Here is a 72089-nt window from a genome sequence, read left to right on the forward strand (position 1 = left end):
AGCTTACCAATGGACCAGGTAAAAATTGGAATATAAGTGCTAATTGAATAAGACTAAAAAAGGGTTTCCTTTCTTGCTGTAGGATTTTGCATCAGCAAAAAGGCAATCAGTAAGAGTACGTATGCATGGCGCTGTACCTCCCGACGCCTTTTGGGTACTCATGTAAAGCTATCATGAAAAAACAAACCTTTGGACTGCTTGCTGAGTTACGATAACGCTGACTTCACCCTTGTTCCCCACGATCAAGAGAACACCCACCAGACATTGAAAACCAGAAGAGGGTAAGTGTTTAAAAAAAAATATATTTCAGTTTTTTTGCGTAACTTGAAATATTTATACTTTATAGATTGACATCTTGAGAGAATCGAAAAAAGCCTGAGTCGATCAAAAGTTTAGGGACCATAGGGAGATTTTATTTTCCGAATTGAAGAAACGGAAGTCCATAGAAGAAAGACACGTACCGGTTGTTGATTTGGCGACTCGTTGTTTACGGTAAATTAAATAAATAAATTATATCAGGATGTTTAAAGTTTATATTCCAGCTACGATTCCAGCGAAGGTTATGTCCGCCAATCCCAGAAAAGATGACCCTTTCTTTCCTGTAGGGGAGAATTTTGTATCACCGGACTGGTATCAGGGGTCCATCTTCGCTGGAACGGCCCAAGACCGTGCCCAGCACCTTCTATTCTTCACCCCTACCAATAAGCGCCAACTGGAAGACTGCAAGACACGGTTTATGGACGCAACCTTCTATTTTGTTGATGAACCCATCAAACAGGTGTGTTTAATTATATTGGGAATGCAATCAAAGTTAACTATAACCTATTTATTTCCGTATAGCTCTTCACAATCAATGGGTTCATCAAGAACGACAAGAATGAAATAAAACAAGTATCCTTACTATTTTGTTGCATGATCAGGAGAAGAGCAGCCAACTATAGCGCTGTCTCCGAGAAGATTAAAGTATAGCCACTATCTCACCTACAAATAGTTAATAATGTTAAAATACTAAATTTTATATTGTTATAGGAATATTCCCCTTCCTAGAGTCCAGCGGATCGTGAGCAGTTTCGAACGCGCTATATTTACTGCTGCCTGCAAGCATGTCTTTTACGCTACCGAAAAAAAAAGTTTCATTAGTAAAGGCCATCTGTTAGGCGGCGCTGGACAAAAACAAAGTTTACCTCATGGAAATCGCCACACAATCGTTCACCACGGTGTCAAGGGATATCGCTATTTGCATTTTTCTTTACAACACAACGGCCTTCACGTATATAAACAGATGCGCGGGTACGTAGTCGGTAGCGCTCTCGATTGCCTCCAAGTTTTTGACAAATTGTGTGAAGACCGTGGTGTAGCCGTTGAAGCAGCACACTTAGTTGGTAGGTTCAACGTTGATGCGGACGAAGAGTCACGTTTTAATAGAGCTGGCGTGCGACGTTCCGTGCATTCTTCATCCGAGTGTCATGCTACTAACCTCCGCATTGGAAGAAACGCATCCGATTCTTACGACCGGCGCAGTTCAACTGGCCGCTTGGAAATTCTCCGGCGTGGTTTTGAAGGCCGCCCGACCTCCGTAGCTGGTTGGGCTACTCGTCGCGGGATGCCACCCTAATGTGAACGCTGCCTATAAGCCGGTATGGCAAGATTGGGTGAGCTGGGCGTGGGACGGCAAGTAAATACCTTGTCAAATTGCCTGATGAACGTCCTCGAATTTCTAGCTGGCTTGCATGCCTTGGGCAATTCTTATAGCACTATTAACGTTCATGGATCCATACTATCGAAGAAACTAGATGCCATAGATGGATTATCGTTGGGGGAGAACCCACTGGTAGTCGAGCTACTAAGGGGTTGCTGCAACCAGAATCCGTTTAAACCTTGGAATAACGCGATGGGGATATGGACCGTCGACAAAAGTTTTCTCTTTCATTGCATCATTGGAAAAGAACAGTACTTTTCCTCGGTCAATGTTGACTTACAAGACGGTCACCTTATTGCCTTTGGCGTCTCTTATAAGAGTGTCAAAAATCTCCGCGATTGACCTGAGTTCGGCTGTTTTGCCAAAGGTGGAAGCGAGGTTCTTTTAGTATCGTTAAGGAAGGCTCAGCCCAGCGGACCGCTACAATCGTTAACAGTGAAAACCTGCCCATACAAAAGTTTGTGCCCAGTGCTGGCCCTAGAAAGTTTATTTGAAAGCACACAGGTTTTCAGGAACGAGATCAATAGCGGCAGAGTTCTGGTTGGTTTAATTGTTCAACCCGAGCATGTAGCTGCCAACATGGTCGGCATTTCTTGAATTAGCGGGGGGCAACAGAACCCTTTCCGGGGCGTATGCTACGAGGGCTTCTGCGGCATCTAAAGCTGGGTGCAATGGCATCGCCGTGGATGCTATTTTGCGAGCAGAGCATTGGACTAGAGATTCCACTTTCACTCGTTTCTACAAGAGGAGTGTACGACCATCGGTCAACACGGTAAATCTTGGAACACAAATGTAAATTAAGTTGGCCATTTAAGTCACCCTTAGGGTCTAGCAAAATGTTTTTCGTTATACAATTACAAATTATCCAATATATATAATATAAGTTTATATACATATATTATATATAATACTATATATATATATATATATATTATTTAATACATTATTATAATAAAAATATGTATATATATACTGTATATAATATACAGTACCCACCAAATTATTAGGAACACCTCCTCTATTTACGTGTATTCTTATGGCGCTATGGTGTTTTTTAAACTCCCATTGCTATTTAATGGATACAGCTAGATTTTTTTTTAAATTTTTGCTGATCAGATTAGGTCGTGATCTACAATTCACTAATACTTAGTTTTTTTGTAGAACTTACCGCTAAGGCTGTAGGTCCTCGCTCACGAAATAGGCACACCCGGTTTTTCCCCATAAGCGTTATGCTAAGACTAGGTTTTTAAAATTTTATATAAAATACTTAGAGTTAAGATAAAAAACTCTTTTTTCCCAAAAAATATAGCATTCCTTATAATATAGCAATATGTTCTTATAACATATTCATATATAAATCTGGATAGGTTCGCAAGGAGTGGGATATCATTAAACAATTGAAGACTTCACAGTTGATTCCAGTGACATGACCTGTTAATATACGACACGTGAAAAGCTACCAAGTTTGCACCGAATCTTACGTAGATCTTTCCACTGAATGGATTGTCATCTTTCGAATCGAGAACAAAAACATCATCGACGTGACCACCAATCGATTGAAAATCAAGAGTCATCTCACACGACCCTAGCCCATCACCTAGACAGAAGTTGAACGAGAAAAATTGTTTTTAGTTTGATTATGAAAAACAAATTTTTAATGTTAGCTTACTCTTTGATTTCCTTATTCAGGTAAATATGAAGAGCTGAGAAAAGATGCGTGAAGCAGAACTTGACGCAGTTATCACCTTGATGAAAAGAAGTGAAATCTTGAAATACTGCTTTAGCCAACCTACGATTGGGACGCAGTTGTTGGGAAAACCCGTGTCATTAAAAATGAAGAGATTTGGCCCTTTGAACTTTGGAAACCCTGCATGTTAAAGAAATAGCACAGATCAAATTCACTTTCAGGAGATGCCAAAGAAGGTTCTCTTATTATTTATTTGGTGAGTATAATTCTGCGTCGTATAGCAAAACTCATTATGTTTTCCAATTGAACTGTTCCCTCCAAATCCTTCAGCGCAAACGACATTTTAAAAAAATATTGAAGATTTTGAAAATTAAGAATGGCTTTTATGGTGTCAAATACTGCCAGCCACTTACAGTTTCGTGGCCGTTCTCCAACACCCATTGCTTGGCGAGATTTCGGTTAGTAATCGTTGCTCTCCTCGTTAGTAAGCCATTATAAATTTCTACAAGTTCAATAGCAGGCTACTTCCTTTTTGTTAAAAGTATTTTCAACATTTAAGAATGTGTGCTTAAGTTACAATAGTATTCTCGGCAGATGATCTTGGGAAAATTAAGTGTTGCAATTTCTGGTCCCTTAAGAAAAGTGATACATCTACCAGGGTATTCTTTCCATTCATTGCAGCAGGGAAGCAGATCTCAGAGGATTTGAGTTTTCCTTTCCAACGATCTGATAGTTGTTCTCTGACTGAAAGTGAGCTAATTAACATAATGAGTGAATGGTAATGAACGACATGTGTGAAATTATGAAAGATGAACGTCCGGTTTTTTGTTTCGACTGGTTTGCATGAACATTGCAATCAGATCTTAACACAAAATAATAGCACCGCATTTTAAAAATGGAAAAAAGAAAAATTGAACCATTTTTTTCAGTTTCGAAGACGTTCAATACGTCCCTTTTGAAAAAGAAATTTGTCGTTGGTTTATGAATTTGGGGACAGTAGATGACCAACTGACTGTAATTGACTTACATTATCACACCAGACAAATAGTAGCCAAATAAAAACCAAGAACTTTTTCGATAATTTCTTACAAAATCAGGCAAAAGAGATATTTTTTGAAAAACGTAGGAAAATGCATAAAATTCTGTAATAGTTGCTGGGAGTCCGCGGGAAAAAATTTAGGTAAAGTATGTATCGGACGAAATGGATTTCAAATATATTTATACAGCATTCGAGCAATCTGGACAAAAAAAGGGATTGAATGGGACAAGCTTAACTCGGATCTATTAAAAACCAAAAGGAAAAAATTATGTGTGGAAACGACGATTTATAAAAATCTTCCTTCATTCATCACAATTATTGGAATACGATTTGCAGTTACCTACACACCGATCCAATAAATTTGTTTATCGTGATCGGCGATCCGAGCAAACTATGAATGATCGGATCGCCCATCAAATATTTGACGATCTTTTTTTCCCATTATTTTTAGACGACAACCAGTGTACACCAATTCACATTTTTAATGTATTCATTATATTACGAAAAAGATTGCGTACTAAACGGTATCTATCAATTCTCATTCGACAGCAAAAATAGTAAATACTTACATGCGAAAACCCAATCAACCACTAGATGGCAAAAAGGCTGATCGCTAAACATGATCGGATCGCAATCAATTTTTTTTTTAACGCCGACCCGATCACCGATCAATCTCAAAAGATCGGATCGGCGATTAATTTTTTTTATCTTGATCGGGATCGTGATCAACTATTGATTGTGATTGTTGATGATCGAGATATTGATCAAATATTGATCGTGATCTCGGCGAGTCTGCCTACACGGGCAGAAGTTACAGTTTTTCTAATTTCGTTTTCCATGATTAAAACATTTGCCAGATCGACTCTTTTCAACCCGAAGCCCGAAACTGATGGAGGAAAAAGAACTTACAGCCAAGCGTTGCGAAGTAGTTCTGCAGTCAAATTAGCCATTAAAACGCTACAATAAATAGTCAAGGATCCCAAAAATATTACGAATACTGGAAAACAAGGGCACAGTAATGCTAGAGAAGAAACTGGTTTTGATTCAACAGATTCTAGGGAAGAAGGTTAATGGGAACAACAAAAGATAAGAGGGCGTATGGGATAGAAGTGAGAAGCAACGGGAAAGCATTTTTGAATAGTTCAGAGTTGGAAGGAATCAGGGGGGAACAAAATAAATAGGCAAACGCAAAATAAACTCCAGGAAGCCGAAGAAAAAATGAAATTTTGAAACAAAATTTGACTACATGACGTCAAATATTTATCCCCCAAAAAAGAGATTCCATGCGAATATAAGGAAGACAGAGAAATGAAGAAAATGCAACCAATGGTTTTCCTTGGAATGATAACAGAACCCAACTCATGAGCCCAGAAAAAAATAGTGACGAGAATAATAGCATTGAAAACCCAAAAACCGATAACTGGTTTTATTCTATGGTACAAAACCATGTAAGAAAGTTGAGGAAGGGTTGGAGAGTGGAAGAAAAGAATACAATGTTCTATATTTCCTATTGACATCATGAAATTCTAGATGTATTACTACGCAATGGCGCGAAATACAACCGCAAGACGGACTAGGAAAATTCGCCCAGGATTACATCACGCATGACCAAATCAAAAAATAGTTCAGAGCTGAAATGCAATATCACGGTGGAAAAGACAGGAAACTTTAATTTTCTATCAGGGAATAGATATCAATCGAAGAAAAGAAAAGGTTCCCGAAAAGCATCTTCGATCGAGGGAACACATATATGGCAAGAATCGTTACCACAACTTATCCCGCAAATGCTGCCAGAGTATGGTTATTTCGTTAAGCAACAAGTCATTGGCACAGGTACCCCAGCAACAGGTACCCAAGCAACGTGTTCATTGAATGTAAGCAATAATTCGGTATCCAGTGTATTAGGGCTTTTGACTAAATTTTTACAATGAAAGATGATATAGATCAGCATTATAAAAACACACATATATGTTATCTATGTTTGTGTAGCAGTTGACGGACCAACTTCTTCTTATGTATCGGGAAAGGGATGTAAAGAGCAAAAACTGCTTTCTTAATGCCTTGTGGCAGTTCCTCCAGCTATGAAGTGGATATGACGCGTAGTGTATTTATACTACGTCATTACACATTTAACTGGAATCGCCCTAAGTACAGTTAGCGGTATGTTTCCATGACTTGTACTTAGGAATGGCGCGTAGTGTATAACCTGTGCGCCACACCCACCTCGGGTTCTGCCACCTAAACGCGTTTGTTGTTTCTATCATAGTGTGCGCCACTGTACCTACTCCAGTTACCAAAACCGGTGGTTTTCACTATTGAGCTTAGAGTTGCCTGTGCTACATTCTCGTGTGGTTATTGTACCGGGACAATGAATAAACGGCAATTAACCCTTACCATATGATAACTGCAGTTTGGGATTTTCGAAATTTTTAAATATCAAATATTTCGGTAAACATTTTTATAATTTCTTTTTTAAGCAAGGCCACGCTTTTTTGTAGTTCAATAGGAAATCCATGTATTCTGCTGATTAATTTTGTGACACTGTATCACAGGCTTTCCGGGCATAATCTTTTAAGGTCCCCTTACTGAATTTAAATTCATCTCCTGGGTTATTTGATTCTTTAAATTGTTTAAAAATCCCGGCCCTTTTTACGGAATGGTGATTGTTAAGGGATTATAACGTTCCTAAGATGTTAAAAAATTAGACACATCGGTTTTTTTATTATCAAATCGGTCTCATTCTCTTACAATTCGTTAATTCTTCTGCTTTCTCTTTTATCTTTTTAAAATGAGGTTTGTCCCACTAAGTGTTTCATTAACAATAAGTTAATTCCATTTAAAATAAGTTAATTCCATCTTAAATTTTCTTTCCCTCTTTATCTATTCTATGCATACTTTTTAAAAATATAGTTAAGTAGTAATGATTCTTCAATTATTTTTTTACCATTTCGGCTATGATTTGATAAAGACATTTCATAAAGAATTTTTGTTCTTTTCTTTCAATTTTTTTTTCCATCTGTATGTGCGCACTATTTTGATTTTTATAATATTTCTTTTTTTACCACTGCATTGTTCTTTTATTCTTTCTCCTATTCTTTCGTTGTCTTATTCGTCGTTCCTTCAAAATAAAATTTTATTATGTATTTTGGAATTTTGGGTCATAAATTGTACTAGTATTCAGTTTCCACTTGAATTTTTTCTCTGTTCTTCATGGCGCCCTCTAGATCTAGCCTAAGTAAAACTTAAATGTTTACCACTTCCAAATATTTCCATTATTTTTCACTATTTTTATTACGACTAAAAAAATTAGGTAGTGTCCATTGGGTATTTTCTTCAATAAGCATCTCCCAGCTTCAGTCTTTCTACAAGATTTTTGAGTTGACTGTTTATTTTCTTGTATCACTTTCTTCCAAAAAAAATTTCTGTCTGTAGTGCCTGTAGGAAAAATTTGTGTCGGTTCGTTTTGTATTGGCAATAAATGTTTACTAAAATTAAACGATAGGCTTTTTTTTTCTTGTTTGTATAATTCTTACATTATAAATTGGTTTTAAAATGTTTCTTGGTTCTTCTTTCTTCTTTGATTTAAGTTCGTTCATCTTAATGGATTTATTCTAACAACTATTGTTATAAAATAATTGTTTTTAAGCTAAAAAAGGGGTTATGTTCGACTCTAAAAATCCCGAATCTTCTTTTTCGATCGCTGTTTCTATGTTTCTTTTGAACTCGTTGGTTGTTTTTGCAAATTTGAAGGTCTTATTTACCCTCCTTCAAATTCAGTGTCCTATCAGAATCAGGCTGCCATCTTACTGATCGCCTCACATGTGTTTGTTTTTTTACCGGGCCCCTATAGATAACTCCAACTCGGGTTTCCTAAATGATTGTTTACCTTCATTCTCGAAATTAGTTTTTCCGTTTTAGTTTTATACCACATCAAAATTCGGTTTGTCCCAATCTCCTTCCTTTAACTTTTGATCGAATTCCTCTAATGGCTCAGATGCCGCGTAAATATATTTAAAATGCATCTCGTCGGGAACATACTGTACCTGATGTTTTTCAATGGACTCCCGGCAATGAATTTTATGAATTTTTCCCCATTTTTTCATATACTGTTCACGTTTTTCTTTAGAAAATTATCAATTAGTAAGGAATCATTATGAGTATTTGTTTGGTGTGGTAATGCCTGTCAACAGCCAGTTGGTCTTGTTGAACTGCTTTTTTTCAACTTTTTTGTTGAACTGCTGTCATGGAAAGCAGATGGTACTGAATCGGAAGCACAAGGGGTGTTCCAAACAACCGGAAAGCTTTCACGAAGTTGCTGCCGCTGTCCGTTACAGTCGCAGTTAGTTTCTTCGTGATTCCAAATTCGTTGTGGATGTCCTCTAGCAACTTGGCTAATACATCTTACGAATGTTTGCCTTTGATACGACGAATTGCCAGGCACCCATTCTGCCGCTCTAAATCAGCTGTAAGCCAGTGGGCTGTTACAGCTAAAAACGACTTACCTCTGGTGCTCCAGCAGTCGGCAGTCTTACTGACAAATGAGGCGTCGGCTAACTTTTTCTTCATTTTAAGTTTGCGATCGATGAACCGCAAATGTAATTTTTTACCGAAGAACTTCCTCGTACGGATTTTGATTTTGGGCGAGAAAAATTGCAGCAATTTCCGGAAACCTTTTTTCTCGACCGTGTATAATGGAAGTACATCTTCAACCAAGTATTCCTAAAGCAGTGCCGTATTAGTTAGAGTTGTCATAAGTTTTTTCGTCAAGTGACATACCAATATAGCTTCATCCGTAGATTCTTGAGTAACCATTTTACGGCCTGCTTCACCAAAAACGATTTTGGTTTGCTTCAAACAGGGCTGTAAAGCTTTTGGGTCCGTTGCTATGACTGAAGTTTTGCTGTCATTAAGCAAGGAAACTTCGAGATCAAACTCTGCCAATCGTAGTGGGTGTTTGCTCTTTTAATAAAAACAAAATAAGAAAACAGTTTACGGAAAGAAAACATGTTCAATACAAATCTCTTTTTCCCACCTTAACGTGCCGGCGAATGTTGTAGCGCGAGCGAGAACCTGCACTTATTATAGTTGGAGTTGCCTTTCCACCACAATTATCTATAAGGCACTTATAGTCTAATATCAGTACTGCACCTTTTCTTCCTCGACCAGTATACTGGAACATTTGCTCTGGGAATTTGAGATCGGTGGTGTAAGAATCTTCTACAGCCATAATGTTCCCTGGAGATCTAAATAATGTTAGGAAGAATGAGTCTTTCAATAAAAATTCATTTCAATACAATACTTACCTTCTGGGAGAAGAATTTGAAATAATTTGAAGATCACTGTCATCAGCTGCTGTGGAGGTGCTGGAACGCACAGAATCGTTTTCAGACGAATCTTGCTCTTTTTTAGGGCATTTCGATTTACTAAAAATTTCACGTTGATTACTGATAAATACTTCTATAGGAACAATAATTATAAAATTTACTTACGTATTTCTTCGCGGAGGCATTGTTTTATTCTTAGGAACACATCAACTGTATTAACACTTGTCAGGAGATGAGTCTGTTCTGCTATTGCCATAACAACCGAAAATTCGTTAAAACCAATAATAGTTCATCTGGTGACTGACAGATGGCGCAAACGAGCGCAAAAAAGAGTGCAGGTTTTTGTGCCTGCGCTCGCGCTCGAAATCGCGAAAAAAAATTGGAGCGCGGTATTCGAGCGCACTCTTATTTCGAGCGCGCTCGACCCAACCCTGGTCAGGGCAATGCAAATTGGTAATAACCTTCGGAGTGGAAACCACAAAAAACGAAATTGAGAACTTGAGACTTTGGTCTAACAGGATTTTGTAGGTGGGGCACAAGACAAGGGAACGGTAGAAGAGGTGTTTGGTGACCATTCCTAGACCTCCTAGGTAAACAGGACTTTATACTAAAGTTTAGTTCAGCCTTTGTAATTATTCCATCTTTTTTCATTTCCCTTTTGAATGTCACCTTCAACAATGTCAGCGCCCATACCCTGAATCTGATAGATGGAAGAGTCATTGCAACCTCATTTCGTCGTAATTACGGCACGTCTAATTTCTAGATGAAAAATTAGTGCTGTCAGGTATGTGGTTGATTACGGTTTGGCGAAAGAAATTGTTTCTCTCAGTCTTAATGTGACTACCTGACGGGGCATAGATGTTAATGAACGTGAAACATTTCACGTCAATAAAAATTAGCCTTCCGTCTGGTTCTAGTTGTAAACGAGAATAGTCCAGACCATGTGTAATAAGAATGGCTGTTCTTTTTTTGTTTTCGACCGACATTTGCCAACAAATGGTAGCGGCTTTCAATAATGGGCATGTACGAAATGCTACCTCTTCAAGTCCCACATTATCTAAGTTCTGGTTGGTTAAGATAGGTTTAAATCTTTTATTACGGTGTACAGTTGGGACTTTAAGGTGATCTCTAGTTTTTTCGGTTCCCATGGTCTCAATGTCCTCCATATCAGGTTCCATCGAGTCTATGGAAACTATCATAGATTCAGAGGTGTCAGGTTGGGTCTCGAGTATTATGGTTTGGAGTGGAATAGTCTTTGGTATGGGATTCTCTTTGGGTTGAACTAATGGGGGTGGAGAGGGTGGGTTTTAAGGTTGGGAAACCCCACTGAGAGTGGGTCTTGCAACCCACGCCCAAGAAGGGCTTTGAAAACTATGGGGTCTTCAGCTAAAGGTATAGTGACCGGGATTTCTACAATTGTCTCCGTCTTTTTCTTTGGTTTACTAACTGGTTTTGGGGCAATGGTAGGTTATTTAATTCGTCTTAAAGTTGGGCAGCTGTAACTAAAATGGCTTTCGTCATCACACAGTCGGCAAGTAGGCTTCTGTCCATCATACTTAACCATGACACGATAACTGCCAATAGTTATGTACGATGTACTGTTTTTTAGCCAAAGTCATCCGTACGATCATTCAATAGGACAGGGTACAAAACTTCGTCCTCTACCACTCGATAGCGTTCCCACTGAGCTTCAATTACAGTCCCAAATTCTTTCAGACGGGTTTGAACTACTCCCAAGTCCAAATTCTGCAGAAATCCTGCAATTCGAATAAATTTCTCTTGAATATTGCCATCCCTGATGACTACTGAAACTTCTTTCCTCTCCTATTCTGTCCTGCCGATCCCACGGTGTCGGGACAAAAAATTTGAGGTATATGCCTCTGATGTAAACGTAAGCCTAGCAACCTGATTTCTCGTATCTAGAACAGCAACTAGGCCTAAGAGATCCTGCGGCTCATCTTTCAAACTACGCACGAACCCATGTACCGCACGCATACTCAATCTCGGGGTTTGAAACCCGAAACCAACAACTACACTATTGAGCCACTTGGCAGCCATTGTCCCTTAGACAATGAAAACAAAGTGACCAAAGGGAAGGGGAAGATCCGCACACACGAAAAAAATACAGCATAAGCAAAAAAGGGGAATACTCGCGAAAAACAACAAAAACACTTTTAAACAAAGAAACAAAAATAAATGAAGGAGTGGTTACCTTTTCTTTTACTAGAAAAAATTCTACAGTTTACTCTTCAGTGGAGTTGTTAATTTGGGGGCCTAACCGTGACGAACGTGTGGGGAATATGAAGAAGGATATGGGAGCTCACGGCCGGATTGGATACCGGAAGACCGACGTCAAATTGACGCCGCGTAGTTAACGCCAAGCAACACCTTCTCGCCAGCTGCCGACGAAAGCGATTACCCAGTTGTCAAGAATTGAGAGAAGAGGTAATGTTAGTAAGAAAGTGGACCAAGATTGCCCGATAAGATTTCAGGCAATCAGTAGCACCACTTGGTCGAAAATCAATCAGTCTATTATAACCGGGGTTCAGATAATAAGCTGATAAGAACAGATTTTATGCATTGTATTTTCTAATGGACTGGGAATAAAGTTATATACAATGTTATTTTTACATTTATATGTAAAGGGAAAAAGTTCACGAGACGACGTGTCAATGCTAAGTGAAAAACCCTTAAAGAGAAAGTTGCAGAAGACTGTTGTCTTCTGCTTCTTCATCTTCTTCAGGCAGCGGATCGCTTTCTTCTGTTTGGTATGCCAAGTGTTTCGCTATTATCCCGGTCGTTCCTTGTATGGCCAAGAGCTTCATCTTCCTCTTCAGGTTGTTCCACCGTCTTCCAGGAATGCTTAGGGCTAGGGATATTGCGTCGTTTCTCGGTAGCCAAGACCCGAGTGAGCCAACGACTAGAGGAAGTACAGAGCCGAGGTGTTTGTACTTCTCTACCTTCTTATCCCTGGCCTTCTCTAACCCTTCTGCTCCTCTTAGAGGCACGGTTACATCAATAATGATGCCAGGGTTCGTCAAGGTGACTACGATGCCCGGTCGAATTCCAATGGAGTCAACTGCCCGATTTACAGAGACGGAGTGGCCATGTGCCTCCGCCTCTGTCACCATAAGATCTAGGATAGAATTGTGTCGATTAATTGACAGCGCTGAGTTGTTTCCAATTTGCCAGAACCAAGACGACACGTCTTGACTGTGGACTTAGATCCTGGACCCCCTCTGACTGCTAGTCTTGCCTGTCTGTCTGTCTGCCATGTCTAGTGCTAGTCCCGTTGGAACTTTCCCTTGTTGCTCCGACAGTATCCTGGATGTCCATCTTCTTCTAAGAACGGTTCTGAGTCCTCTGACTGCTTTTAGGGAGATGCAAGTGATGTCATCGGCGATGATTTTGGAGTATTGTTCCCCGGATACATCAATCCTGATCCTCCTTAAGTGGCCAGTTGCCCTCCACGAAAGCGTCCAGAGGTTCATGGATGATCCTCCATTTCTTATGGCACCAAGACCTTTGTCCATTGACCCTGCCAAGTATTAGTTAATTGGTATGGGGTATTGTACTTCATTTCTTCCGTATCCCAGTCGGGTGGTCTCCTCAAGTTGTGCCATGGCTACTTCGCTTACGGATTCGTCCTCGTTATCCAGGAGTTGCATCTCCCTGGCAATGGTCCAGATATCAGCTTCCTCAGTCAGAAGAAGCATTCCAAGTCCCCCAACCCTTCTGTCTGCGTAGAAAAAAACCGTGTTAAATGACATTGGGACGTTGGCAACTGCGCAAAAAATCTCTGCATGCGACGTCAAGGTCGAAGAGAGCACCCTTTTCCACCCTACCAGACGCCAGATGGTGAGATAGCGACGGGAGAAGTCAACTCCTGCAGCCTTCTAACAAGCCTTCCTGCAAGCCTGGATATCATAAGTCCTTACAGAGCGGCAGATGGCTGCTAGGAAATGGCCGCTTGCGTCCAGAGCACGGAGCTGACTGTTTTCTAGGCCATCTCATCCAGGTGCTGTATTGCAAGCTTTACCGAGTTTAAGCTTGATTTCCTCTGGACTAGGAGGTAAAGACAGATTTTAAAGTTCCTCTTAGGTCGGGATTAGCCATTTGCATCCATCAAAGTGAGTTTTGGCGCAGTTTATCTGTTCAGTTGGTGGTGGTTTAAATATCTTCCTGACGGGTTTGCGAGGATAAAGCGAGTATAAGCGATGCAGTTTGCCCTTTTTCTCTGCTTCCTTTTTTCCTGCGTCTGCTTTTTTTGCTGTTGTCTGCTTCGGTTGCGATTACTTCTTGTTCTCGTTGTTGAAGCTGTTGGTCTTCTTAGTGTGGGAATCGTGTCTCTCGATACGTTGCCAGTCTTAGCCATTCAGTTGTGCATTCGTTGAGGAGGGAATCAAGACCCTCCAGGGTGGTGCACAATTCTATCCTTGAGGCCCACAACCCCATAAACTCGTCTTAAATTCCCGCTACGTCGACGGTGGCTTGTGAGTTCACATATTGGCTCAGAGATGATAAAAGGGAGGAGAAGGAGATGCTGCTTGGGCTCGAGGTAGAAGTTGAAGCAGGGGAACTAGAGGAGGTTGCGCTTGGTAGGAGTTTGAGAACGCAATTTTGGTGGAGACTCATGATTGGTTTCTTGGTTATTATTGAGAGGTAATGGGATCGAGAGGGAAGCCCTAGAGCTTTCTGTAGGTGAAAGGTCGGAGCTACTGGAGTTTAGAGAGTTTCTGGTGGTTGGACGCGAAAAAATGGGTGACTGAAAGTTTGGTTAATGGGTAATTGGTAATGGGTTGCGAGAGGCTATTAGTGAAGTGAGCGTGGTTGGTTGTTGGGAACTAAGGATTTTAAAGTGTTCTCTCATGGCATGACCTTGTAGTGTGATGTTGCACGCTTTGCATTTCCACTTCGTTTTAGTGGACAAACCGTGTTTGCGCGCTATGTGGTGTTCAATAGACTGCGCTGCCACTGTTCCCCGGGCCATTGTAGACCAACGGCAAAGTGGACATCTACAGTTTCCACAAGGATAGCGAAGGATGAGATCCTCTCCTGCAACTTCTGATTGCTCTATGGAAATGCTTTCATCGCTACTGCTATCTACACTACATGCTTCGTTGCACACCGCGTGGTGTCTTTTGGCTCTAACTCCTTCTTCACAAATATGATTGCACGACTGTCAATAATAATTAGTGATGACGGTCAGACCATGTTTTGATTTTCAATCGGCGGCATTTTTTACATGGGTCTTTGAGCCATATCTACCAACTTGGGCAGAGAGAGCACTTTACAATTGAAGGTACCGGAAAGGGAAGCTTGAGAAAACCATCTACGCCGTTGTAGAAAAACAACTTTGTTGTCGACTCTGTCATTCTGGACGTAACATTGTTATTTTTTGGCAGTTTTTGCAAGCGATTGAGAGAAAGAAGTCAAAAAGTAAGCCCAGACAGTCAAGTGTCTGGTTTTCTGAAGGTTAAGGAAATGCTAGTCAACTGTCTTGGTTTTTAAGGGTTAGGGAAGGCTAGGCAGTCCAATGTCTGGTTTTTTTGTGTGGGGGTTATTGAAGGTCAGTGGTAAAGTTGGAAAGGATTTGGTTGAATTTACTGTAAAGACAATTTGGAGTTTCAAAAGAGATGCAAAGTTATTCTGTAAAGGTATTCAAAAACGTTCAGTGATGAATCTACATTTACTTTTACTTTTACTTGAAAAAATAATTTTACAGTTTACTCTTAAGCCAATTTGTGAACTAATTAGTTTGGGGGCCTAACCGTGACGCACGTGTGGTACAAACGTGATGTTAGTGTGTACATCTATACTACACTTTGATCTTAGACAAAAGACCGAGAAGCCCATCCAAGTACTAACGGGACCCGATGTAGCTTGACTTCCGGGAGCTGACGAGACCGGGTACGTTCTACATGGTATGGCCGTTGACACTGTTCAATGTAAAAGTAACAACGTATCTTTCGAAACTGGGTGGTTGGAATATGTTAAATCATACACACGATCATGTTATGGTTCATCAGCATATTGTTTTGGTGAAAACAAAAAATTTACTGAATGAAAAAAGCAATGCCCACAGCATTCCGTATTCCCAAGCGGTCACCCATCTTTTTTTTTTTTTCATAAAATATACTTTTATTATCAGTTGGGGTTCATACTTTTACAGCTATAAAAACAAATCAAAAACACAAGAAAAGGGAAAAAAAACAAAAAAAAAACACTTGGATGCAGACGATGTCGGGAAAAAACAAAAGGAAACAATGAAATATGGCAAAGTGGGGCTTTTGACACTTATGGGAAAAAATAAACAAAACAAAACATAGAAATATGGCAATGTGGGGCTTTTGACACTTGTGGGGAGAAACAAACAAATACAATAGGTACTGAAGTAGATTCATGCAACAAAAGCAAGGAAAAACAAAGGCTATTAAAATCATGAAAAGGATATTTAAATAAACAAAAATAAACACCGGTATCAAATATTCAGGTTAGGAAATGCACGATAGAAACAATAACAACAAAAACAAGAGCAAAACAAAGATCATCAATAATTCTAAGGGGGTTAGGTTAGGTTATTTGGGCTTTTCAGCAAAGGTCGGGCCACTCAGCGTCGAAGGTGTGGATCCAGGTGATACCGGGCAAGACAATACACGAATACAATGGAAAAAACTTTTGGAAAAAACCTTTTGTATTGACGTTCCTTGACGGGTAGTTACCAGTAACGGCAATGGAGCCTCAGTGCAGCCAGAAGAGTAAAAGTCTGCCGGAGATTACCTACTGGCCCAAAATGGCCACGTATCATATCTTCTTTTGACTACCGTTATATTCCCTCCAACCAGCTCCAAACGATGAGGCGTGCAGGACACTGGAACGCTAGATGCTCATCGGTTTCGGGATGTTGAAGGCAAATCGGGCATAGGGTATCCTTGGTGGGATCCAACCGATGGCATCTGGTCCTGGTAGGGAAAAGTCGCTGGTTGAAGAGGAACATGGTTTCTCGGATGTTTCTTGGCAGGGCTGCAGTCTCCTTCCAGATACGTGGCCAATCAAGGTTAGGCCTTAGGATCTCCAGCTTTCCCTGAGTGGTTACCTCCAGGATCCAATGGTTGTATGTTTTCCTATGGACCATTGGTTTCCCCTGAACCAGGATGGAAGCATCGAATAGTTGTTTAATTTTATGCAGGGATTCCTGAAGGTAGTTGGGCCTCTTCATGACTGCTACGTGTGTGGTGTTGTTCTTGTAGAGTGGCAGTAGGGTTCGGAGAGGAAAGGACATCCAATATCGGAGTAGAGAGCTTTCTGGACTACTGGGGCCTACAAGGATTCTATACATGGGGCACAAGAAAAGGGAACGGTAGAAGAGGTGTATGTTGACCAATCCCAGTCCCCCTTGGCTCACAGTACGATATATTACAGTTTTGTTCGGCTTTTCTACTTTTCCCATCCATAGGAATTTCATGGCAGCCTTTAAAATCTGGTCAGACATATTTTGATTATATGGTAATACTGTGCAATAAACACAGTTCCGGAGAGAGCTTTCGACTTGAGGAAAATTACCCTCTGGTAGAGATTGAAGCGTCGACAGGCATTCTCGCGAAGAATACCATTTAGCGAGCCGAATGCATTATTCCAGACCCTATCAGCTGTCTCAACAATGAAATGGGAGAACTTAATTCCTAAGAGGGACTATGTTGGTGCTGACACAAGCCACTCAAGAGGCCAAGTCAACCTAGAGCTCCAAATCACCGGTTTCTGTTTATTCATCCTTGCCTTTGTCCACTGACAGAAAAAGTCAATGACTTTTCCTGCCCTGGTAAAATCTTCGTCACAGGAAATGAAAATGGTGACGTCATCAACAAAGGCTCTGACAGTGAGTTTTTCATTAAAAAATGTAATACCCTTGAGAACATGAGATAAACGCATTAGTAAAGGCTCGATATATAGAACGAAAAGATGCACAGATAGGAGGCATCCCTGGCCCCTTTTTGATGAGGCCCTATGGTAGATAACAGTGTTTGCCTCAAACGTCTCGCTAAGGCAGATGTCATGACCTTGAAGTCACAGTTCAGAAAAGAAATAGGTCGAAAATTAGAAATCCCGCAATGTCCGGAAGACTTGGTAGCTAGCCTAATCGCCGCTTGTCCCTGCGATGACGTCAGAGTTTCCCTTTGAGGATATGATTAAACATACCCAAGAAATGGGGTCCGATCTCGTCCCAATATTTTACGTAAAACTCGCAAGGAATGCCATCGATGCTAGGAGACTTGTTTGATTTCATGGCTATTAGCGCAGATCTAATCTCTAGAAGGGAAATTGGTGCTGTCATGTTTGGGTTTGGTTTCAAGCAATCTCTTACTCCCTCTAAAAAATCATTCCCTGCCAGTATGTCAGGAGAAGGTTGATTTTTAAAAATTCTATTGAAATGGGAAACAATTTCTGCGGAAATGTCCTCTTTGGTCGATAAGCAACTGCCATTAGGGGCAATGATCATGTCAATTCGACATTTGCGGTAGTTAATTCTAGCTCTATTAACATGGAAGATATTAGCTTCCTCTACTTCTGGGCCCTCAAAGCAGTGGGAACGAATCCCATACCCTTTGAGTGTGCTCTCCTCCCAAGACTTTGAGAATTTCCTCTACTGATGAAAGGCAACCCAATCAAAGGTATCTGTTTCGGCGATCTGATGAATGCACGACTGATAGAAAAACCTGGTTTCTTTAATCATTCGAGCTCTTTGTCTAGAAAAATCTACCGAAATGCGCTTGATACCTGGTTTCAGGACCCTCTCCCACCAATTTGCTACATTGCTTTCCCTAAGAGGATGATTGGAAGATTGCTGAATAAAAGTAGTGACATATTTCTGAAAACCTTCCTCTGACAAAATAGAAGTACTTAACTTCCAAAACCCAGCAGGAGACCTAGTACGGTGCGGGAGAGCGAGATTGCAAGTAAAAGTAGATTGTACTGATTGATGATCACTAATCCATAAAGATTGCAAACAAATATTTAAAAAATTATCTGCAAAGATTCGGCTAGCATATATCCTATCAAGTCTAGAAGAACCGGTAGGGAAGTGAAAGGTATGACCAGGTTCGTTATAATTTAGCTTTTTTTGCCTGAATTTTTATTTTGAAAATTAAAAAATGGTCCGATAAAAATTATGTACAGAAACATTGCTAATGGACAGCCTTGCCTTACCCCTCTTTTCAGCTTAATATTTTTCCCCATTTTCCCGTTTACATACACCTTGCTTGAAGAGCTTTCATATAAGGATCTTATATTTCTAATAAATATTCGTCTAAATCCCATTTTTGATAATACCTCATAAAAAAGTACGATCCACCATGTCATATGCTTTTTCGAAGTCTAAACTAACAATTGCCGCACCTTTTTCTATTACCTTGCCCCCCTTATATGTGTCCTGCGTTGAAAACCATTCAATAACATTACGGTATGTGGTTAAATGTTGGCTAATGTCTCTGTTGGCTAACCCTCCTCTTTGTTCTTGAATTATTATGTAAGGTAAAACTTTGTTGAGTCTTAAAGTTCAAATGTTTGCTAAAATTTTATAGTCGGAGCATAAAAGGCTAAAAGGACTCCAATTACTTAAAATCTTTCGGCTTCCTTCTTTGTGCAGTAAAGTTATAATTCCGGTAGTCTGGGTTTCGCTAAGTTCCTCGATATCTAATACATGGTTAAACATTGTTGTGATTTCTTCCTTTATCCGATGCCAAATTTTTCTGTAAAATTCAACAGGCAGTCCGTCTATTCCTGGTGATTTATTTTTTGCATTGTTTTAATTGCGTTCCATACTTCATCTTCCCTGATTTTTTTAACTAGATTAAAATTCATATCCTGGGTTACTTTAACATTTAAATTTTTTAGTATTTCCTGCCTTTTCACTGGGTTGTGGTTATCAAGGGAATATAATCTTTAGTAAGATAAAAAAAATGGTTTGGTGTACATCTGGGTTTTTGTTAATGTTAATTCTCTTCCAATTATTATTCTCACTTCTCCATTTGTTTTTTTCTTAATTAAATTTGCCACACTAATAGTTTCGTTACCAATAAGAAAGTTTAATTTACCTCTAATTTTCTTCCCTTCTTCCTCTTTTATATACATATTTCTTAAAACATTTTTTAAAAAGTTATAATCTTCGAAGTTATTATGCCCTTGGTCTATCTCGGCTTTGACTTGGTCGAGGCATTCCATATAGAAATTTTATTTTGAGTTCCTTTCTTTCCATTTATTTTTTAAATATTGTGTGCACACTATTTTAAAGTTGGTTTTTATTTCTTTTCCCACCAGTATGTAATGCTTCCTTACTCTTGCTTCTTTTGTTTTGCATTTAAAATAAAATTTTCTAAAATATTTGGGAATTCTGGGTCATAAAGTGTACTGGTATTTAATTTCCACAGCCTTTTCTTCTTCTTCTGTTCTTCTATATTCCCTTCTAGATCTAGCGTTACTGATTGATGGTCACTGAAAGTAAAATTTAAATGTTTACATTCTTTAATATTATCTTTATTTATACACTGTACATATTTTCTGTCAATTCTCGATTTTCCATTGGGACTTATAAAAGTAAGGGCAATGGTTGTTGGGTATTTGATTCTGTAGGCATCTACCAATTTCAGTCTGTCAACTAGGTTTTTTAATTGATTATTTATTTTCTTTTTTACACCTTGCCTATCCCTTGGGTCAATTACGCTGTAAGAATCTCCTAAAATAATAAATTTCATCACTTGCTTTGATAAATTTTGGAAGTGTCTGGAGAAAAAATTTGTGTCGGTTGGTAGCTGTTTCATTTTGGGTTGGAGCATAAATATTGACAATAAAAAAATATTTGAAATGTGCTCCTATTATTCTCCCATCTGCTGCCTTTTCTACATTAATTAATTTTAGCTGCTTTTTGTACAATATCATGGTTCCTGATCTATTTTTGGTTTTCAATATTATTGTTAATTATTGCTATAAACAGTGTTTTTCAACTTTTTTTTTCGTTATCTAGATAAGATACGATAATTTGACAAGTTGGAAGATTAAGATCAGTTAAGTTAACGTAAAAATCGTGAAATAAAGATAAAGATACCGATAATAAAAAGATAAATCGATTTTGAATCGATTGATATATCGAATTTTGAATCGATTATATATCGAACTTCTTATCGATTTCTATATAGAATTATTAATTGATTACGATATTGCAATTTAAATCGGTATTGTATTGATGGGTAAAATAGGTTAATACATCGATTTTTTAACGGAATAATGTTTTGATGCTGAATCTTTTGTTGTTGTGAATCAAGCTGAATTCAATTGCTTAATTGGTTTTTACAACAATTGAATCTTACTTAATGGGAATTATTAATGTAATATGTAAACGTGTATCAGAAATTCAGAGCTTTTTTAGAGAAAACATAGACAGACCAAATGCTTTTTTCAATTTATTTGGTCAACTTGTTATTTTTTTTAACAAACAAAAGCGACGAAAATAAATCAGATTTAAGGCGGTTACGTTTAGCCGATAGAATATCGGTGGCCGTACTGAAAGCCCTCTCAATACTTCCAGATTACGCAGGAATGCCAAAAATGTCTCTCGCAATAGGAGAAAGAATAGGAAAACGATGGCTGTTGATCCTCCAGAATTGTAGCGGCCGTACTGGTTTCTTTCCCTTTGTTGGATCTTTAGCATCAATGTACTCCTCCATAGGCAAAGTCGGCTCGTTCAGGTATGTTTCCAGTTCCTCAGTCGCTCTAGTACTACCAACTGAACTCGATCGTCGTGGCTCGATAACCGTGCTGTATAGAGAGCGCGGCTTCCTTTTAGAGGGTGTAGGGCCGTTCGCATCCTTTTCTCGTTCCTGCAATGGTAGACACTGCGTGTCGATGCCAGGTGATTCGATGGCTAATATGATTTTTAAAAAATTAGATGTATAAGAGGTACTTCATTTAACATTTTCTTACCATGTTTGCGATAAAGCTTTTCCAGCTCAGATTTTACGGCACCCAAAACCATAGACTCAGTGAGGTTTCCGGTTGGTCTTATAGAAGTCTTCTTGAAACGCGGATCCAGTAAGGCGCCTTGAGAGTGGAAGATTAATATAGAACATTAATACACAAGTGAAAATTATAGAGTTGTGATAATGTCTTACCAAGGACAAAGAAATTGTTTTGCAAAACATAAGATAAACGTTTCTCAAGCGAAACCTTAAGGGCTGCAACAAAATCTTTGCAATGCGAATTCCCACTGTACAGTGGGCACGCAGTATTCACTACAATTCGCCCGTTCACATCAAGAATTGTTAGTGACACCTTTGTAAGAATTTCAAGATATGCTGGAATCACAATCCCAACCGTTTCATGATCTGCTTGAAGTTCATCGGTGGCTTCTTTGAAAGTCTCCAAAATGATGACTAACTCTTTCAAAGTTTTCAATTCAATCGCTGTAAATTTTCCGTGCTTTTTCATTGCGTTTAATTTTCCTTGAATAGACGGATCCTTCTCTAATGCTTCAACCAACTTGCTGAGCATTAAGTACTGCGAACTCAAATGCGTCAAATTCTTCTCGGGTATGCGAAAATTTACCGATTTTACTAATGTTTTAGTATCAATCACACTGTGACGAATGAAATTGACAATTTTGCTAGAACGAGTGATAGCTATGCGTGCCACGCCCTGTAAATGAGATATCAAATATTAATCCAAGATTGAAATAAGATTATATCAATAACAATTACCATCAGTGATGACAAAGTGTCTTTAATCACCAACTGGAGAGTATGAGCGATGCAAGTGGATCGTAGTGACGACGTCAAAACGTAATGCTGGTCGTCTGCATTAACCATCAATGTGGGTCCTTGAAAGAGATAGGTGTCTTCTAAGCTTGACTCGACGTCCTCCATTTCACTAGCGTCTTCCCTGTCTTCTAGAAGTTCCGTCATCTCCCTGTCAAACTGCGACAAATTTAAAATCCCGTCAGGATCTTCCAGATCAAGCTCCAGTTCCACCATTTCTGTTTCATCAGCCAATTGGACAATTGGCGTAAATAAATGAATTCCTTCACTTTCAGCTTCCTGAGCTTGCTGCTGCTCTTCGTGAGTTGGCTCATCAGGATGTCCTCCTTCATCTTCCTCCCAACTAGGAAAACCACAGAACTGAGCCGCAATCATATTACTGCCACCATCCGTCATTACTTTAAGCACCTAAAAATAGACAAGAAAATTTATTGTTCAAGTATAATATAAGAGGCATTAGCTCACCTTTCTAAATGGAATTCTCCATTTCAGCAACATTTCTTCGTATTCTGCAATGATAGCATCTGCTGTATGACGACCACTCATTTCTTTGAGACCCAAGAAGCAATTGAACAACTGGAAATCAGCGGTCACGGCTTGGCACGTAAATCCAATGTATCCATTCATGTTCTTTGATGACCAGATGTCAAGTATCATGGTAAAGCTAACAGCTGTAGTTAGTTTTTCCATGACATGTCTTCGGACGGTTGCCATCAATTTTGGTAAAAGACACTGGCGCATTCTTAGGGGAGAGGGTAGTTGGTACCCAGGAGCTGTCACCTGATGTTGGAAAAAGAACATAATACTTCGATCAAATGAAATTTGCATTAAACATACCTTAAGTAATTCACGAAATCCAGGACGTTTCAATAGGTTTAGAGGAAGATTTTCTTCGCACAGAAACCTGATGACACTATCATCCAGTGATTCCTTGCGTGCCTTACACATTGGCTTGTTAGGGTAGGTGAAGTCCAGCATAGAAGTGGAACTTAGCCTGCTTTGGTGTAGAGCAGCAGAAGATGAAAAACTGTAGTAACCTAGACTAGCGTGGTTATCTCGTATTGTGAACAGATACCTAAGATGAAAGGGAGGCGAACTAAGTCTGACCTTGCTGCGTTTATTTGCGATTTTCAACTGGCGTCCCTCGACCACTAGCAGGCCCTGTTGCCATGTCTCTGCTATTGGTCTTGGGTTACTACATTTCTCCCCACTTTGATTTAGTAGGACTCAACATATTATTGTTATTTATTTTTTTTTTTCTTTTTTTTTTTTCTTTTTTTTTTAAGTCTGCATTACAAGGTTTCGAGACTATGTTTGTTTTTCAATACAGCTGCACCCGGTTAAATTTGACAGCGGTCACATTTCACAAATACTAGGGAGATACAGACGATTGGGAGGTTTCTTGGGCTCCTATTACTTCTTCTTCCCCTGAATTCCCTTCCCTACGTAATGGAGTGGATCTGGGCGTTTTCTTGGGCGTGTTCCTCGTCTTTGGGGAATGACGATCTCCTGTCGGTCATCGTCTTCGTCCGACGGTAAGGGAGGAATGTTGTCCGCATTCGTCCATCCATGGAAATTTTCTTCATTTTCCTTCAGCGTCTCTACCGGCTCGCTTGGTGGCTCTATGGTTTCGTCCAGTGGCGACAAGCAGCGTGAACTTGAACTGCCCGATTCCTCTCTTTCCTTGTCTTCAGCTTCGGCTTGGCTGTTATTTTTACTAGTGGTGGCTGGAACTTCCTCACCGGTGAACGTTGCAGGGTCGCCGCAGTCAAATTGACGAAAGAACGAACTGTTTCGGGTTACTTGTTTGCCTCGACCGTTTGCCGTTACCATGCTGCCCTTTTTGTTTGAGACCGTCAGCTTGTTAGGGAAGTATGGTGGTTCTATTTTGTTTCTGAGTCTGCTATTGTTTCGCAATAAGACGACGTCACCCACATTTATGGTCGAAGGTGTGCGAGTGCGTTTGCTATTTGCGTAGTCAGCCATTTTCTTTTTTATTTCGTTGTCTCGAAGGCGGGCTTGACGATGATGATCCCCTTGATCGTCAGCGCTTGTTTTTGGAAGTTCCGGTAGTAGGATTTTTAATTCCCTATTGAACAACAGTTTTGCGGGAGAGAACTCCGTTACCGTGTGAGGGGTAGCTCTGTAGCTCAGCAGAAAGCGGTCTAGGCCGTCCTTCCAGTTTTTTTCTTCTACTGTGGCTGTTCTAACCATCTTGTTTAGTGGCTGCATTATGCGTTCAACCTCGCCGTTTGCCGGTGCCCATACCGGTGTAACTCGACGAAGGCGAATTCCCATTTTATCCATGTATGCGGCGAACTCAGCACTGTGTGGAGGTCCATTATCAGATCTGATCACTTCTGGGACTCCATGTTGAGAGAAGATACGTTCTAACTTCGAGATGGTATTTCTTGCTGACGTGGATTGAACAAGGTGTACTTCAGGATACCGCGAGTAGTCGTCGATTACAACAAATAATTCTTCGTTCGTCGGGAGCGTATAAAAATCCATGCTGAGATTACTCCACGGAACTGAGGGCATCAGGGATGTGATCACTGGCTCTTTAGTGTGTGATTTTGTGCTTGCTTGGCAGGGGAGGCATCTTTTGACTGTTTGTTCGACCAGTTTGTTGACCCCTGGGAACCAAATTTTACTGCGGACTAGTGCCTTGGTCTTCGACTCCCCTTGGTGACCTTGGTGAGCTAGCTGTACTGCCTTTTGTTGGAGCTGTTTTGGGATGCAGATTTTGTTGTTTTTTAGAAGTATTTTCCCGTCACTGCCCACCGATAACTGCTCCTTGCATTTGTAGTAAGGGGATGTCTTTAGTGCGCCCCAGTTGGCCGTTTTGACTGCTTTTATAACTTGCGAGATCTCAGAGTCTGTTTTTGATGCCTCTTCTACTTCGGACAGTGTCACGGACTTTGGTAGGGATGATACTACAATGAAGTTTACATGTTGTTCAGCCGATGTGGTGGCAACTGCGTTTTGATTGTTGTCTAGTGGATGTCGAGATAGATAATCCGCTGGGTTTGTGGCTCCTGGCGTGTGTTGCACTGTCACATTGTAGGGTACAAGTTTTAGCCTCCAACGCTCCAAGCGGGTGTTGCGGTGAGACATACTATTGTTGAAAATGCTAACCAATGGTTTGTGGTCACTTAGCACTGTGACCGGTTGTCCAAAAACGTATATGTGGAAGTGTTGGCATCCCCACAGCACAGCAAGCGCCTCCCTTTCAAGTTGGGAGTATCTTTGTTCAGTTGGGGACAATGACTTGCTCGCAAAAGCGATTATGTGGCTGGTGTTATCATTTTTCCGTTGAGTGAGGATTGCTGCTAGACCTATTGGACTGGCATCTACGATGATCTCCGATGGTAGGTTCGTGTCGAAGTAGGCGAGAATCGGTTTCTTTGCCAGCATTTCTTTCACTTTGCTCACAGCTTGTTCACAGTCGGTTGTCCACTTGTACACTGCATCTTTCTTTGTTAGCTCTCTAAGTGGAGCCGTGATGTCGGCAAATCCCGGAACAAATCTTCGAACATAATTCGCCATCCCTAGAAAACTTCGCACCGCCTCACATGATTCCGGTCTGCTAAGCGACGTCACTGCTTCGATTTTGGTAGGATCTGCTTGAATTCCACTTTTGGAAAAGATGAAGCCAAAAAACTTGACTTTGTCTTGACGAAACCGGCATTTTGCTGCATTCAAGGTTACGTTGAGACTGTTTAGTCTCGATAACACTGAGTGAAGACGTTTTTCATGTTCCTCTTTATCTTTTCCCCAAACCAATATATCGTCACTGACGTTTAGGGTACCTTCCAATCCAATAAGTGTTTGTCGTATTGCATTCTGGAATACTTCGGCGGCGGAGTTCACTCCAAAAAAGAGACGTTTGTAGCGCCACAGTCCGACGTGGGTGGAGAAAGTTGTGATGAATCGACTAGCTTCATCTAGCTCTAGCTGGTGATAGCCATGAGCGAGATCTAGAGCTGAGAACATAACTGCTCCATTTAGATCTGAAAGGATGGCATCGAGCGTGGGGGTTGTATGGCGCTCCCTCTGGATTGTTTTGTTGGCTTGTTTCATATCCACACATATTCGGATTTTGGTTTTGTCGTGCGGCTTTGTGACAACGACTACAGGCGACACCCACGGTGTGGGACCTTCTACCGGTTCAATTATGTCCATTTCTACTAGATGTTGGAGTTCCAGTTCAGTTGCCTTGCGGAGGTGTAGTGGGATTCGTCGATGGGTATTTGCAACGGGAGTGACAGAAGTGTCGATGTGTAGCTTGACGGTAAAGTTTTTAAGTTTTCCTATACCTTTGAATAATCCAGGAAACTTGAGTTGCTCTTCCGTGACGTTTGAGTTTTCCGGCCGTTCACTGATGGCGTTGGCCATGTTCAGAATCCCGAGGTGTGCTGCTAGTTTGCCGCTCAGTAGGTTCCCATTATCACCCGGGCAATCGAAGACTGTGCTGTTGACAGAGCACTTGTCATATGAGACCGTGACATCAAGCTTGCCTAGCAGTGGCAGAGGTTGTGTGGCTCCATAGGTAAAAATTTTGACGGTTGTTGGGGTTAGTGGTGGACTTCCCAGGCTACTATGTGCCTCTTGATCCAGGAGCGTGACTGTTGAGCCTGAGTCTGCGATGACCGACACATGGACATTGTTGATGCATACGGTGTACAACGAGTTCTTTAGACCTTGGGCTGTTACTTGATAGGTTACCTCTTCTTCAGACTCTGAGTCGAGCACTTCCTTGACATTGACGTGTTGAGCTTGGTTCTGGATGTCTTGCTTCCAGGCTGACGGGTGAAATGTCTTGGTTTGTTGTTTGAGAGCACTGCGCTTGTTGGGTTTATCTCCCTTGTCCACTTGGTTTGGTCTCTCTCGTCGAGGTGAACGGCAGAGCTGTTCAAAGTGGTGTATGTTCAGGCAGTTTTGGCACTGATGAAACCGGGCTGGGCCCAAAGACAACTGGGTGTGGAAGTTTCCCCCACAGAAACTGCAAGTGCGATTTTCCGAGGGTTGTGTAGTTTTCCGATTGTCGGTCTTGTGCTGATGTTGGTTGCGAGTTGAATGTTTGTGCTGTAGCGCAAAGACAGCTTGCTCTGTTTCCTTTTCCATGACGTCGGCCTGGTTAGCGGCCGCTTCGAGAGCTCTGGCTTTGTTCAACGCCATCTCCAGCGTCATGGCTGGTTTTTCTAGTATTTTTCTTCGCAGATCAGTAGAAGTGCAACCAATTGTTAACTGTGCCTTGACTTCTCTGTCTTTGTCTGGAAAGTTGCAATACCTAGCTATTTGTTGCAATCGTGTGTGATATGCGTCGATAGTCTCACCGATGTGTTGTCTTGCCTGACGGAAAGTGAAGATCTCGAAGTCAGTGTTGACTCTGGGGATAAAGTGGTCATTCAGAGCTCGTAATGGCGCTTCATAAGCTGTTTCGTTAATGGCAGCGTCGTTGGCTGTGGCCTGAACTTTTACTCTGATTGTCGAGTCCAAAGTTTCAAAAATCTCAAATACTTTTTCGCCACCATAGTGGATAAGTAATGCCTTTTTACGTGCATCATCTGTGATGTTTAGAGCGGCTAAAAAATTGACGAATCGATTCACCAATTTTGACCAACGGACCCCGATTGAGGTGTGATCTTCATCCACATCAAATGGTGGAAAAGAAGACATGGAGGTAGCCATCTTGGACACGCGATGAGAGTGGCACTTTTAGACGAATAGTGATTGTAGGTCACTTGCACTTTGATTTGTACACGGAAGAAGAAAGTTCGAAAAGAAAGAAAAAAAAATATCTCGTCGCCAATGTAGTAACCTAGACTAGCGTGGTTATCTCGTATTGTGAACAGATAGCTAAGATGAAAGGAAGGCGAACTAAGTCTGACCTTGCTGCGTTTATTTGCGATTTCAACTGGCGTCCCTCGACCACTAGCAGGCCCTGTTACCATGTCTCTGCTATTGGTCTTGGGTTACTACAAAAAACGGTCCAGCTCCTCTTTGTGTAGCAATGTACAGTGGATCTTGAAGTTGCTCAAGGAAGTTTTATCCCCCGCAAAATATTTATGACACAGCTTACAACAGGCAAAAATTTTTCCTTTAGGGCTCTTACGCCAATCTCCAAAAAACTGAGCGCCAGTTTGGCCAAGAATTAACAGTAAATGATGGCACTGGCTCGCTTCCTGGTGGCAATGAAGGCTGCTGATTTGAAGACGTACTGCTGTTTTATGTTGCATCATCCTCAACCAGATCAGAAATATTTTCTGCATTCGGAGTGATGCTTGATTCTAAACTTTCGATATCTTGTTGTTCTTGTGCCATTTCTTCCAGTGAGTCAACAACGTTGAATGAAGATTGGTGAACTACACTTCTTACTTCTAACCTTCCTTGCTGACCTGTTGTCCCTCTTCTTCGATTTGGGGTTTTTGGTGGTCGTGGCATTGTTCACACACTAAACATTAAGAATTAGAATGAGAACAGTGAAAAAGTTAGAAATTTACAATTCATACCTCCGTTCTTCGACGAATCAGATCGATCTTGGATGAAACTTCCAAAACCCAGATTGTTTACATACGTATGGTCACTTGAAATACCCATGGAAAAATGAGGTGATTAATTTCCATTTGATTTCTTACACTAACACGATTATAACTGTAGAAAAATTATAAAAATAAAACTTACACTTTAGTTACCCCTGAATTTTTCACTCGTAAAAGCGTGGTTCTCATCAAGCAAACGCGTACATCTCAGCCAAAGCGTGGTTTGCAGACTAAACTGCAACATGAGAGCAAAAGGCAAAGTCACTTTATTTGCAGTCACGTGGGGTCACGTGATAAGGTCGTGTGAGGTCACGTGATGAGGTCATGTGATAAGGACATGTGATAAGGTCACGTGTTGAGGTCACGTGGGGTCACGTGACTTTTAATATCTTTTCGGTATCTCGAAAAATGCAGATAAGATAAGTTAAAGATAGCAGGAAAAATCAGAAGATGAAAGATGCCAAAAGATATCAAAATTATCGTATCTTATCTCATCTTATCTGATCTTTTTGAAAAAGTTGGAAAACACTCGCAGTGGCAATATCATAACCAATGAGGGTCTCCCGAGGTGTGATTATTGCTAGTTGAAAACTTTAACCAATGCCCCGCCACGACGAAGTGAAACATTCTTTGTTGTCGGCAATTTTTGACAGCTCCATCAGGAGCAGATTCCCTTAATGAACGTTAACATAGTTTTCCGTTAGTGATGGGCATTGTCTGCTAGGTTCTAGCATTTAGCAAGCGATTAGTTACTCGTTCCCATGGATATCGAAGGCCGAAAAACTTGTAGAATTACTGAACGAATCGCGTTTTGTTCAACTAAGCGAAAAAGTTCAATACAAAGGTTTAAGAACTAGCAGAAGACTTGTCCTTCGTTTCCTTACCCAATTCAGCTTACCGATTTCGTTTGCCCTAGATTTCGTTTATGTTTCATCTAACCAGAATTAATTTAGTGCACAATCTAACGAAAAAATGATGTTTACATGAGCTTTACACAGCATCGTCTGTTTTACTCACTGTTTCAAATCTAACAGAAACCAGCAGTTGCTTTATGGCTGAATTTTTGGGTTTACCATTGTTACTTTACCAAAGTGATTTGAAGTTGTGAAATGAATAAATACCAACTACTTTCAGTTGATATTCACTCTGGTTTCTAATCAATACCCGGATAAATCTTTCGCCTTTTACTAAAGATTTCCGTGGGTGGGAGAGCTGATGAGTCTATATGACTTCTTTTTCGATCGCCTGGTCTTTAGACTGGGCACCCCAATAAAACACAAATAAATTCTTGTACGTAACCTAGGGAGTAGCTTGGGTGCAAATTTCAGATGAAAATCGATAAAAGAATATTGAGGTGTGTAATTGCAAAAAAAAATTCACGCAAATGTAAAGTGAAGCACGGTGCTATCCACAATAGTAATTGAAAGCGTGGCCGAGGGCGCGAAGCGCCCGATGGCTGCAAATTCAAACATTCTACATTTCAAATCTAACTCACATTCACACAATTCGCTGTTCCACCCGAAGAAGTGAACACATTGCATGTGAACACATTGCCTATGGTAAGAAGACGAAAAACATGTCTTCTGCTAGTTCTTAAACTTTTGTGCTGAACTCTTTCGCTTAGTTGAGCAAAACACGATTCGTTAAGTAATACTTCAAGTATTTCGGCTTTCGATATCCATGTGAACGACTAACTAATTGCTTGCTAAATGCTGATTCAGTTGACAACGCCCACCACTAACGGAACACTGTGTTTACGTTCTTTAAGAGAATCTGCTCCTGATGGAGCAGATGTTTCACTTCGTCGTGGCGGGGTATTGGTTAAAGTTTTCAACTAGCAATAATCACATCTCGGTAGACCCTCATTGATTATGATATTGCCACAGCGCAAAGCTAAATTGTACATGAGAGGGCTCTACTATTTGAACCTTTCTCTTGCGAATTTTACACGGACATTGATACGAAGAAAACCAGGAAAGGTACTGCTTTTCATAGAAATCAAACAGTTCGCTGCCTTAATTTTTTACATACACATACCTATAAAGATGATGGTTCACTTTACAAATATTTCACATGTAGCCACACCACGCCATGTGTAACGAATCGTCTAGCAAGCCCCTTCTTACTTCCTTTTTCAAATAGACTAGAATTTTATACCTGTAGCCTTTTTACTTAAAGCCTTCATTTACTAACCTAGTTTTAAAAACTCACTTAAAAATATTATAAATAACGAAGATATGTCCCGGCACGTCGGCTAAAAATAGGTTTCTTTCGGTTGGTCTGAGATTGCCCGAAATGGCCTAAAACCGTCCAACCGATTTGTAACTATCGTCGAAATTCGTTCGATACCGCCCTAATTTGCCCGCCTATACCTCCCCATTGCGCCCAAAATCGCCCGATACCGCCAGATATTGCCGCCTATCCTTTAACACTGTGCCGTATTGCTCTCACAGTCGATGGCTAACATATAAAAAGCCATCGGCAACTCGCAGTAGTTAGTCGTCCCTTGAGAGAGCTATCTCGTGTGTACCTCAGCATCCTTCCGAGCCGCTACCTTATTCTCACAAGCTGAAGCGTAAGTCCCCTTCTTAGTAATATTCGCTACTTGTCTTAGTTATCCCTTAGTAGTGTATGCCCAAGTAATAGTTACGTAACTGTAGGCCTTTGCCTTCCGACGTGTTCATTCAAATGACTACTTGTGGTATTTTAATACACGAATATCCTGAAAACACGTATTGTCTTGTGCTTACCTATACGCGACATTGTGAGTAACAGCGCCGCGTTTAGTTGTATTTCTCCGTATTGGAGGCAACATGACAACGTCGTGTCCTCCTTTACACATGGAGTGGTAAAATTCATTCAAAGTGTGCATATTACGGTGCATTTTCGTCAAATGAAATGCACGTGCAGGAATTGGTTCAATTTGGAGTGCAATCTCACTGAATCCGTTCCCGTTTACTTGGCAATAAAATCGATAAAATTGACGTTAAAACCCAATGGAACATTTCCAATTACTATGAAATAGTGTTTTACCTTCAAACTTCAGAATGCCGTGACCAGGATTCGAACCTGGGTTACTACGGATTATCGTTTCCCCACAACGTAGGGTCCTAACAACTAGACGATCACGGCCAAATTCAAATTATTTGGCATCTGTAAAATGCTCCACACGATCAAGTTTATGGTTAAACAACCTTTTATGAACCATTAATTTTCATTGCAATACGGCATTTTACAACGAAACAAAACAATATGCAAAACATAAAAAGGGTTCTGGGATGCAGGCGATGTAAGGGAGCAGAGATAAATAAACAAAATTTGTCGGGTTAGGATTCTTAATAAACAAACAAAAACAAACAAATGCAAGAATTTTAAGTTGGGCTAATTACAAAAAAACAAAGGTAAACAAATGTGAACAAATTGGAAACATGGAAATCTATACAAAAACAACGAATATAAGCATAATAGTAACTAAAAAGAGAGTCAAGGTTTTTTCTGGGGAGGATTAAGGGCTTCCCATAAGTTCTCTACTTCTTCCTGACGAGGAGTGCGGTGGTGAAGTCTTGATTTCCGAAGAGTAAATGCTAGCCGGAGATTACCTATAGGCCCAAAATGGCCACGAATCAAGTCCTCGTTTGACGACCTGCAGCCCATTTGACGCATAGTTCCCTCCAACCAGCTCCAAACGATGAGACGGCCAGGAAACTGGAATGTCAGATGCTCATCGGTTTCTGGATGTTGAAGGCAAATAGGGCCCGTAGCATCCTTGGTGGGATCCATTCGATGGCATCTGGTCCTGGTAGGGAGAAGTCGCTGGCTGAAGAGGCACATGGTTACTCGGATGTTGCTTGGCAGGGCTGCAGTCTCCTTCCAAATTCGTGGCCAATCCAGCCTAGGCATTAGGATCTCCAGCTTTCCCTGAGTGGTTACCTCCAGGATCCAATGATAATATGTTTTCCTGTGAACCATTGGATTCCCCTGCACCAGGATGGACGCGGCGAACAGTTGTTTAAGCTGATGCAGGGGTTCCTAAAGGTAGTTCAAGTACTAACGAGACCCGACGTAGCTTAACTTTTATTTTTTTTAATTTTGTAACTTAACTTTTTTTTCTTTGACTTAATTTAAAACCATTTTTTGTAGTCCTCGCATTCTTTTATTGTTTTTTCCTCGTTTGCTAGGGTAGTTACAATAATATTCATAAAATTTGGTTTCTTCCTTTTTTCCAGACTATTAGACTTAGATTTACTGCTTAAAATGTTGCATAATTTTTCTTTTTTCTCTGTGTGTTTTTGTTAAATCTAAAAGAAAAATTTGTTTAATATTTGGATAAAATTTTTTCGCATAAGTATTACTGATGCGCCTCTGTATTAATTTGACTGCTGGCTGAGTAATTTTACATTTAAATAAATGGAGTAAATTTTCGTTCTCTTCACATTGGTTACATTTTACCGAAAGTTGTTTGCATTTAATAAGTCTATCTTTTGTTGGAAGGGCATTGTGTATTTGTAAAAATAGGTGTTCCTTTTGCTGAGGAGATAGGAAATTTTGTTTTAATGCCTTAAAAGCTGATTTAAAATTGGTTGCTGGATTTTTCAAAATAATTTTTGATTGTTTACATTTTTCAAAAATTAGAAAACTGTATATTTCTTTGATTACTGTGCACCGGTTTATTGTTATTATTTTACTTAATTCGGTTATTAATTTAGTAGGATTTCTTAAAAGGGCTGGAGTTATTTCGCTATTTGGTCCTGTTTTTACTGGGAATATATTTCTTAATTTGAGTCCTATCCAATATTTGAGCAGTTTCCCATTTTCATTCACGGTTCTTTTGTTAAATCTCTTAAAATTGATTTAAAAAATAGGGATTCATATGTGGTCTTGACATTCAGGAGGCTTAATCCGCCTTCTGCTACATTTGTGTAAGGTTCACTTTTGGCAAGTGATTCAAGCTCATGTTGCCAAATAAATGTTTGTCCAAGCTGCTGGATTTTTTCTGTGTAAAATTTGGGTATTGGTAAAATCTTTGCAATATGATAAAATTTTGGGCACATAAAATTATTAAAGAATGCAACTTTTTGTTGCAGCCTCAGTATCCTGTTAAAAGTTCCTTGTAAGCTCTGTTTAACTTTTGACAGTAAATGAGCACAGTTTTTGTTTATGGTGGATCCTGTGTCTTGGTGCCATTCTATTCCCAGCATTTTTATTAAGTCTTTTTCCTCCATCAACGTTAAAAGCAAGTTTTTTTCCTTAATCCAATTCGCTAGTTTTATTAAACTAGATTTCGTTTTACTTATTTTTGAGTTGGTTGCTTGCTCAAATTCTTCTATACAAAGTTCTTGGTTCCTCAAATCATCCAAATTTTGTAAAAAAAAAATAGATACGTCGTCCACGAAAGCGTTGATTAAATTTTTAGAGTTGGAATAAGAGTTGGCTGAATTTTTATTTTAATGGACATTAAAAGTGGCTCGATAAAAATTATATACAGAAACATTGCTAATGGACAGCCTTGCCTTACCCCTCTTTTCAGTTTAATATTTTTCCCCATTTCCCCGTTTACATACACTTGCTTGATACCTTTCATATAAGGATCTTATGTTTCTAATAAATATTTGGGTAAATCCAATTTTTGATAAAACCTCATATAAAAAAGTACGATCCACCATGTCATATGCTTTTTCGAAGTCTAAACTAACAATTACCGCACCTTTTTCTCTTACCTTGCCTCCCCTTTATGTGTCCTGCGTTGAAAACCATTCAATTACATTACGGTATGTGGTTAAATTTTGGCTAATGTCTCTGTTGGCTAACCCTCCTGTTTATTCTTGACTTATTATGTGACGTAAAACTTTTTTGAGTCTTAAAGTTAAAATTTTTGCTAAAATTTTATAGTCGGAGCATAAAAGGCTAATAGGTCTCGAATTACTTAAAATATTTCGGCTTCCTCCTTTGTGCAGTAAAGTTATAATTCCGGTAGTCTGGGTTTCGCTAAGTTCCTCGATATCTAATACATGGTTAAACATTATTGTGATTTCTTCCATTAACCAAGACTAAATTTTTCTGTAAAATTCAACAGGCAGTCCGTCTATTCCTGGTGATTTATTTTGTGACATTGTTTCAATTGCGTTCCATACTTTATCTTCCCTGATTTTTTTAACTAGATTAAAATTCATATCCGGGGTTACTTTAACATTTAAACTTTTTAGTATTTCCTGCCTTTTCACTGGGTTGTGTTTATCAAGGGAATATAATCTTTGGTAAGATGAAAAAAATGCTTGGTATACATCTGGATTTTTTGTCATTCCTCTGTCTTCCTTATTCTCGCATGGGAATTCATCATCTTTATTTGTGAATCTTTGACGACATGTAGTCAAATTTGGTTTTAATTTTTTCAGTTGTCTTCGGTGTCCTGGAGTTTTTAATTTCGTTTTCCCATTTATTTCGTTCCCTTCTGATACTTTTACTGTTCCAAAATACTTCCCCTTTGCTTCTTATCTCGATCCGATTGGCGGTGAAATAGGACTGAAACGAAATAGGACTGAAAATTTCCAGTCCTATTTCTACCGGAGAAATAGGACTGGGAGAAATAGGACTGACTTTTTAAAACTTTTAGGACAGTCCTATTTCTCCATGCCAGCAGTCCTATTTCTCCTCGGCATCAGTCCTATTTCTCCTTAGAAATAATCCTATTTATTTTATTTTGTTCCAATAGGAACGATATGCCTCCAATCCGGTAGGCAACATATTGCGTAAGAGCGTCGGCTTATATCCATTTCCCTTTGTAAAAAGTCGATGGTGTTAATTCATAACTTAAATGGTTCACCAAATATTTATCTTTTATCCTATTTTAATTTAAATTGCAGGGGACCATTAAATATGTTATATCTAATATAGTTCATTTAATAAAATACTACAACGGCCACACCAGAAATATTTATTAAATTTTTCTTACTTTTTAGTGCATAAATAACTTTTCCAGTTGCACTCATGTTGTACTTGCTCATACAACTATCAGCAACGAATAACAAGCAAGTCTTACCATATCGGTAGCGCTCTAACCTGTGACACGGGTAGTCCTATGTTCGATTCTCCGTGGTTACATTTCTTCTGAGGTTTTTAATAATTATTCTATGAAAGAATTTTTGGGAGAAAACAATTACTGGTGTTTAGGGTAATACTTCTGAAATGGCAAATAATGGTAGTTCTGACTTCCCAATTTTCACATGCGGTTTCAGCATTTCAGCCAGTCAGTATTTAGATCTTCATGGTGTAGGTTGTCGACGGTGCTTCGAATGTGCCGTGAATGTGCCGTGAATGTGCTGTGAATGTGCTAATCATCTGTTGTTCGTGTCCAGCGGCCTGCCCAGTTCCTGCCCAGCTGCGGATTGTTTCTAAGGTTTCGCAAACCGTAAGTACATTTTCTACTTCACTAGTGCTGGGCCGTACCCGGACACATTGTATCAGGCTCGGAACGGATAGGCAACGGTTCGAGTGCTGGCATTGTTAATTTAAGTGTAAGGGCATTGAGACTTGTCACCTCAATGGGCACAGGTATCGGGATTGGTTTCACAGTGTCGTCGTGAAACCAATTGTCTGACCCAGGTCAGTGGACCTTCAGTTAAATAGATATCTTAGTCGGGACGTAGGCCGACTAGGATTAGAAATATTTACGATAGTTATTTAATTACATCTGCAAATTATGGGTATGCTACCTAACTATACTTCACGTCACTTAATGCTTTTACTTTTTTTATTGTGTTTCAACTGCTTATGTTTTACTCATTTTTTTTTTCTTTTTTTTCTCCTTTGTAGGTTTTGCGTGGCAATTTTTTACAGTTTACTCAGGCCGGTTTAACGTTTTTTTATTTCTTAAGTTCTTTTTTTGCCTTTTTCATTAATTTTATTTTTCTTTTTTCATAGGGAGCTCTGATCAACGAATTCTTAAACCGTTCTTCCGGACAATTGAAAGCTTTTGCTTTCTCTTATCACTCGTTTGGTAAATGGTTGGAAGGATTTAAACATGCAAGGTAAATTCATTTATAGTTATATGGAGTACATTGGTATAATTATTGCAATTTTATTTTTTTTAGAACAATCATCTTCTCGGGAATTGTGGCCACGAACCAAAACCATCAATCGGCACATTAGTTGTCGCTTGCACAACAAGTATTATCGTAATAATTCAAGCATAATGTATTACATTACATATTACATTAAAATAAAAAAGTCAATTGAGATTATGTAAGTTTATTTATAAAGTATGTTAATTTGTAAACATTCGTCAAATAAAATACATGTTACAAACAAACAAATTTTATTCAATTATAGACATATCTAGTTCATCATTAATATTATTTATAGCAACATTAAGGGCATGTGAGGAAACAATAGCGGGAAAAGATGATCTAAGCTCTAAAACTATTTCTTCTAGTAGATCCATTGTAGATAGCTGCAAAAACAATGATAAGCTATAGGGAAACTTTTTTTTCTTGTAAATTTAGAAAACATACCTCATTATTTTGATAGCGCGCCCAAAGCTGGAACAGTACGGAATTCTTAAGTTGGGTCTCTTTCTTCCGGTGAGCCCTTATTTTGTCATGGCAGAGTAGCGTGCTAGTAAGGGAAACTTCTTCGGCCAGTTTCCGCAATATCATTGTCATCTTGTAGAATTTTAAATTAGATCCGCCTGCCAACTACAAACATTTTTGTTATTAATTATTCATTACATATTATTGTTCAAATTTAAATTACCTTGTTCCATTGGTGGTGCATTCCTTCGCAGTCGTTATTGGTACGCGTTAAGATGTTGAAGCATGACCAGTTCTCAGGAGTCCAGAACTTGCCCCGAATCCAATTCCGCTCCATATAATCCATGAGTGCTGAAAGTTCGCTAGGTGCTAAGCTCTTCAACGCGTCAAACACACCAGGAATTTTACCAGCTACAAAAAATTAAAGTTCACAAATGTTATTTATGACAATTAAATATAACATTTGTGTGCTATTTACCTGGAAGATATGCAAGGCATAGCAGGCGAAAGACAAAGTCTCGCACTGGATTCGGTCCCTTGTTGTTGTAGAGGGTGGCAAGGTGAAGATCCCGGACCTTTTTCAGAACGGCTTGGCACCAGTGGAAATTGCAGCCAAAGTGCTGGCAATCCACAAAGTGCCTGCGGACAGCCGTAAATATAGCACGTTCGAAATCGGTCACGATCCGCTGGACTCTAGGAAGGGGGATTATATCCTATTACAATATAAAATTTATTATTTTTACATAACAAACTATTTGTAAATGAGATAGTATCTATACCTTTATCTTCTCGAAGACAGCGCTATAGTCGGCTGCTCTTCTCCTGGTCATGCAAATCTGTTCTTTATAAATCTTCTTCATCAATTTTATTTCAAAGTCAATATAAATATTAACTTAATCCTTTGGCATACGTCACTTGATGAGTAATGCTATGTCATGCTCGGCCATCCACTTCGGTGGTAGAATCCTCTTCTTGGTAAAGAAGTTGAGGAATTGTTAAAATGTTAAATTACAAATAATTTATTTTTCGCCCATCTACCGTTATCTACCATCTCCTCTCTCATCCATTCTCTTGTATCTCAACAGTTCTTCTTGCTCCTGGTGAGGAACTAGCTTTCATACAGGCGAAGATTCATTAACATTCTTCTACTATTCATAGTAAACTTAACCGCAAATGTTATTAAAAACCTCAGAAGAAATGTAATCACGGAGAATCGAACATAGGACTACCCGTGTCACAGGTTAGAGCGCTACCGATATGGTAAGACTTGCTTGTTATTCGTTGCTGATAGTTGTATGAGCAAGTACAACATGAGTGCAACTGGAAAAGTTATTTATGCACTAAAAAGTAAGAAAAATTTAATAAATATTTCTGGTGTGGCCGTTGTAGTATTTTATTAAATGAACTATATTAGATATAACATAATTAATGGTCCCCTGCAATTTAAATTAAAATAGGATAAAAGATAAATGTTTGGTGAACCATTTAAGTTATGAGTTAACACCATCGGCTTTTTACAAAGAGAAATGGATATAAGCCGACGCTCTTACGCAATATGTTGCCTACCAGATTGGAGGCATATCGTTCCTATTGGAACAAAATAAAATAAAATAAATAGGACTATTTCTAAGGAGAAATAGGACTGATGCCGAGGAGAAATAGGACTGCTGGCATGGAGAAATAGGACTGTCCTAAAAGTTTTGAAAAGTCAGTCCTATTTCTCCCAGTCCTATTTCTCCGGTAGAAATAGGACTGGATATTTGCAGTCCTATTTCTCCAGTCCTATTTCGTTTTAGTCCTATTTCACCGGCTACCCTCGATCCCTTGCGCCCCCTTTTTTCTGTTGTTTCCATTCACCTTCTTCTCCAGAATCTGTGGATTCACTTCCACTTTCTTCTTCAGCATCACTGTGTCCTTGTTTCCCAGTATTTGTAATATTTTCGGCATCGTTGACTATTTCTTATAACATTCTAATGGCTAATGTGACTGCAGGACTACTTCCCAACGCTTGACTGTAGGTTCTTTCCCCTCCGCCACAGTTTCGGGCTTCGTGTTGATCAGAGTCGCATCTGGCGCAGGTTTTAATCTGTCCTGTATAAGTAACTGCAAATCGCATTCCCATAATTGATATAAATGAAGGGATATTTTTATTGATCATCATTTCCACACTTAACTGTTCCCCTTTTGGTTTTTAATAGATCTAAGTTCGGCTTTTCCCACTCAATCCCTTTTATTTTTCCAAATTGCTCGAATGCTGTGTAAATATATTTGAAATCCATTTCGTCCGGGACATATTTCACCAGGATTCTTTTCCACGGGCTCCCTGCAACTATTACAGGAATTTTATACATTTTTCCATGTCTTTCATGTACTATTCCTTTTGCATATTTTGTAAGAAATTATCATAAAGCCCCTGGTTTTTAAGTTTAGCTACTACTTGTTTGGTGTGGTAATGTAAGTCGATCACCGTCAAATGGTCATCTACTATCCCCATACCCATGAACCAACGATGAATTTCTATTTCTAACGGGACATATTCAACGTCTTTGAAACCGAAGAAAATTGTTCGCTCTCTCTTGATTTCCATTTTAAATATCACCCCATATTTAAAATGGAAATCAAGAGAGAGCGAACAATTTTGTATTTGTTTGTGCTAAGGTGAAGATGAATATATTTTTTTTTTTTTTTTTTTTTTTAATTTTTTGTGCGTGCACTTAGAATAGAAGTATTGATATGAAAATAATGAAATGAGTAAGAGTGAAAACTATTTAGGTTCAATACAAAAGAGATATGAGATGATATTAATTTACAATAGAAGAGGAAAAAAGTTTAATATTATTTTTACTTTAACAGTGCTTATAATATTAACTAGAAAAGGAAGACACAGATTGTAAAGTAATGAAAGAAAACTGATTGAAGATAAATGGTGCAAAAAAAAACTAAACAAATTAACTAACAAACAAAGAAGAAACGAAATTATTCCAACTGAAAATAATAATATTTCTACTTTTAAAGTGGAAATAATATTATTCAAACAAAAAACAAGTAACTAATAGAAAAGAGAAATTAGAATAGAGAAGTAAATAGAAACTATGAATTGAGAAGATAAGCTGAAGAAATTTTCTAAGTTTGTACTATTTCTGGGAGCTGTCAAAAACACGTCCGGGAGCTGACGAGACCGGTTGAGTTCTCAAAATAAACGTTCGTAAGATAAAAATATTTTTTGGTGTACATCTGGGTTTTTTGTTAAAAGTCCATTCTCTTCCAATTCAGTAATTATTCTGTTTTCTCCATTTGTTTTTTCCTTAAACAGATTTGCCACACTAATAGTTTCGCTACCAATGAGAAAGTTTAATTTTCCCCTAATCTTCTTCCCCTGTTCTTTTTTTGTGTACATATTTTTTTTAAATATTTTTTATAAAATAATAATCTTGAAAGTTATTTTGTCATTGGTCTATCTCGGCCTTTACTTGATCTAAACATTTCATATAAAAAACTTTCTTTGAGTTCCTTTCTTTCCATTTATTTCTTGAATATTGTTTGCATACCATTTTAAAGTTGTCTTTTATTTCTCTTTCCCACCATTGTATTATACTCCTGTACTCTTGCTTCTTTTGTTTTCCATATAAAATAAAATTTTCTAAAACATTTTGGAATTCTGGGTCATACAATGTACTGGTATTCAATTTCCATAGCAGTTTCTTCTTCCTCTGTTCCTCTATTGTCCCATCTAGATGAAGCATTGCTGCTTGATGGTCACTGAATGTAAAATTTAAATGTTTGCATTCTTGGATATTATCTTTATTTTTGCATTGCACATATATTCTATCAATTCTAGATTTTCCATTAGGACATATAAAAGTGAAAGCATTGGTTACTGGGTATTTGAATCTGTAAGCATCTATTAGTTTTAGTCTTTCTACAAGGTTATTCAGTTGATTATTTATTTTCTTTTTTTCACCTTCCCTATCTCTTGGGTCAATTATGCTGTTAAAATCTCCTAAAATAACAAGTTGTTCATCACTAGCCTGCAGAAATTTTGGAAGTGTCTGTAGAAAAAATTTATGTCGATTTGTTGCTGTTTCTTTTTGAGTTGGAGCATAAATATTTACAATAATTAAATTTTTAAAAACCGCTCTTGTTATTCTCCCATCTGCTGCTTCTTCTACAGTTATTAATTCTAGCTGTTTTCTATATAATATTATGGTTCCTGATCTTTTGTTTTCAACATTATTGTTAATTATCGCAATAAAATCTGTATGAAGTTGTGGGATTTCGTCAATGTCAGTTTTTTGTAAGGCTAAGATGTCAGGCTCGTTTTTTATTATGAATTGATTTAAAAATTCTTTTTTATTCTTTGTTTTAAGCCGTTGATATTATAGAAGGTAACGACACCATTAGTGTGGCAAATCTGATTAAGGAAAACCCAAATGGAGAAAACAGAATAATTACTGAATTGGAAGAGAATGGACTTTTAACAAAAAACCCAGATGTACACCAAACAAAATTTTTTCTTACGAACGTTTTTTTTTCTCTTAACAACCACAGCCCAGTGAAAAGGAAGAAAATCTTAAACAATTTAAATCTTCAAATAAGCCAGGACATGAATCTTGAACTAGTAAAAAAAATCACGGAGGATGAAGTCTGGAATGCAATTGAAACGATGCCACAAAATAAATCACCAGGAATAGATGGGTTACCTATTGAATATTGCAGGAAAATATGGCCTTGGTTAGAAGAAGAAATAACAATGTTATTCAACCATGTATTAGATATCGAGGAACTTGGCGAAACCCAGACAACAGGAATTACTACTTTACTGCACAAAGGAGGAAGCAGGAATATTTTAAGTAATTGGAGACCTATTAGCCTTTTATGTTCCGACTACAAAATTTTAGCAAAAATTCTAACTGTATGACTAAAAAATTTTTACCATACATAATATGCCAAGAACAAACAGGGGGATTACCAAACAGAGACATTAGTCAAAATTTAGCAGCATATCGAAATGTTATAGAATGGTTTTCAATCCAGGACACTGACAAAAGGGGCAATATAAGAGAAAAAGGTGCGGTAATAGTTAGTCTAGTCTTCGAAAAGGCATATGACATGGTAGATCGCACCTTTTTATATGTGTTTGTCACCCCAAGTTTTACCAAAAATGGGGTTTAACCAAACTTTTATTAGAAATATACAATCCCTGAACGAAAGATCGTCAAGCAAGGTTTATATAAATAGAGAAATGGGAAAAAATATTAAATCAAAAAGAAGTGTAAGGCAAGGCTGTCCATTAGCAATGTTTCTGTATACAATTTTTATCGAGCCATTTTTAATTTCAATCAAAACAAAAATTCGACTTACTTTAATTACAAACTCTAAGTACCTAATCAATGCCTTCGTAGACGACGTATCCGTTTTTATACAAAATTTCGATGATTTCATTAATCTTGGACTTTGTATTGAAGATTTCGAGCAAGAAACTAACTCAAAAATAAGTAAAAATAAATCTAATTTAATAAAACTAGGGAGTTAAGGAACAAACTTTGCCTATAACGTGAATAGTGGAAAAAAATTCAATAAAAATGCTTGGAAAGGAATGGTATCAAGACATTTTATCCACCATTCACAAAAACTGTGCTAATTTACTGGCAAGAATTAAACAGAGCCTCCATAGCACTTTCAACAGGGTACTGACGCTCCAACAAAAAGTTGCATTCTTTAATAATTTTATATGTCCAAAATTTTATCATTTTGCGAAGATTTTACCAATACCTAAGTTTTACACAGAAAAAATTCAGCAGCTTGGACAAACATTCTCATGTCAACACAAACTTGAATCACTTGCCAAAAGTGAACTTTACCAAAATATAACAGAAGGCGGATTAAGCCTTCTGAACGTTAAAACAAAGTACAAATAACTATTTTTAAAATCAATTTTAGGAGATTTAACAAAAGAACCAGTAAATGAAAACAGAAAATTGCTCAATATTGTATAGGGCTCAAATTAAGAAATATATTCCCAGCAAAAACAGTACCAAATAGCGAAATTACTCCAGCCTTCTTAAGAGACACCCTAAAATTAATAACCGAATTAAGTAAAATAATAACAATAAACCAGTGTACAAAAACCAAAGAAATATATGGTGTTCTAATTTTAAAAGAATGACAGCAACCAAAAATTATTTTGAAAAATCCACGAATCAATTTTAAACCAGCTTTTAAAGCGTTAAAACAACAATTTTTATCTCCTCAGCCAAGAGCACACCTTTTTTACAAATACACAATGCCCTTCCAACAAATAATAGACTAAAAAATGCAAGCATTTAGTTTCAGAAAAATGCGAACAGTGTGAAGAAGAAGAAAATTTACACCATTAATTTCAATGTAAAACTACTAAGCCAGCAGTCAAATTAATACAAAGGCGCATAAATAATATTTATGAGTAAAAATCTTATCCAAATATTAAGCAACTTTTCCTTTTAGATTTTCCCAATACACAGAGACAAAAGAGAAACTATGCAACGTTTTTAGAAGTAAATCTAAGCCTTATCTTCTCGGAAAAAGAAAAGAAAACCAATTTTATGAATATTTTTGTAACTTCCCTAGCACGTGTAAATGTCATGAAGAGGCCCAACTACCTTCAGGAACCCCTGCATCAAATTAAACAACTATTCGCCGCTTCCATCCTGGTGCAGGGGAATCCAATGGTCCACAGGAAAACATACAACCAAGGGATCCTGGAGGTAACCACTCAGGGAAAGCTGGAGATCCTAAGGCCTAACCTTGATTGGCTACATATCTGGAAGGAGACTGCAGCCCTGCCAAGCAACATCCGAGAAACCATGTTCCTCTTCAACCAGCGACTTCTCCCTACCAGGACCAGATGCCATCGGTTGGATCCCACCAAGGATGCCTTATGCCCTATCTGCCTTCAACATCCAGAAACCGATGAGCATCTGACGTTCCAGTGTCCTGCACGCCTCATCGTTTGGAGCTGGTTGGAGGGAACAATACGTCAAATGGGCTGCAGATCGTCAAAAGAAGATATGATACGTGGCCATTTTGGGCCAATAGGTAATCTCCGGCAGACTTTTACTCTTCTGGCTGCCTACGTTTTCCTTACCTGGAAGGAGAGGAATCACCAACGAGCTCCACGACAAGAAGCAGTAGAGAGCCTATGGAAATCCCTTTGTCCTCCCAAAGTAGATCATTCCAAACCCCCTTAAAATTAATGATTATTTTTGTTTTCTTTTGTTTATTGTCCATTTCTTGCATTTCCCAAACTGAATATTTAATACCTGTGTTTATTTTTTGTTTATTTGAATGTCTCTTCATTTTTATAGCCTTTGTTTTTTCTTTGTTTATTTGCTTTAGTCCACTACAATACGTCGCATTTGTTTGTTTTCCTTCGTAACAGTCAAGTCCTACATTGCCATATTTCTTTGTTGTGTTTTGTTCTTTTCCCAAATATCGTCTGCATCCAAGTATTTTTTATTTTTTTTTGTTGTTGTTTATGGTTTGTTTTATTGTTGTAAAATTATAATCCCGAACTAAAAATAAAGGTTATTTTTACAAAAACAAAAAAATTGGATGGGTGACCGCTTGGGAATACGGGATGCAGTTGGCATTACTTTTTTTCCATTCAGTTAGTTTTTTGTTTTCACCAATACAATATAGTGATGAACCATAACATGATCGTGTGGATCATTTAACATATGCAAAGTAATTTGCAGGTCCGTGATCGCCTAGTGGTTAGGACCGTACGTTGTGGGGTCTGGTAACGCAAATCCGTAGCAACCCAGGTTCGAATCCTGGTCACGGCATTCTAAAGTTTGAAGCCATAACACTATTACATAGTAGTTGGAAATATTTTGTTGGGTTTTAACGTCAATCTTATCGATTTTATTGCCAAGTAAACGGGACCGGATTCAGTTAAATTGTTCTCCAAATTGAACCAATTCCTGCAGGTGCATTTGATTTGACGAAAATGAACTGTAATATGCACACTTTGAATGAATTTTACCACTCCATGGCGTGGTGTGGCTATATGTGGAATATTTGTAAATTAAACAATCATCTTTATAGGTATGTGAATGTAAAAAATGAAGATAGCGAACTGTTTGATTTCAATGAGAAGCAGTACCTTTCCTGGTTTTCTTCGTGTCAAAGTCCGTGTAGAATTGGCAAGAAAAAGGTTCAAGTAGTAGAGCCCTCTCATGTACAATTTAGCTTTGCGCAGTGGCAATATCATAACCAATGAGGGTCTCCCGAGGTGTGATTATTGCTAGTTGAAAACTTTAACCAATGCCCCGCCACGACGAAGTGAAACATTCTTTGTTGTCGGCAATTTTTGACGGCTCCATCAGGAGCAGATTCTCTTAAAGAACGTAAACACAGTGTTCCGTTAGCGGTGGGCGTTCTCTATTGGATCAGCATTTAGCAAGCGATTAGTTACTCGGTTACATGGATATCGAAAGCCGAAAAACTTGAAGTATTACTTAACGAATCGTGTTTTGCTCAACTAAGCGAAAGAGTTCAGCACTAAAGTTTAAGAACTAGCAGAAGATATGCTTAATATCTGATACGGGTTCAACTGAACCCCGGTTATCTAGACTGATTGGTTTTCGACCAAGTGGTGCTGCTGATTGCCTGAAATCTTTTCGGGTAATCTTGGCCCATTTCCTTACTAACATTTCCTCTTCTCTCAATTCTTGACGGCTGGGTAATCGCTTACGTCGGCAGCCGGCGAGAAGGTGTGGCTTGACGTAAACTACGCGTCGTCTATTGACGTCGGTCTTCCGGTATTCAATCCGGCCGTCAGCTCCCATCTCGTTCTTCAATTTCTCCACACGTGTGTCACGGTTAGGCCCCCAAACTAACAACTTTACTTTAGAGTAAGTTGTAGAAATTTGTATAGTAAAAGTAATTGTAACCACACCTTCATATATTTTGGTGTATGTGTTTAAAAGTGCTTTTTTTGGTTTTCGCGAGTTTTGCCCTTTTTTGCCTATTTTGTATATTTTTCGTGTATGCGGACCTTCTCCTCCCCTTTGGCCACTTTGTTTTCATTGTCTGAAGGACAATGACTGCCAAATGGCTCAATAGCGTACATGTCGATTTCGGGTTTCAAACCCCGCGATTGAGTATGCATGCGGTACATAGGTTCGTGCGTATTTTGAGAGTTGAGCCACAGGATCTCTTAGGCTAAGCTGCTGTTCTAGATACGAGAAATCAGGTCGCTAGAATTACATTTACTTTGTTTGTTCGAATTACAGCAATTCCGCAGAATTTAGACTTGGGAGTAGTCCAAACCCGTCTGAAGGAATTTGGGACTGTAATTGAAGCTCGGTGGGAACGCTATCGAGTGGTAGAGGACGAAGTTTTGTACCCTGTCCTTGCCGATCATACGGATGACTTTGACTAAAACCGTTCCATCATACATAACTATTGGCAGTTATCGTGCCATGGTTAAGTATGATGGACAGAAGCCTACTTGCGGACTGTGTGACGGTGAAAGCCACTTTAGTTACAACTGCCCAACTTTAAGACGAAACAAAGAACCCACTATTGCCCCAAAACCAGTTTGTAAACCGACCAAAAAGACAGAGACAATTGTAGAAATCCCCGTCACTATACCTTTAGTAGAAGACCCAATAGTTTCCAAAGCCCTTCTTGAGTGTGGGTTGCAAGACCCACTCTCAGAGGTGGTTCCCATCCTTGAAACCCCATCCTCTCCACCCCCACTAGTTCAACTCACCGACAATCCCTTACCAAAGACTATTCCACTCCAAGCCATAATACCCGAGACCCAATCCGGCATCTCTGAACCCATTATAGTTTCCATGGACTCGATCGAACCCGACATGGGGTACGTTGAGACCATGGAAACCGACAAAACCATAGACCACCTAAAAGTCCCAACTGTACACCGAAATAAAAGATTTAAACCTTATTGAAAGTCGCTACCATTTGTTGGCAAATGTCGATCCCAACAAAAATGGAACAGCCATTCTTATTAGACATTGTCTGGACTATTCTCGTATACAGCTAGAACCAGACGGAAGGCTAATTTCTATTGAAGGGAAATGTTTCTCGTTCATTAACATCTATGCCCGGTCAGGTAGTCACGTTAAGACTGTGAGAAACAATTTCTTTCGTCAGCTATGCTTTGAAATAGATGGTTACTGGTCTTGATGTGGTAGACATCTGGAAAAAGCTAAATAATGAACCTGGTCACACCTTTCACTACCCTACCGGTTCTTCTAGACTTGATAGGATATATGCTAGCCGATCCTTTGCAGACAATTTTTTAAATATGTGTTTGCAATCTTTATCGATTAGTAATCATTAATCAGTATAATCTACTTTTACTTGCAATCTCGATCTCCCACACCATACTAGATGTCCTGCTGGGTTGTGGAAGTTAAATACTTCCATATTGTCAGAAGAAGGTTTTCAGAAATACGTCATTAACTTTATTCAGGAATCTGCCAATCATCCTCTTAGGGAAAGCAACGTAGCAAATTGGTGGGAGAGTGTCCTGAAATCGGGTATCAAGCGTATTTCGGTAGATTATTTTAGGCAAGAAGCTCGAGTGATTACAGCAACCAAGTCTCAGTCAGCACCAGCACCATCCATCTTGCATTCAGGAGATGGCTGAAGCTGATACCTCTGATTGTGTTGTCTTTCTTCAGTTGTTGAAATTCTCGAAGTCTTTGGAGGAGATCACACTGAAAGGCGATGGTATTCGTTTCCGTTGTAAGCGACTGAAATTGAGGAAGCCAGCTTATTTCATGTAAATATAGCTACTAATGCAAATTTCGCGCTGATTAGATCATTGCCTCTATTGTCACATATTTATCGACAAAGAGCAAATGCAGGAGACATTGTTCCCCATTTTACCTAAATTAAAAAAACAATCTTTTCCTTGCAGTTTTCTTAAATGAGTAAAAAAGAAATTGATTGCATCCAACCACATACCTGGCAGCACTAATTTTCCTTCTACAAATTAGACGTGCCGTTATAGTGGCGAAACGAAGTTGCCATGACTGTTCCAACTATCTGATTCAGGGTATGGGCACTGACATTGTTCGGGATGACATTCAAAAGGGAAATGTAAAAAAATGGAAAAAGTACAAAGGCTGAACTAAACTTTAATATGAAGTCGTATTACCGGTCTAGGAATGGTCACCACACACCTCTTCTAACGTTCCCTTTCCTTGCGCCGCATCTACAAAATCCTGTTAGACCAAAGTAATCCGGAAAGTTCTCAATTTCATTTTTGTGGTACTTTCCACTGCGAAGGTTATTACCAATTTACATTAACAACACGCGCCCGTAGCAGCCATGAAGAGGCTCACTTATTTTCAGCAACGCCTGCATCTGAAACCCTATGTTCCTCTTCAACCAGCAACTTTTCCCAACCAGTACGATAGGTCATTGGTTGGTTTCGGCCAAAGATGAGACGTGTCCTATGTGCCATCAGTATCCCGAAACCGATGAGCATCTGACGTTTGAGTTTCCTGGATGCCTTCTCGCTTGAACCTGGTTGAACGGAATCATGGACTTCAGTGCTTCAAACGAAAACCTGATCATCGGCCATTTTCGGCCAATAGGTAATTTGCTAAAAACACTTACTTTTCTGGTTGCCTACATTCACCACCTGGAAGAGAAAAACAAACACTGCATTCGTCGTTAAGATAAAGTAGACAGCTAACGAAAAGCACTTACCGGTGTCAGGATTCCAGATTCAGAGATCGCCCCGACCAGATAAATCTCGCACTTCTTGCGAATTTTCCAGTTTCAAAATTGTTGTATGTGTTCCTTTAGAAAGCGAAATGTGGATTATGGGTATGCGATAATAGAAGACCAGCTGACTGTTATTGATAGGTATTACCACACCAACAAATTCTCATGATGATTCCTTACTATTTGATAATTTTCGAAAAAAACACGCAAACGGTGTTTGAAAAACTGGGGGAAAATATTCATAAAATCCATGTAGTCGTTACCGGGAGTCCATGGAAAAACATTAGGTAAAGTATGTTCCTGACGTGATGCATTTTAAATATATTTACGCAGCATCCAAGCCAATCAAGGAATTCTATCGAAAGTTAAAGGAAAGAGTGTGGGACAAACCGAATTTGGATGTGGCATAAAACTAAAATGGAAAACTAAGCTCGAAAATGACGGTAAACAATTATTTAGAAAACCCGATTTGGAGTTATCTATAGGGGGCCGGTAAAAAAAAAAATAATACATGTGATGCGATCAGTAAGATGGTATCGTGATTCTGATGGGACACTAAATTTGACGGAGGGTAAATAAGAACTTCAAACGAGTTCAAGACAACCATAGAAACAGCGATCAAGAAGAAGATTCAGGATTTTTAGAGCCGAAAATAATAACCCCTTTTTCAGAGTAAAAACAATTATTTTATAAATAACGTGGTTAGAATAATTTCATTAAGATAAACGAACTTAAATCAAAGAAGAAGGAAGAATCAAGAAACATTTAAAAACAAATTTATAATGTAAGAATTATACAAACAAGAAAAAACAAGCCTATCACTTAATTTTAGTCATTTATTGCCAATCCAAAACGAACTGACACAAATTTTTTCTACAGGCACTACAGGCAGAAATATTTTTAGGAGGAAGTGATACAAAAAACAAAATAAACAGACAATTGAAAAATCTTGTAGAAAGGCTGAAGCTGAGAGATGCTTATTGAACAAAATACCCAATAGCCACTACCTAATTTTCTGAGTCCCAATATAAATAATGAAAAATCGAGAAAATATTTAGAAGAGGTAAACATTTAAGTTTTACTTAGGCTAGATCTAGAGAGCTCCATGAAGAAACAGGAAGAAATATTGAAGTAGAAACTGAATACTAGTACAATTTATGATCCAAAATTCTAAAATACATTATAAAATTTTATTTTGAAGCAAACGAACAAGAGTATAAGAGTACAATGCAGTGGTAAGAAAAAGAAATATTTTAAAAATCCAAATAGTGCGCACACAAAGTTGGAAAATAAAATTGAAAGAAAAGAACAAGAAATTCTTTATCAGATGTTACGATCAATAGCCAAAATGGTAAACAAAATAGTTTAAGAATCATTACTATTTTAAAAATATGTTTTAAAAATATGCATAGAATAGATGAAGAAGGAAAGAATATTTAAGATGAATATAATTACCTTATTGATAATGAAACACTTAGTGTGACAAACTTTATTTTAAAAACATAAAAGAGAAAGCAGAAGAATAAACGAATTATCAGAGAATGAGACATTAAAAACCCTAAGTGTCAATTTTTTTTAAATCTTTGAACGTTATACTCTCTAAGCAAGCACCATTCAGTAAAAAGGGAAGGTATTTTTAAACAATTTTAAAGAATCAAATAAACCAAGAGATGAATTTAAAGTTAGGTAAAGGAATCTTAGAAGATGATGTCCGGAAAGCCTGTGACAAAAGTGTCACAAAATAAGTCACCAGAATACATGGATTGCATGTTGAACTACAAAAAAGCGTGGCCCTGCTTAAAAACGAAATTCTAAAAATGTTTACCGAAATATATGATAGTGAAAAATTTCGAAAAACCCGAACTGCAGTTATCATATTGTAAGAGTTAATTGCCGTTTATTTATTGTCCCGGTACATAACTACATCACATTGTAGCACAGGCAACTCTAAGCATAACAGTTGCAAATCACCGGTTTTGGTAACTGGAGTAGGTACAGTGGCGCACACCTTGGTAGAAACGAGAAACACGTTTAGGTGGCAGAAGACCGAGGTGGGTGCGGTGCACAGGTTATACACTACGCGCCATTCCTAAGTCCAAGTCATGGAAGCATACCGCTAACTGTATTTAGCGGGATTCCAATTTAATGTGTAGTGACGTAGTATATACACTACGCGTCATATCCACTTCAGAGCTGGAGGAACTGCCGCAAGGAATAAAGAAAGCAGTTTTTGCTCTTTACATCCCTTTCCCGATACAATAGAAGAAGTTGGTCCGTCAACTGCTACACAAACATAGATAACATATATTTGTGTTTTTACTATGGTGATCTATATCATCTTTCATTGTAAAAATTTAGTCAAAAGTGCTAATACACTGGATACAGGATTATTGCTTACATTCAAGGAACACGTTGCTTGGGTACTTGTTGTTGGGGTACCTGTGCCAATGAATTCCTGCTTAACGAGATAACCATACTTTGGCAGCATTTGCGGGATAAGTTGCGGTAATGATTCTCGCGATGTGTGTGTTCCTTCTGCCGACGATGCTTTTCGGGAACCTTTTCTTTTCTTCGCTTGATATCTATTCCCCGATGGATAATTAAAGTTTCCTGTCTTTTCCATCGTGATGTTGCATTCCAGCTCTGAACTATTTTTTGATTTGGTCAAGCCTGATGTAATCCTGGGCGAATTTTCCTAGGCAATCTTGTGCTTGAATTTCGCGCCATTGCGTAGCAATATATCTAGCATTTCATGATGTCAATAGCATGGAGCAACAATTACGGCAGATTAGCAGTGACGCAAGGAGCTACTTTTTTAAACTGGTTTTTATCTATTTTGTGTATAAGGTCACACGCAATTCTGTCAATTGTCCTGCTGTAAAATGTTGCCGCGTTCGAAGTACTGTTTAGCCGTTGCGACGTAGTTGTTGGTTGCATTGGCTGATCCAAAGAAATGCATCGGCTACCATTAGCGGTTTTATTCCGAGAAGTTCCACGCACGGAATCTACAGTGGAGGAAATGTAGTTTATGCAGTAGATAAACGTGGTTATTGGTGGCGGCTCTAGGTTTTACTGGTTTAACACATTTCGATGTCGCCAAAATAGGTTACTAGTAGGTCTGTTATGAGATATCTTTTAAGTGCGACAATTCATTGCAGTAAGGTTACTCCGTTCGTGAATCTTTTGTTGTCCCTCCCGTTCGATAATATTGAGAAGGAGATGTGTGCATCTTTGTTTCCCACATAGCACCGGGCTGTCGTTAAAACATCCCGAGGATGTCCGATCGTCCCGAGTGAGGAGATCCCGAGGAGCTCTTTAGGTAATATTTAAGACCCCTTCCATTCGTCCAAATGTTCGGGACTAGTAGTATCTTTAAGATAACTTTCAAGACAATCTGTGGACAAATTTAAGTTTTCATTTTGATGCATGAAAGACGTTCAAGACGATGTTGTTTTACATAGGCGAATTCCCAAAAATATCTTACTGTTGCCTTTAAGACTTCCGTAGTTATGGATCACGACGTCCCAGAGAATGGAAAATGACGCCCAAATGCATAGAAAGTGACGTCTAAAGTATGGTTAAAGACATCTAACAGACGTCATAAAAAATGGAATATGACGTCAAAAACTTTACGAAAATATGAGGCCTAAAATGGTAACAAGAGTCCACATCATTACATGTCAAGCAATATATTCTTGAATTTAGCAGTGTACATCAACACATTGCGGGACCATACGGCCTATACAGGATCAAGTAAATAAATAGGGACATGTAAAAAAGCATCACGATTTGTTTGCTGTACTTTGCTTTAACCTATCACTGTTTTTCTTATAATCATTTGGGAAGTTTGTTCAATATGTGGGATAGGTGTTTTGCTGAATTCTCCATATTTAACGGCCTCCGTAACAGCTAAGAATAATCTCGAACCTTTCACCGCTGAACTCTTCTCCTTCCCACTGTTTGGTTTTGGTGTTTCACTCCAAGTGTTGGTTTTCATGAATTCGTTAGTCATCACCTCGCGCTGAATTCTTCTAATTGTATCCTCCACATTTTTTTCAAAGAAACTAACGCAGCATCTCCACCTGAAATGAAAACATGTTAACGATATTGTGCTGCAAGTAGAACAGTTAACTAATTTAACATTAATGGACCCATACAAGGTTGTTTCGGGCGTCAGGTTTCAACAATTTTTCTTCGAAATGTTGGATGTCTTCTTTCGTTTTCAAAGAAGTCTGAAATATCTTTGAAAGACAGGATGGCGATTTTTTCCCACACTAATGTCAATTGGGCCAACTTCACTGCTAAGTCTTTCGTCAAAGTAGATAGATGAAGTCGGTAACGAGGATTGTGTGAGCTGTTTGGCTTTTTCCTGTTGATTTTGTATCTTTCTAGATCCCTCTGATCTGAGATTTCCTCTTTGAATTGCTCAAAAATATCCCTGCTGACTCTGACATGTCAGACTCATCTTTTCTGTTCATGGCTCTTTCAAAAGATTCTATTGAAACCAATAAATTTATTAGTACATAACAATTGTACATATAGTAACATAATTTACCGTGACTCGAAAAAATTTTGCAATCATAGCGTTTCCATGACATTTTCAAAATTGCACAACCCTCAGCCTATTTGCGGTGACTTTTCGAAGACTTCGTTTTCTTTAGTTTTGTCTTGAAATTGCACAATTAAGAATGTAGTCATTTTAATCAGATGTCAGCCAGTGAAAGTTAAACACAAACGATAATAAGCACACACGAAAATCCACTTGTTTACTTCTTTCAATAACTAAAACTAGACTGAAAAAAAATGAGAGAAAAGGGAGCGTATTTCTGAAATGATTCGGGAGTCGAGACTCGCTTTTGTTTTGTCATTTGTTTTTTTTTCATCTTCTGAAGCACTCTCTGTTGAAACTGTCGTCAAATATTAGTGAATTATGAGCATATTTTCATTCTGAAATATTATTGATTGATTACTTGTTTGTTAGGTGCTTAAGCATCACAACTTAAACCATCACTATAGGTATGTATAGTGATAGAGTCAGATGTCAAAATTAGTTCAATTTCCTCCCAACTTGATGTTGAAGTTGGTATTTTCCCTGATACACTAGCAGAAACTCAAGTCCAACGGATACCTAAATTAGACGTAAAAGTACATTATCTTGAACAAAATTTTTTGAAGACTATAAATAACCTTGCTTCGGTAAAAAGGGGCCCACAACATCTGTGGCAGTGTTCCTGTGGTCTTCAGAGAACTATTCTGACGAGCAAGTACCAGACAGTAGTGGTAGTGATAGTAATCTGGAAGAATCGTTATCTGCAACAATAGAAGAATTCGATGTTGAGGGACCAGCAGCAAAAAATGAAGTGTCAGCTGGCGAACTTTTCCCAGGGCACAGTTAGCTACGTGAAAATAGAAAGTTCCATAGACTTTTCCAAATGTGATCAACTATTGAAAATTTTGCATCCCTATCATCCTGATCTTCCTCTGTCAACTCGAACTCTTGTAAAAACACCTCGGAAAGCGAGTAAACATTCCAGGAATTGCACACTTGAAATCCGATTATGAGGCCGATGGTTGTGTTTTCTTAAAGACATGTCCGTTGTTGTGATACATGATTTTGTAAATCGCCGTGATAATGCGGTTGTAATTGCAAAAAGATATGCAAACCAACGAGATATCTATACGGATCGCTGTCGTTCGTCTGTAATCCAAGAATATCTTGTGTCATCGCTGTCTGCTAACTTTCAATTGTTGACATGAAAAACATTTTGTGTAAGGTGGTTAGATTGCCTACTTCGGCGTCATTGAATACATTTGCAGTTTTTCTATTAAAGAAACAATGAATTTTGATTGTTTGATGTTCATTTTCGCGCAATAACTGATGAGATGTTTTTTACGCTGTGTATACCCCTTAAAATTTCACTGATAGAGGCGACTGTAATTTTCGGGTATAGGCGTCTACAAGGCATCTTAAAAACACCCAACAGACGTGTAGAGCACATTTAGAAGACCTCTTTAAGATATCTTAAGACGTCTAGAAAACACCTGCATTTCGCCTTTAACTTCACTGATAAAGTTGTCCGAAATTTGCCCTATGTAGACGTCGTATAGACACCTTCTTCTGATCCCGTTTTTCTCTTGAACGATAGTCCTGAGAACGATATTCTGATCTTGGACGTCTTAGGAATATCTTATTCTAATCTTAGTACTACGTCCCGAGTTTGTCTTTCCGGGAACATCCTTAAGACATCTTTGTTTAGCTTCGAATCGCCTTGTCGTTAATTAAGCCTGTCTTGACATCTTAAAGACGTCACTTTTTAGTCTTCGTATTCCGTTGACCTAAGGAAGTCCTGACCAGATATCTTTAAGACGTCCTTTTTTGGACAGAGCTGTCTTTGTACCAAAGTAGGCCTGACCGGACATCTTTGAGACGGCCTGTTGTAGTCTGGGATGTCTTTCGGACTATGAGACATCCTTGGCATATCTTACAGTCCACCCGGTGCTATGTGGGTTGCCCCTAACACATGAAAGAAAGCTTTTTTTGCTATGGTGATATTCTCTTTTGTTTCACCACAGTATCCATTATTTTAAGAGAATAGTACTGGAAAGATCTTGTACGTACTCAGTATCAGGAATATTGGCTGGAAATTTCCGTGCTCTGAAGAATCATCTATGTTAGATACAGGAACTGTCATTGATGTTTTGCGAAAGCTGGAATCCCATTAGCCCATACAGAGCGGTAGATCACTGCTAGGCGATGGTTGCTTGCGTCCATTGCAAGAAGAAATGTCGATATTCCAGGCAATGTCGTCCAGGCGCTATGTTGGAAGTTTTTCCGAGTTTACCCTTGATTTCTTCTGGGCTTTATGGTAAGGGAAGAATTCCTAGTTCCTCTGGTGTCAGGTTTTGCCATTTACACTTTTCGAAGTGTGTTTTGGTGCAGTTGATGTGTTCCATTGGCGGTGGTCTTTAGGAGTAGGTTGATTCGAGAAATGCAGTAGCCAAATAGTTGGGTTCTGCATAGCTAATCAATTTGTCTCTCGATATCCTTCCAGTTTTCTGCCTCTATTCCAGGATAAAACGAGTACAGACGTTGCAGTTTACCCTATCCTTTCACTTCTTTTTTCCGGACGCCTAATTCTTTTTTGTTACGATTACTTCGTGTGCTCTCTGTTAAAGATGTTGGTTTTGCGGTGCGGGAATGGTGTCTTCAAGATTTGTTGGCAGTCTAAGCCATTCAGCTATGCATTATTGAAAAGGGACAAAAAAGTAAAGCACTATCCAAAATCAATGAAATTCACCAGGAAAACAGGTTCTCTACTTGATACGATTACTACCAATAAAATCATCAGTTGATATCTTTATATCATCTTACATATCTATTGAAATTAAAACACCTTATTAGGATGGCCAGCAAAATAATTAATATCTAGTAGTTAAGAGTCAGCAATATGGATTCTAGATACCACCACGACCACCGCCAAAAGAATGGCCGTTTAGGCAAGCTGAAGAAATATGCGGTCGTTATGGCAGTGAGCCACGTGGCACACCCGGCTCGTGTAGAGGAAGCACGGGAAGATAATAAAGACCGACGTACAAGGTCCGTCAGAACTGATACCACCTTTTTGGGGTTCCTTAAGAAGAGTAGCCTCGGTAACGAGACAAAGTTTGTCGTCCCAGAGAGCGTCATAGCCAGACTCGTAACTATACTATAGCAACACCCTTTCTCGAGCCGGGATCCCTCTTTTTGAGACATTTGTCAAAGGAGTGGTAAAAGAGGACAGATATGACCAGTAGCTGATTATTCTAACATTAGTGGTCAGAACACGTCAACAACGTTTCCAGCGCGATAAAATCAGTCTGGTGGACATAATGTTGGCCGGTTGAATCACAATGGCTGCAACAAAGGCGGAGCAAGAAGAAGTAACTGCTTCAGCAACATGTGTAAAATGTGAAATATGTAAAAATTTCGGTTGCTAACCTAGTTCGTATCAATTCGACCAAAGAATCAACCACCAGTACGCGACAATATCCTTAAGCAATTTAAACTAATGAAAAAAGTTGATGAATGTTTCTTCTTATTCTTTGTTCTCTTACTTTTCTAATTCTCATGAGTTGGCTTATAGTGAATACATACATCATTGTGGGTAATCGCCGACGAGTTTTTTAAATTCATTTTTGTCTTAAATCAGTAAAGTCATCCTACTCAAGGCGAGAATGCTTTACACTATATTCACATTAAATACACGTATATTTGATACTGTAACGAAGTCATCAAAATACAACTTTTAATTATATTTTATCTTGATTGTTTTTTTTCTTTCTATTCAAGTTATATATTATGTTTGTTGTCCGTTTTCATAAAAGTATATCTTATAAATATAATAATTGAAGTGTCATGGACATTTCCTTGAATTCTATTTTCATATTATACTTTACATCCTGCTTGTTGCTGATTGGATGAGTCTCATGCGTAGGACATCGCGCCATACATTTCCGGGAATACGAAATGTTGCTGAGTTCGACACTCAATAACTTGTATCCGGAGCTCATCTGTCGGAAATGCTATGTTTTCCTCAAACATGTAAAATCTATAAAAGGATGCCCTTTTGTTCCCGAAAGTTAGTTCTCTCTCGTTCTTATCCTAGTTCTACTTCACCTTTTTTTTCAGAGCAGTTCCATTCAGCAAGTTTAGTGAGTTTATTTTATATTTCATGCAATAACTTTTGTGAGTGCCTTCTCATCGCTTCTTGTGCGACTGACGAGCCTGTTATCTGTATTTTTCTTTACAGCGCTTTTCATCTTTATTCCATCTTCGCCACAGCGTGAGACGGTAAGACCAATTTTATATGACTCCATTTCCTATTTTCTCTTTCCCAATTTTGCCCTATAACTGTGTATTTTTGTTTATCCAGTTGGCCTATTTGAATAAAATATATCCGACATTGTGGTAACATCCCCCGAGTTCATTCTTTTATTATTATTATTTTTCTTAATAACGTAAGGTCATTCTTTCCACAAGAAGAATGCTTTACAATACTGTTTTAGTGTATATGAACATCTTGAAACGCAATTTATAACACAATATTCAAATTGAATATAGGTATATTTACTACTGTCTTAACGTAGGTCACGAAAATCACTGTATCAGACTATATTCACATTGAATACACGTATATTAGATACTGTTGTAATGTGGCACTTTTTGATTCAAGATCATGAAACTAATTCTATGTCACTATATTCACATTGAATACACAAATATTTGATAATGTTTGATTGTAGATTGTGACACTCATTCTATTTCACTATATACACATTGACTACACATATATTTGATACTGTTTGAATGTAGATCATGAAACCCACTGTATCACACTATATTAACATTGAATACACGTATATTTGATACCCTTTGAAAGTTGATCATAAAACTCATTCTATATCACTATATTCACATTGAATACACGTATATTTGATGCTGTTTGAATCTTGTTGATGAAACTCGTTGTATCACACCATATTCACGTTGAATATACGTACATTTGATGCTGTTTGAATCTGAATAATCTCTGAAGTAGATCTACACTGGATGAAATAATCGTGTATTCAACGTGGAAATAGTGTGATGAATTTCAAGAACTAGGTTCAAACAACATCGAATATACTTGTATTCAATGTGAAAATAGCGTCATATAATGAGTTTTGTGAAGTAGATCTATAATGGATCAAACATAGGTGAATTCATTGCGAATATAGTGTGATACACTGCGTTTTGTGAAGTAGACCTATACAGGATCAACTATACGTGTATTCAATGTGAAGATAGTGATGAAAATGAGCTTGATGATCTACATTCAAACAGTACCAAATATACGTGTATTCCAAGTGAATATAGTGTGATACAGTGAGTTTAATGTTCTAAATTCAAATAGTATCAAATATACGTGTCTTCAATGTGAATATAGTGTTATAGAATCAGTTTCATGATCTACATTCAAACAGTATAAGATATATCTGTATGGACTGTGAATATAGTGTGATACTGTGAATTTCATTAACTACATTCAAACAGTATCAAATATACGTGTTTTCAATGTGAATATAGTGAATGCACTGGTCATCTCTCTCTTCCAGGTTGTGAAGATGTAGGCAGCCAGAAAAATAAGTTTTTACAGAAAAATACATAATGACTCAAACTGGCCGCGAATCAAGTTCTCGTTTGAGGACCTGCACCTGTTTGATGCATGATTCCGTCCCACCAGCTTCAAATGATAAGGCATCCAGGAAACTGGAATGTCGGCTGCTCGTCAGTTTCTTGATACTGATGGCATATGGCACGTGTTGCTTGTTTGAACAGATTCAACCGATAGTATATCGTCTGTTTGAAAATATCGCCGGTTGAAGAGGAACAAGGACTCTCAGATGTAGGGGTTCCAGTAGGTGAGTGAGCTTTGCGTGACTGCTGCGGGCGCGGAATTGTTAATGTAAAATAGTAATAACGTTCGGAGGGGAAAGAATAACCAATAACTAAATAGAGAACTTTCCAGATTAAAATATTCTTGCACAAGAAAGGGGAAATGTAGGAGAGGTGCGTGGTTACCATTCGGAGGCCTTCTAGACGAATTGGACGGTATATCATAGTTTTGTTCAGCTTTTCGACTTTTCCTATTCATAGTAATTTCATGACAGCCTTTAAGATCATGTCAGCCATAATATGATTACTTGGCAATAATTTTGCAGTAAACACAGTTCCCGAGCGGGACTTCAGCATCAGGAAAATTACTCTCGAATGCAACATTGTCGACCTAATCAGCTGTTTCCACTATGGAATGTGCGAACTTGATTCGCAACGGGGACAATGTTTGGTGCTGGAGCAAGCCACTCACAATGGCAGCTCCCATACCCGAAATCGGAAAGTTGGAAGAGTCATGCCATCCTCGGTTGGATTTCATCGTCATTGGGGTAGCAAAATTTCTAGAAGGAAAATTAGTGCTGTCAGGTTTGTGGTTGGTTCCAATTAATCTCTTATTTCGGCAAGGGAACCATTCCCTGCAAGTATGTAGGAAAGGATTATTTTTTAAAATTCTGGTTAAATGGGAATATGGGTTTCTTCAATTTCATCTTTGGTCGTTAAGCATGTGCCAATAGAGGCAAATGATCTTATCAGGGCGACATTTGTATAGTAGCTCCATTTACATGGAAAATATTGACTTCTAAACTGTTTTGCTGAACAAGTGAAAAAGAAGCCCGTCACCCTCCAGTGAGATCTCCCAAGACTTTGAGAATTTCCTCAGTTGATGAAAGGCAACTCAGTCAAAGGTATCTGCCTCGGTCATCTCCTGAATGCAAGACTGATAGAAAAACTTTATTTCTTTAATCATTCGAGCTCTTTGCCTAGAGCCCGATCCACCAAAATACGCTTGATACCCGGGTTTTAGACACTCTCCACCAATTTGTTACAATGCATTTCCAAAGAGGATGATTGGCAGATTCTTGAAAAAAATTAATTACATATTTCTGATAACCTCCTTCTGGCAACATGGAAGTATTTAAATGCCACAAGCCATCAGGATATTTAGTACGCTGCTGGTGACCGAGATTGGAAGTAAGAGTGGTCTGTAAATGATGATCACTAACCGATAAATATTGAAAACAGCTATTGAAAAAAAAAATTTCTGCAAAAGATTGGCTAGCACATCTCCTATGTAGCCCTTACTTGATGTTTACCAGATCAAAACCAGTAATAATCACTTTCGAAGCATGTCTGATGACATTACGTGAAGGAGCAGGAGACTGTGTTTTTTCTGCTATCAGATGCCACGAACGAAGTTAAAATCGCCTGTCAACACAAAGGACAGTTGAATAGTAACTATGTCAGCAGGAAAGGTTTGACGAATGAAATTGTTTTTCTCATTCTTAGTGTAACTACCTGACGAGGAATGCTAATGAACGATTGGAGCGATTTTTAGCTTTGTTGTCTTGTGCTGGGTTTTTATGTTGTGACATGGATAAGGTCAGTTGAAAACTTTTTGGTGTCAAGGTTGGTTTTCAATGTACGTTTCGTGGTACAGTGGAAACTTTCAAAAGATCTTTTGTTTTGTCTGTTTCCAATGTCTCAACTTCCCCATTATCGGGTTCCATCGAGTTGCGAAGTTTTTATGGGTTCAGAGTCATCAGTTTGTGTTTCGGGGATTATCATTTGGGTTGGTGTAATAAGTGGTAAGGGTTTGTCTGTGAATGGGAACGGTCAATAGAAAGGCGGGAATTTCTTAAGGAGTCCCTCCGGAGAGTAAGTCTTGCAATGTACACTAAAGGAGGGCTTTAGAAACCATCGGGTTTTCTGTTAAAGGAATAGTGGCGAAAATTTCTGTCATGGTCTCGCACACTTTAGTAATGTATTGAAATGGATATAATTAGATAGACAGGGATTTCTCTAATTGTCTCTCTCATTGCCTATTTTTGAACTGGGTTTTGGCAATGAAATGTCCCTTATTACGTCTTAAAGTTGGGCAATTATGGTTAAAGTGGCTTATTTGGTTGCGCAGTAGGCAAGTAGGTTTTTGCCACTTATTTTTAACCATGGAACGATCGCTGCGAACAGTAATTTATGAGGGCGTATGTTTAATCAATGTCATTCTTACAATCATCCCAGAGGCAAAGGCAGGGTATTTGCATTATTCTCTGCCACTCGGTAGCGTTTCCACCGAATGTCAATCACTGTTCCATAATTTTTCTGACAAATTTTGAACTACTCCCAGGTCTAAATTCTGTGGAATCCCTGCAATTAGGACAAATTTGTCCTGAATTTTTCTATTCCCGGTCATCACTTTAATTTCTTTCTCCTTCAGTTCTGTCTTGACGAGTCGACTGTGTTTGGACAAAAAATGTGAAGTATATTCCTCTGATGTAAACGTAATTCAAGCTACATGATTTCTCGTATCTAGAACAGCAGCTAGGTCTAAGAGAACCTGTGGATCAAGCTTCAAACTACGTACGAAACCATGAACCGCATGCATACTCAGTTACCGATATTGAAGACAAAAATCGACATCTACAATGTTGATCCACTTGGCAGACATTAATCGCCAGACAACTTAAACAAGTTGCAAAAATGGGTTGGGAAGATCCACACTTAAAGAAAACCCTCAAAAAGCCAAAAATGAGGAAAACACATAAAACATCAAAAGCTAATACAAATTAAATTCTTTAGAAAACGAAAAAAACAAACAAAGAAAATTAAGAAGAATTAACAGAAATCTCACAATTTAATGGGGAAACGAGAGAACACAAAGACACGTTTGCGCCTATTTACTAAAAGGTGTCGATATTTCAAGTTATCTCGTCCAAGAGCTGTGCTGAAGGTTTTACCAAGTCTGCGATTTTTCTGGGCTAGGAGTTGCGTAAGGAATTCCTTGTTCCCCTGATGACGGGTTTTGCTATTTACATCTTTATAAGTGTGTTTTTTGTGCAGCAGATCTGGTAGTTGGGACTAGGTTGATTCGAGGAATGCAGCAGTCGCTTGGTTCCCGTGTAGCCTATGGATTCATCCGCTTATATCTTCCTGACGGTTATGCAATGATAAGACGAGTAGAGGAGTTGTAGTTTACCCTTTTTTCCGCTTTCTTTTTCGTATTCTTCCGATTTTGGTTGTTGTCTATTTTGGTTGTAAAGACAACTTCAACCCTTCAGCTGAAGCTGTTTCTCCTCTTCGTGCAGGAATCCTGACTCCTCGATTCATTGTCTTAGCCATTCAGCTGTGCTTTGAAGCCCAAAACCCCGTAAACTCGTCTTCTATTCCCGCTACGTCGATGCTTGATAATGAATTCACAAGTTGGTTCGATATAATAAAGGGGATTAATACCAGGTATTTCTGATAGAGTTAGAAGCTTAAGCAGAGGAACTAAAGAGATTGCGTTTAGATTACTTGGTGGAACGCAGTTTTACAGAAAACTTCAGATTGGGCTCAGGATAATGGACGAAGGGTGATAGGATAGCGTGAAAATCCTTAGAGTTTTCTGTAGGTGGCAGGGTTGTACTAATGGATTTGAGAGCATTTTTGGGAGATGGGCGTGAAGAGATGGGGACAGTGTTAAGTTTAGTTAATGGGCAATAGGCGATTTTTTTGCTGGATGCTATGTATGAATTGGCGATGCTGGTTGTTAGATCCTATGAATATTAAACTGCTCTCTCGTGGTATGACCGTCTAGTTTGACTTTGCACGCTCTGTAATTCAAATTCATTTTAATAAACAACCGTGTTCGTTTTATAAAATGCGCTGCAACGGTTTCCCGGGCAATTGTAGAACAACGGCAAACTAATCATCTGCAGTATTCACAAGGATAGGGAAGTATGTGATCCTCTCCTGCAACTTCCGATTCCTCTATGGTAATGCTTTCATCGCCACTGCTGTCTTTACTACATACATCGTCTCACACTGCATGGTGTCTTTTGGCTCTGATTCGTTCTGCAGAAGCGTGATTGTACAATTGGCAATAGTAATTGGTGATGACGATGAGACCATGTTTTGATTTTAGGTATTAGATGGCATGTTTTACAAGTTCTTGTAGCAATATCTACGATTTTAAAAGAGAAAGCACTTCGGGTTTGCAAGTACGAGAAAGGGAAGCTTGAAGAAATATCGATTCTGCAATTATAGGCTCAAAATTGCTATTTTATGTTGTTTTACAAGCCAATATCAGAACTAAGAAAAGGTTTGTCAGACAATCAAGCGTCTGATTTTATGAAGGTTACAAAAAAGCCATCCAGCCAAATGCCTTGTTTTTTTTGTGGGGATTATTGGAGGTCAGATCAATGGTAGAAGTATTGGTTGTATTATCGGTAAAGCCAATTCGAAATTTGAAAAGAGGTTCTACATTTATTCAGGTATTCAAACAATTTTCAACGTATCAAGGGATGAAACTACAATTACTTCAATAGCAAGAACTTTTATAGGTAATTTTTCTGCCAATTTACAAACTTCAAAGAATTTAATTCACATGAAAGATGAAAAAATAGCTAAGATAAAAGTGTACATTGAATCCAAGCGTTCTCTTGCAGCCAGGTAAATAATTTATTCGATAATTACGAACACCCACAGCCTTCATTTAAAATCACAATTAAAAATTTCCACAGGTGGAAACCACCAGGCCCAGGTAATACATCATTTGACGATAATTTAAATATTTTATCTGTACATGAGAAAGACGTCATAGCAAACAATGGTCTATGCTAATTAAAAAGATTTTCGTTTATGATGATTCAAGGGTATCACGACGTTCAGAAGCTCAAAGCCAACTTAAATATTCAGTATATACCGGACAATAATCTTTTCGCACCCTCTTCCTTGCTGCAAATGTGATTGATTCAGGAGGTGCACCTCTAGTCTCAGAAAAACGGCCCTACGACGATATTGAACAGGTGCGGATGGAAAAAACAACTAAATTAAAGATTTTTATTCAGATAATATGCATTACCATATTCCGCTCTTTAGGTATCTAAGACTTTTTTCACATTTCAGTTGTTCGTGAGCACACTGTTGTTATGCAGAGGTGGATTCACGGATCGGGGATAAAGCAGCCATCACTTGGCCAGCAGAATGCTACTCCGAGATATTCGTATGGTTTCTAAGATCCATGGACTGCTAATTAGTTCACCCAGGTAATCCCATCCTTTATCGATTTTTATTATCATAGACCAATTCTTTAAATCTACCCTTTACCTTGTTATAGATTAAGATGTATGTAACGATTTCTATTACTAGAGAAATCCCAAGTCAACAATGGTTATTGGACATACAACAACAAAAAATCCTGCTAGGCGTTGAAACGAAACGTTTTCAGTTTTGTTATTGTTAGAATTAGTGAATAAGCGAACAAGTGTTTTAATTTTCAACAGTAGTCTGTATTACTTACATTTCTTGTAACCTGTCAGCTAGACACTTAGAGACCGAGAGAGTGACGTTACTGAGAAGAACCAAAGAGGAAGACTTGAAACAGGGGTAGGGAAGTACAGTGAAGGTGGTACTAAACAGGAACCTAATGATTGTCGGAAAACCAATTATTGTTTGTCTTTCCAACACCTCCCCTCAAACATATTGGTTAAAAAAAAATGGAAAAAAAAGAGGAGAACAAAAAAAATTAAAGGGGGTGTACACCGATTTGTTTCCGGAGCTGACTGAATCGCGGAGTAGGAAGAGGTTTGGTGAACAGGTCAGCCAGTTGATTTTCTGTTGGAGTGTAGGTGATCTCGATTTCTTTTTCCTGATGTCTTTCGCGAATGAAGTGATATTTGATGTCAATATGTTTAGTTCGTTGGTGGAACTCGGGGTTTTTCACTAGACGAATTGCACTTTCATTGTCGCATAGGAGTAGGGTTGAACCGTTGTTTACGCCAAGAATTTCAGATAACAGTGAGCGTAACCAGACTGCTTCTTTTGTCGCCTCGCAGGCAGCAATAAACTCAGCCTCCGTGGTGGACAAGGAAACACATCGTTGTAGCCTGCTTGCCCAGGAAATTGAGCAGCCACAAAACGTGAAGAGTAGACCTGAAACTGAACGACGATTATCAATATTCCCAGCATAATCTGAATCAGAATATCTGATCAGTTTTTCTTCTTTGTTGCCATCAAAGAGAAGACCAAAATGTGACGTTCCACCGAGATAAGCCAGGATCCTTTTTACTCCATTCCAGTGTCCTTTTCCAGGATTCTCGCAAAATTGAGAGGCTTGGCTTACCGAGAAAGCGATATCTGGGCGAGTCATTGTCATCACGTATATGAGACTTCCGATGGCTTCGCGATACGGTACCGAAGGCGCATTTTTGTGGTCAGCGACTGAGTCTGCAGGAGGCATCAGGTTGCTTAGTCGAGCGTTTGGGTCTGCTGGTGTACTTTTTGGGTGGCAGGATTGCATGTTGAATCTTTTCAGGATTTTTGAGATGAAATCAGGCTGCGAGAGGTGGAGTTGGCGTTTTTCACGATCTCTGTTGATGTCTAGGCCTAGGAAACGATTGGCTGGAAACGAACGCACTTCAAAGAAAATTTTTAGATGCTCAAGTATGTCAGTTAGTGTGTTTGTCCTATTGCTGCAAACTAAGCCGTCGTCAACAAAGATGAGAACAAAGGTGATTTCCTTTTCTTGGCGGCGATAATAGACACAGTGGTCGGACAAGCAGCGAGACAGACCAAACTTGACTAAAAACTCATTGAATTTATTATTCCATGCGCGGGGGGCCTGTTTAAGACCGTAGAGGGATTTTCGCAACCGGCAGACCTCACTCTCACGACCTGGAACCACAAAACCTTCCGGTTGTTCAAGGAATAGTTCTTCTTTCAGTTCACCATACAAAAATGCAGTTTTTATATCAAGTTGAATTAGTTCGAGGTTTCTTGCAGCAATAAGAGCCAAGACAGTGCGGAGAGAGTTCGGCTTTACCACAGGAGAGTAGGTGTCATTGTAATCCAAACCGTATTTTTGGGTGTAGCCCTTGGCTACAAGTCTGGCTTTGTAGCGGGTTGGAGTATCCTTGGAGCCAGGTTTTATCTTGAAAATCCACTTAGCGCGTATGGGAACCCTACCCGGAGGGAGTGGTTGAAGAGTCCAGGTTTCGTTTGTCATTAAAGATGAGTATTCGTCATCTATAGCAGCTTTCCAATGGGGTGAGTCATCAGAGGCCAGTGCTTCGGTGTATGTCTGCGGTTCCTGAGGATCGACTAGTGATACCAGTCCTAGTGACTCTTTCCACTCTCTGTATTTTTCCGTGGGGACGGGTACTCGTAGTGAGCGCCTTGGTTCCGGTCTGGATTGGTCTTGAACGACTGCTGGGACGTTCGGAGTGATGTCAAGTATCGGGTCGATCTCACATGGCCGGGTTTCTTCGATGGTGTCGGTACTAGATTCCGTTTCATTATCCCTCTGCTCTGGTGGGTGTCCCGGTGATGAGAGTTCGGTTGTAGCTTGGGGAAGAATGCATGTGTTGTTGTTGTTTGCAGGTCCAGGAAGTGTTAATTCAGGTTGTGTTTCATACGGAGGGAACCAAAGTGTTCCAGAACCTGAATTTTCTGTGCCATGAAAAACTGTGTTAGTTTCATCTACAAACACATCGCGACTGATAACAACTTTCTGGCTACTTGGAATCCAGACTCTAAATGCTTTTGAATTCTCGCAATAGCCTACAAATGTACCTTCACGACTTTTTGGGTCTAACTTCTTGCGAAGTGATTCTGGAATATGTACAAAAGTCCGTGAACCAAATATGCGCAGATGAGATACATCTGGCCTTCTCTTGTGCCACAATTCGTATGGAGTTACTTCAGCTGTGCCAGAGAGGACTCTGTTTAGTGTATAAACTGAGTAGGCTACTGCTTCAGCCCAGAGTCAAGCAGGAACCCGACTTGAATAGATTATGCTGCGAGCTGCATTCAGGATGGTCCGATTTGACCTTTCGGCTACACCATTTTGGGCTGGAGTGTATGGAGCTGACGTTTCGTGTCTTATTCCAAGCTGCAACAGTTTGTTTCGGAATACTTTTCCAGTATATTCGCCTCCATTGTCGGAGCGTAGAACAACAACGTTGTTTCCAGTTTGAGTTTTGACACAGGCAGCAAAGTTGAGAAACAACCCTGGGACTTCGTCTTTGTTTTTCATGAAGTGCACTGAGCACCATCCGCTGTGGTCGTCCTTAAATGTTACAAAATACCTTGCTCCAGATGGTGATAGGTGTTCCATGGGTCCACAGACGTCGGAATGGACTAAGTTGCCTATTGTGGTTGCTCTTGATCTACCAATGGGGAAAGGTAGGCGAGTCATTTTTCCAAGCTTACAACCCACGCAAAGACTGTGAGACGGGGAAGTGTTCTTGAGGTTCAGACCGTCTGTAAGACCTAGAGTGGACATTCTTAAGATGGTGTTGTTGGAAGTATGCGCAAACCTCTCGTGCCAGGTTGATAATGAACAGGTTTGTTTTGCAGCCATAGCTACCTCGGTCTCCTCCAATTCTATTGAGATGTTGAGGCAGTAAAGGGTGTTTCTTGTCCGTTTTCCAAACAGCTGAAGTTTTCCATCCTTGTAAAAGTGTACTTCATCGTTCATGAAAGTAGCCTTTACGCCTTGTGATGTTGCAGCGCCAATTGAAGATAGATTGGTTCCTAGTTTGGGAATATAGAGTACATTTGGAATGGGTATAACGGTTGTGATACCATTGATAGTTGACTTTGCTTCTATGTCTCCTTTTCCTCTCACAGGTAAACGTGTGTTGCCGATTCCAGTGACAAACCAAGATTCAGTTTCAATGGGAACGAAATTCTTGAGTACTGATTTCAGATGAGTCATATGTTGTGTCGCTCCGGAGTCTGCGAACCATATCTTGTCTTCATCATGAATTTTTGCGGTTGATGGGAAAAAGGACTTGTAGCTGAAGTCAGCAGGACCTTGGTTGTTGTATGTCTCTGGGCGGAGTTGTTGTATGTCGGTGGCAATATTTGAGACTTCTCTGTTCTTGGCTGCTTCCTTTTCGGCTTTGATTCGCCCACGACACGTTGCGATGAAGTGACTTGTCTCTCCACAAAAATGGCATTTTCTGTTGGTCTGGTACGGATGTCTACCTCTTCTAACTCCAAAACCTCCTCTGCTCCGTTCACGTTGTCCTCTGAAAAACCTTTGAGGTTGACTAGTGAAAGCTTGATCATCAGTTGAACTAGGTATAGTGTCTAGGTAGAGCTTGCTAAAGTTTTCTTCTTTCAAGAGACGCTGAGTCAATAGTTGGATGGTCTTTTGATCTGACGGCACATTGTCCCAAACTGACAGAAAATATCTGTAGCTCGACGGAAGAGTGATCAGGATTTTCGTTATTAGTTGGGATTCAGATATAGGTTCTTTGAGATCATTGAGTTGTGAAGCCAGTTGTTCAATGGTCGATATGTGTGTCATAACATCATGTTCTGGTTGGTATTTATATTCAAAAAACTTCCGCATCAAAAGATGCTTGTTTTCTGCTGCACTCTGTGCATGTTGAATTGTCAACCGTTGCCACATGTCATGAGAAGTTTTGCATCCAAACAGTGTACTCTGTTGCTTCCTCTCAATGAGGGAAAATAAATAATTTCTGGCATTTAGATCTTTCGATTTCCACTCATCAATCATTTTCTGATTGGTAACAGTTCTCTCGACTATAATCTGTATAGTCAAGGAAAGAAAAGAAACAGGACATGAGTAAAGAAAAACTTTTACTCGTAAACTTCCAGATATGCAACTTACTTCACTAGGGATCTTTTCTACACCATCAATGACATCAAGTAATCCATGTGTCTCAAGAAGTAATCTGCATCCAAATTTCCACTCATGAAAATTATTTCCGTCGAATTTCACCAAGTGACTAATGTCTTTTAGTGTTGAACTGGACATTCTGATGAGACACAGGGCAATTTATCTGACAGGTATACGTATACAAAAAAAATATTATTATTAATATTTTTTTTTTCGATACACTGGGCCCATAACCTGTTAGAATTAGTGAATAAGCGAACAAGTGTTTTAATTTTCAACAGTAGTCTGTATTACTTACATTTCTTGTAACCTGTCAGCTAGACACTTAGAGACCGAGAGAGTGACGTTACTGAGAAGAACCAAAGAGGAAGACTTGAAACAGGGGTAGGGAAGTACAGTGAAGGTGGTACTAAACAGGAACCTAATGATTGTCGGAAAACCAATTATTGTTTGTCTTTCCAACAGTTATCTGCGTGGTGGATTAAAGCACAGCTTCCTCTACTAAGTTTAGCTGGAAGGATTGCCTAAGGGTATGAGTATGCATTGCCAAACTTAAGTTCGCAGATGATTTCATGGAAGCAATCACAAGTATTTTTCATTTATTATTTTGATTTTTCAGAGTTTTGGTTCCCAAATGGGACAATTGGCTGCAAACTATTCAAACCACTCAACAAAACAAAGCTGTCGCTGGGGGATCGTTTGATGGCCTGCCAGAGAAGTGAGAGGATACTAGAAATCTAAATGCAAATTCCAACGATACCAACGGGGCATCGCTGGAAGAAGAATAGGTCAAACTCGTTCGTTTCCCTAAAACGTGATTCTTTTAACGTTTGTTTGCAAAAATATGTTTCTATATTTCTTATTGCTTCTTCGATTACAATATTTCTTATATCCATCGCCTTATTGTGTGTCAACCAAGTCAATACAGTTATGTGATCGATATCACGCTTGCAAATAAATTTTCCTGCTTTTCCTTGTATTTGTTCATACCCTATGCATGCGATGCTGCGCTGCTAAACGACTGAGCTTAACTACGAATAACAATTATAATCTTAAGCCAACTAATATTCTTCTTAGTCGACTTTTGCTGTTTCATTTTGAACTTAAAGCAGCGTAGGCTAGCTTTGGCTAAAAACAAGAAAGTTTAACCAACTACTTGCTTGTTTCAACATCATATAAGTGTTGGATGGTGCAAATCTAAGCTTAGAAAACTTAAGTAAAAAGTAGGATTTCAACTTTTTTCATTAGTTTAAATTGCTTAAGGATATTGTCGCGTACTGGTGGTTGATTCTTTGGTCGAATTGATACGAACTAGGTTAGCAACCGAAATTTTTACATATTTCACATTTTACACATGTTGCTGAAGCAGTTACTTCTTCTTGCTCCGCCTTTGTTGCAGCCATTGTGATTCAACCGGCCAACATTATGTCCACCAGACTGATTTTATCGCGCTGGAAACGTTGTTAACGTGTTCTGACCACTAATGTTAGAATAATCATCTACTGGTCATATCTGTCCTCTTTTACCACTCCTTTGACAAATGTCTCAAAAAGAGGGATCCCGGCTCGAGAAAGGGTGTTGCTATAGTACAGTTACGAGTCTGGCTATGACGCTCTCTGGGTCGACAAACTTTGTCTCGTTACCGAGGCTACTCTTCTTACATATTTCTTCAGCTTGCCTAAACGGCCATTCTTTTGGCGGTGGTCGTGGTGGTATCTAGAATCCATATTGCTGACTCTTAACTACTAGATATTAATTATTTTGCTGGCCATCCTAATAAGGTGTTTTAATTTCAATAGATATGTAAGATGATATAAAGATATCAACTGATGATTTTATTGGTAGTAATCGTATCAAGTAGAGAACCTGTTTTCCTGGTGAATTTCATTGATTTTGGATAGTGCTTTACTTTTTTGTCCCTTTTCAATAATGCATAGCTGAATGGCTTAGACTGCCAACAAATCTTGAAGACACCATTCCCGCACCGCAAAACCAACATCTTTAACAGAGAGCACACGAAGTAATCGTAACAAAAAAGAATTAAGCGTCCGGAAAAAAGAAGTGAAAGGATAGGGTAAACTGCAACGTCTGTACTCGTTTTATCCTGGAATAGCGGCAGAAAACTGGAAGGATATCGAGAGACAAATTGATTAGCTATGCAGAACCCAACTATTTGGCTACTGCATTTCTCGAATCAACCTACTCCTAAAGACCACCGCCAATGGAACACATCAACTGCACCAAAACACACTTCGAAAAGTGTAAATGGCAAAACCTGACACCAGAGGAACTAGGAATTCTTCCCTTACCATAAAGCCCAGAAGAAATCAAGGGTAAACTCGGAAAAACTTCCAACATAGCGCCTGGACGACATTGCCTGGAATATCGACATTTCTTCTTGCAATGGACGCAAGCAACCATCGCCTAGCAGTGATCTACCGCTCTGTATGGGCTAATG

At 38.9% G+C, this 72089-nt stretch overlaps 2 protein-coding genes, 3 non-coding genes and 2 pseudogenes across 5 annotated transcripts; 4 read left to right on the top strand and 3 right to left on the bottom strand.

Moving 5' to 3' along the window:
• Positions 1-12387: 12387 nt before the first annotated feature.
• On the bottom strand, positions 12388-13282 carry LOC130685763 (uncharacterized; annotated as a pseudogene).
• Positions 13283-23965: 10683 nt separating this feature from the next.
• On the bottom strand, positions 23966-28246 carry LOC130685764 (uncharacterized protein K02A2.6-like). The gene has a single exon (XM_057509082.1). The coding sequence runs from the start codon at positions 28244-28246 to the stop codon at positions 23966-23968; it is 4281 nt and encodes a 1426-aa protein (XP_057365065.1).
• Positions 28247-29620: 1374 nt separating this feature from the next.
• On the top strand, positions 29621-29762 carry LOC130685784 (U4 spliceosomal RNA). Its single transcript, XR_008999675.1, has one exon. It is a non-coding gene; the product is annotated as a U4 spliceosomal RNA (small nuclear RNA).
• Positions 29763-30238: 476 nt separating this feature from the next.
• On the top strand, positions 30239-30361 carry LOC130685792 (U5 spliceosomal RNA). The gene has a single exon (XR_008999680.1). It is a non-coding gene; the product is annotated as a U5 spliceosomal RNA (small nuclear RNA).
• Positions 30362-30873: 512 nt separating this feature from the next.
• Positions 30874-30992, bottom strand: LOC130685786 (U4 spliceosomal RNA; annotated as a pseudogene).
• A 5373-nt stretch (positions 30993-36365) lies between these two features.
• LOC130685757 (uncharacterized) lies at positions 36366-37329 on the top strand. The gene is made up of 4 exons (XM_057509078.1): positions 36366-36502; positions 36907-36943; positions 37019-37121; positions 37185-37329. The coding sequence occupies exons 1-4, from the start codon at positions 36398-36400 to the stop codon at positions 37240-37242; spliced, it is 303 nt and encodes a 100-aa protein (XP_057365061.1). The 5' UTR covers positions 36366-36397; the 3' UTR covers positions 37243-37329.
• Positions 37330-45849: 8520 nt separating this feature from the next.
• LOC130685779 (U4 spliceosomal RNA) lies at positions 45850-45991 on the top strand. The gene has a single exon (XR_008999670.1). It is a non-coding gene; the product is annotated as a U4 spliceosomal RNA (small nuclear RNA).
• Positions 45992-72089: the final 26098 nt, after the last annotated feature.

This window comes from Daphnia carinata, chromosome 5 (genome assembly GCF_022539665.2).
Source record: "Daphnia carinata strain CSIRO-1 chromosome 5, CSIRO_AGI_Dcar_HiC_V3, whole genome shotgun sequence".
In the NCBI taxonomy this organism is placed as follows: Eukaryota; Metazoa; Arthropoda; class Branchiopoda; order Diplostraca; family Daphniidae; genus Daphnia; species Daphnia carinata.

Excerpts from the sequence above, each read along its gene's own strand:
- LOC130685757 (XM_057509078.1), top strand. The coding sequence starts at position 36,398 with ATGTGCCGTGAATGTGCTGTGAATGTGCTAATCATCTGTTGTTCGTGT. Across the intron at positions 36,503-36,906 it reads TTTCTAAGGTTTCGCAAACC|GTTTTGCGTGGCAATTTTTT; the intron begins GTAAGTACATTT and ends TCTCCTTTGTAG. Across the intron at positions 37,122-37,184 it reads GAAGGATTTAAACATGCAAG|AACAATCATCTTCTCGGGAA; the intron begins GTAAATTCATTT and ends TATTTTTTTTAG.
- LOC130685764 (XM_057509082.1), bottom strand. The coding sequence starts at position 28,246 with ATGGCTACCTCCATGTCTTCTTTTCCACCATTTGATGTGGATGAAGAT.